General features: G+C 41.6%; 1 pseudogene; it reads left to right on the forward strand.

Moving 5' to 3' along the window:
- Positions 1 to 2,416: 2,416 nt before the first annotated feature.
- On the forward strand, positions 2,417 to 57,851 carry LOC106586166 (polypeptide N-acetylgalactosaminyltransferase 13-like; annotated as a pseudogene).
- Positions 57,852 to 72,089: the final 14,238 nt, after the last annotated feature.

The raw sequence follows: 72,089 nt of genomic DNA on the forward strand, positions 1-72,089 counted from the left end.
GAACTCTCCGTTTGATTGAAAGCGGTAGAATTCATCTCCACTTTTCAACTTTCAGTTGGCACCACAAATAACAGCCAAAGGCGCACTTGAATAAAATGTCAGAGAAATTTCCCACAAACGCAGAAAAAAATGAAGAGTGAGAACCAGGAGATTGAAATGCCACCTTTAAATCTGGTATAGGTCTTCTGGTGTGTATCAAACTGCTTTGGCATCGCATTACTATACCTTTCCAAATGCCCTCTTCCCAGCCACAGTGCATTTATGATGTTACAGCAACCCGTGGTTATTATAATCTACCTGGTTGGGTGAAACCATTTCAGGACGCACAGGAGAGTGCTGTTTTCCAAGAGTGTATAGTAATAGCGCCACCATGAGCATGATCAATGAAACACGCGATGCGTAATTGGACGGCTGAAAACCAGGCACCTGCCCATTCCATCCAGTCCAATAACGGGGAAAAGACATGCAATTGGGTGAAAAAGTGCAATTTTAGATTCAATATCCAAAAATGGTTTCATTGTTTATAATGTAGCAGATTTTTTAATTTAATTTTATATTATTATTGTCAGTTATTACAGTCTCTACCTCTGTCGAATTCGCGTCCTGACTCTTTCATTTCATAGGTGCGCAGAGTGTGCTTGATCTAGCTCGCACGCCGGTACCGGGTACTCAGGGTCAGAGCTTTTATTTTGGAATCATTCCATTGGTCCATATGGACGTCAAGCCTAAACTCTTTCGTCCCTGCACTCCGGGCTAGCTAAATCAAGTGTACATTATGATCAATACTTTCACTGACATCTAGTGGATGTGAAATACTGTATCTAAAACGAATTAATTAACTTAACTGTAATTAATGTATTCATTTATCCTTTAGAAATTACATGCACATATTGTTGTTTTCCAAAGTATATCCAAACGCAATCAATTCGAGTCTGAACTATGCCTTTTTAATTATTATTATGCCCAATATTTGGCCCGAACTATAGTCTTAGACCTGCTGTAAATGTACCCTATTGGTGTAAATGCCTGACTTTTTACTGTTATGTGTTGCTGAAGCTGAAAGCTGAATGAATGTTCTATTATTGAGATAATAAAGACTTGAAAAATATGCCTACTGTAGCTCATCCCTGGTTCCCAACTAAATCATCAGCAGATGGCAGTATTGTACTTGATGTAGGAAAGTGAAACCATTGTATGTAACCTCCTCTCAGAGCATTTCGTATTATTCTGTACACAAATCCGGGACGCTCCAATTAGTATGATACAGTACATTAAGTTTGGTATGGTTACGTTAGACAGATGGTTACTTTAGTCAAAAAGAAAAGGATAGTTGATGGGTGGACAATTAACGTGAACGTCTACCCATCCAAAGGTTGCGAGTTCAAATCTCATCATGGACAACTTTAGCGTTTTAGCAACTTTAAAATTACTTACCACTTTTTAGCTACTTTGCCACATCTTTAGCATGTTAGCTAACTATCCCCCTTAACCCTTTTAGCTAACCCTTCACCTATCCCTAACCTTAACCCTTTTAGCTAACCCTTCCCCTAACCTTAACCCTAACCTTAACCCTAACCCCTAGCCTAGCTAACGTTAGCCACCAAGCTAGAATTTGTATCATATCATATCTTCGCAAATTGGTAACATATTGTACATTTGACTAATTCGTAACATATTGTATATTTTGCAAATGTGTAACATATAATACAAATTGTAATTCATAACATATCATAAGAAATGGGTGATGGACATCCAAAAATTAATACATACAATGCGAAACGTAACATACTAAATGGAGAGTATCGGATTTACTTACAGAATAATACTATATGCTCTGAGACCAGGTTGTGGCATTAGAACAGAGCTGTGCTAACATAGTAAGCCTAGGTATAGGTTACAATGCTGGCACACTCAACACATTTTCTGTTCAGTTTTGCTGTGATGATAATTAGAGCCAGATTGAGAAATGATTCATTCTTCTGGGTAATATTGGTTTGTAAAGTGCAAACTTTGCTCCTAATTTAGGTTTAATTGATTTTGAATTGTTCATATATCAACTCAATATTTGGAAACACCAAACGACAATCACACAATTTGAACAAAGACTTTATAACCATTTACTGACTATTTAACGTTATACATCCTACATATTAACTAATTATTAACTGTGTATAAACTGCTTATATTTTCAGATATAGCCTACAAATAATTCATACAACGAATATATTATATTATGTATTGTAGGATACTTCAATATGCCGTGTGTAACCTAGGTATTTGAGTTTTGTGCTTTAGGCTATTTCCCATACGATACACACTGAAAGAAATACATTTACCAGACGCCCTTGATGCTCAGGATCAGCAGGGCTTCCTGATCGACGTGACTTGCAACCAATTACGGATGAGAAAACGGACTATTGCCTCTATAGTTTTCATGGTAGATAGCACCAGAACGTATCGCCTGTCCGTTACCCCGTTATACATTATTCTTTCCGAGAACAGGTGCATACAAAGACATCATTTTGCGCTGCATAGAATGTTAGAGATTACAGGGGAACTTGTTTAGGCTGCAATATATCGGTAGTCTACGTGTGGCGTCGGGACGACTGCAGTACATTCTGAAGACGGACTAACGAAGAGTATAGGTATCAAGCAATAAAGATTGCCAACCAGCAACATCATCGGGACGTAAAATGATGCTCTTCATTCAGATACAGGTTTTCCGTCTGCGGAACATTTGGATTGATAGTTTGATTTACCATTTCAACCATTCAAAAATGATTAGTGAATTACATTAGTGCTGTTAACCCTATGCAACACGTTGCTGGCAAGCGAGACATCATTGTGCCATTAATTGATTACAATAAGACATATTTTCTGTAAGTATTGAATAATATATATATATATATATATATATATATATATATATATATATATATATATATATATAGTACAAAATTACATGTTTCTTGAATGACGTGCTTTCATCTTTCAGCAGTCAGACAATGTCATAAGAGATGGCTACAGAGAAATGTTCATTTGGAATATCGCATGTTCCGTCTATTAATTACTAGATTCTAGACTGTCAATTAGATATTGCAGGAATGTAAGGTCTTAAATCTGCCTGCTGCTGATATAGGCTATATTTACAATATTTGTTGTGACTTTGTTGCTAAGCATTCCAATTAGAAAATCTTAGTCTTGAATGTAGGAATGATATCAATGAGCTGTAGCCTGGACATACACCTGTCCTTCTGCAGCAGTTTGAAGTCAATACCCTACTCATCCATCATAATGACGAGATTGTTGTGGAGGATGACATTTTGCCATTCAATTGTTCTAGCAATTTACCTTTAGATATATTGCTGTGAGGCCAGGTTGGGGTCATTCAAAATGGGCAAATCTTTGACACAAATAGCTATTATTTTTGCTTCTCTTCACTTATTGAACAGTCATTGAAAACAGATGGCCTATTTTAATTATTGAATTGGAATTTCAGTTTACTTCCTGAATTGACTGCCTTGTATTCAAATTGAACCCACCCCTGCAGTGAGACACTGGTAACAGTGAAGTAGTAGTAGCCAGTGGGTTCTCAAATAGGTCAACAAGTTAAGTCTCACTTAGCCTATTTGTTAGATCAGTTCAGCTGTATAAGACAACAGATGAATCAATATGTTCCCTTTAGCCTCTATTTATCTGTCTGCTGCTGAGTGAAGGGGAGTGTGTGCTTGGCTTTCCACCATATCACACCCTGTGGGTTGTCTCTCACTTCATAATGGTCTCGATGAATAGAGTGGTACTATACTTACATTACATCCTCTTCCTGGAGATCTACCGTCCTTTAGGTTTTCAGTCCAACCCTAATAAAACATAGCCTCGTACTACCATCCTGATCTCATGAGCTTGGGATGGATATAAATGCACAGAATGGGTACCTGGAGGAAAATGGGGTAGGGTCATGCTTTTTCAATTTCAGTCCAAGGGGAGGGTTTAGTATTTTTTCAATATAGTCCAGGGGAGGGTCATGTACTTTGTAAATTATGAAATGTTCATATTTGTCAGTGTTTTAGAATTTGTTGCTTATTAGGCTATATATCGATGTGTGGCCGATGCCTCCCCTCATCTCTGATTCTCCGCTGGGCATGCGCCTATAGGCTATTTAGTGTGGTCTCAATCAAATGATCCATAGCCTATAGGCTAAGAAATGCATGCTCGGGGGAAGCATAGAGCAAAGTTATATTTCTAAGATAGCTGCTGGGATGATGTAAATACAACTAGGCTGCATTATAAACTGCGAGGGATATTCCAACCCTGAGCCCCGGCCTACTCTGATCTTGCTGATTCAAAACGTTTTGTGTGCTGCCTTAACCAATGGCTGTGCTGTGTAGGTCTATGGTGGCAGTTCAGGAGGAGAGTCAAAGGCTTCTTCCGAAAATAATCTATGATTAGGCCTAGTCCAAATAATGTACTCTTGCGCGCGGACTGGCCTATAGCTTATGTTCTGTTCAGTTTGAGAATGAGAGCGCGAAGCTACATCCTTCTATAGCCGAGGAGACCAAAACTTTGACTTTGCTTGAGAAGTAATCTAATTCTCTCAGTATCAATTGATTAAGCTGTTCACTTTCTGTACAGTAGGAGATGTTTAAACCCAGACAGTTTTTAGGGAAACCCTTGTGACCCTCTCTTGTTGGGTTAAGCCATGGAAGAAGAGTAGCCAGCAGTGTCACTAGGTCTACTCTGTCTGGGTAGGTTCACTTTTGGAAGTACCATGCTCAGATTCCTAATGAAGTCTCAGATTTAATTATTTGCCAAAAAGGGACAGTTTTATTGCAGACAAGACACACTGATTTAGCATTGGAGAAATATGATAAGATGAACACATTGGCCTATATCTCTGTCCATTCTTAGCCAGTCATTTCGGTAAATTTGTGTGGTATTAAAAAATATTCTGCCTTTATGTAAAATTATGTAGAATTGCATGAAATGTTTATAAAAGGCCATTTTTCTTGGACCTGCAAATATGATGATCTTTCCACCCCTACTCTTGTCTACGTGGTATGCGAACCCACAACCTTCTGGCCCACAGCCCTGTGCTCTATCAAAGTTCATGCGTTGCCATGTAGCCTGATGCTTACAGGACAAAGAACCGTTTCTAAAACTGCATATCTAAGGCTCTGGTCTGTCCAAGAAGTGAAGCTAAATGGTAGACATGTTCTCTGCTATCCACTTTAGGTTTTAATTATTATTTTGGGTATAGAGGAAGGTCACTTGTTTTTTTTTTCAAGCGTTCAGGGAGGGTGTAGGTCAAATATTTCTTACTTAATGGTTGGTCATCCATTTTCATTTCAGAGAGGTCCGATTTTCTCCATGTAACCCTCATTATAAATAACGTTCACTCCCTAAGTTCACGAGATCGGGATGATAGTGTGAGGCTAACCGAAGCACACCTGGTTTGACTAATTAGCTGCTCACCAAGACCTTAAATAGCTGAATCAGGTATGTTGGGTTAGGGCTGGACTGAACAGGACGGTATCTCCAGGATGAGGGTTGTGGGGCCCTGCCCAATAGATATGCCACTGAAGTATTCCCTCATGTACTTTAGTAGCACAGCCCACCTCTTCCCTTTGTTATTGACGTCGTCCCAGCACCCCATTGGATCGGCGCGGCGGACGGACTTAAGAGGATCAGCCGTCTAGTCCATCCTGATAATCATTTCCTGTACCCTGAATGCCTTAACGCTGGACGATTTGTGCTGATTTATCCTTTTCTGAACATTGTAAAAGATTGTGCTCAAAGTGCTCCCTGTCATAATGCTTATATCAGTGGCCCTGGAGTGTACCTAAGTGAGCTTGTATTCAATTCCCTGTACACAAGAGAAGTTCAGTCTGCTTCTTGAGTGAAGAATCATGTACTTCAGATAATTCTGCATCTGGGATTCCAGAATAAACCCGTCAGAAATGATAGAGAACATTAGAGCTGAATTGCCATTGTTTGAACTTTAGAGCAGCCTTGTTTGATGAGTAGGAGTTTGGATACATTCAAACAGTAACTGTCAGTGTCAGAGGTGCCAAAAAATGTAACACTTCTGGCCCGTGGGTTAAAGCGTCAAAGAGTCGCCACGGTCAATAAGGTTTGTGTTGTTTCGACAAGTGTTTTCAGCTGAAATGTATGCTGTAATGAGGGGAGAGACCTTGTTGTAGTGCACTGCTCAACAGACAGGAAATATTCATCCGTGCAGATGGTTGGACTAATGACCCAGCCGCTTCAGAGGGGGAATGCGAGCGTCGCCTCCAGCCTGGTTGGTGGCACCAGACCCAAACATTGCACTCGACAGTTCTAAGCAGATGGCCGCGGGAAAACATAGCAGACATGTTCCGATTTTTTTGTTGCAGAAATTAGCATAGAATTCAATATGATGAAAGTAGCACGGAGTAAGGTTTCAGGGTCTAGTGTTACTAGGCGTTGGTCTCTTTCATTTCAATCAGATTCATGATGTTTTAGAAACAGAGGATTCGATTTAGATTGGAATACCTTATCACCGGAATCTATACATTTGTAAGGTTTGGGAAAGTCCACTGCAACGGATGACAACATTGCACACGAAGGAGTCTTTCGTTTATTACACTGCCATTCTCAAGGCCATTTTGGGGCGAACGTCCCACCTTAGATGTCCTGTAATTTTGGTTAAGCTTTGTAGGCCTACTTATGACAGAAAGCGGTCAATGATGAACTATTGTCAGTGTGACTGTTGTTAACAGGGCTGTGATACTACTAATAAACATGACTGGACGACCAGGCTTGTTTTTGGAAGAGATAACAGTTAATTCAGAACAGGCTTGTCATCTACTGGGATGGACATATACAGGAAGCAGAGAGGGATGTTGTGAGCGCAAAGACTGCACTACGGTGCACTACGCTGTACTACGCTGCAGGAGAATGATAAGGAAATGGGATAGTCAGATTTCCTTCTGGGGATGAGCCTAAGAACCACCCATTGGCATAGGGCCTTGAGCATATTGGAGGACGGTGTGGGTAAACAAAAATGCACACCCACACACACCACTTCAACGTACACCAAGGGGGTTTCTGTTTTCAGTTGTATTTTTGCGTGTGGTTATGTGACCGCGTTTATGGAAACTCAATGCCCCACAGAACACTCCAATACTAGAATTTGTGTGTAAGACAGAAATATTTGATAGCCTTTTATGCCATTAATATGATCTAATTTCTCCCTGAAATGAAAACGCAAGACTTTGGGATCATAGATAGCTCTTATTGCTTTACAGGACATTTAAAGGTAAAGTACCATAGTGCAGACCTTTCAGTCAAAACAACCTTCTTGTACATCATTACATTGGATTGGAGATTAACATTTGTAGGAGGAAAATATAAAACGTACAAAGCATGCTCTATTTCAGTTGTGATCTAATCCATCACTATCGTACCAAAGTTGTCAGGTAGATATGAATTCATATTATGAAAAGAGTGTCCATTTTGTTTACATTGTCTATTTATTCTCTTCTGACTGCTTCTTTTAGAACGGTCTTGTCCAGCACATCTATTGTGATTTTACACACACACACACAGTTTCATACAGGGAGAATTGAATGCAGCTTGTTGCCTCTGTAAACCAATAATTCTCCTTAGAGAAAGTCACATTACATAGCAAATTGTGTTTTTTTCATGTGGAATACTAGTGAGGTATTAATTTCATTCCATTGAGATTTATGCTCCGCACAAACATTCTCATTGGACTGAAATCTATCTGCCTGGTCTAGGCAAATCCGCCAATAAACCACAGATGATATGCAGACTCTCTGAGGAATGAATTAGCTTTCTGCTTTTCTCTCAAATGGAATAAATACCAAGTCATTGTCAACAACTGTGTTCCATACAAAAAGACATGTTCAAAGGAAGTTAGCTGTTGTGGTGGAAGCTGTATGGTGAAATCAATGAATTCTCCTCAGTTTCATTGTCACAATGTTCATTCTTAACATTTCATCAATTAAATGTTTTCTTTTCATTTCTTAAAGTTCTCTTTCTAACCAGGTCTGTGTGTTTTTCTCTCCTCTCTATGTAGTGGGATGACATCCTGGTGTGTCTCCCCTCCGTTACCTTGTTTAGTCTCCAGAGTTCCTGCTTTCTGTCAGGGGCCAGCCTGCTGATTCCTCTCTGCCGTCACGTCACGGGGGGCCGATGCGGCGTTTCGTATACTGTAAGGTGGTGCTCACCACCTCGCTTGTCTGGGTGCTTGTGGATGTCTTCCTGCTGCTCTACTTCAGTGAATGTAACAAATGTGACGACAGGAAGGACCACTCACTGCTGCCTGCTCTCAGAGGTGAGCCCGAAATTGAATAAACTTTATGAATCCCATGAGGTGAAATTAGGTTTCTCACCAGCAAGACACAAACAACAACACCAAAAGCATACTTCAGACATAAATAAATATAGACATAGACAAAGCACTGATGGTTGGTGAAACAAGCACAACTGATGACTTCCATAGAAGCCAATGGATTTAATACTATAGTCTTGAAACCTAATCAAACATACATTATAGCATTTGCTCTGTAGATGTGGGTTTGTGGCCCTGCGAAACAGTCACCATGACTCAGGCTAGACAGACATTTTATTTGACACAGATTTGCCAGCTCGACACGGTAGTCCAATTCAAACAAGTAATTGTCCGATGTAAACACAGTAGTCCTATACAAATGACACTATTCTCATGCTATTACTTTTGGGAAGTTTGGAGAACAAACACCAAAGTAAACTTCAAAGAAAAGCAATGGAGTTACTAATAAACGTGTTGAAACTCAGCCTGAGTGCACAATTAAGAGAAAAACACTTGAGAATGAGAAAATGGTTGAGTTTCAAATGGCACCCTATTCCCTATATAGTACACTACTTTTGACTGGCGTTCATAGGGCTCTGGTTGAAACTAGTGCACTTTATTGGGAATAGGGTACCATTTGGGATAAACTATGCCTTGATCCAACTGTTGGCTATCCAACAGTTGGATCTTTTGTATCCCTGGTTAATCAAGCTTATCCACAGGAGTGTCCTTTCCTTCTTTGGCCCAGTATTTCCCGACATGCCCTTTCCAGTAAGCAGGTTTACAAGTGGCCCGCTAAGCTGCTTTCAAGGTTGGAATTGGGGCGGAACCTCCGCCAGAAAGAAGCTAAAAAGTGATGTGGCCTTCTCGATTCCAGACTCATTTCCATCACAAGTGCCTGAAGTTACAGTACATACGAGTTACTTATGCTCTTAGTTGAATTGAAATGGTTTTATCCGGTTTGGCACATGCGCTCAGCATTGAGGTCATTTTCCGACTAAATATGTCAGTGTAAGCTTTTGGGGGAATTAATGGCTTAGGATTTTGGCAGTCTGTCACCCATTCTCTCTGTTGCTTTAAGAGGCTCCAATGAACATCGTAAAATGTATTTGGTTGGCCTAATGGTCTTTGATCCTTGTATTACACATGTTAATATTATTTAGTTTAGGCCTTTTTTTTGCCATTCTTAAAGGGATAGTTCACCAATATGTCATTATGTCATTTGGGTGAATCCCTTTAATAAAGTGCACGTATGCAGAGTATACCAAATATTAGGAACCCACAGAACAGCCTCAATTCTTCGGGGCATGGACTCTACAAGGGGTCGAAAGTGTTCCACAGGGATGCTGGCCAGTGTTGACTCCAATGCTTCCCACAGTTGTGTCAAGTTGGCTGGATGTCCTTTGGATGATAGACCATTCTTGATAAACACAGGAAACTGTTGAGTGTTGCAGTTCTTGACACAAACCGGTGCGCCTGGCACCTACTACCATACCCTGTTCAAAGGCACTTCAATCTTTTGTCTTTCCCATTCAACCTCTGAATGGCACACATACACAAATCAAATCAAATCGTATTGGTCACATACATATGGTTAGCAGATGTTAATGCGAGTGTAGTGAAATGCTTGTGCTTCTAGTTCCGACAGTGCAGTAATATCTAACAAGTAATCTAACAATTCCCCAACAACTACCTAAAACACACAAATCTAACAAGTAATCTAACAATTCCCCAACAACTACCTAATACACACAAATCTAAAGGGGTGAATGAGAATATGTACATATAAATATATTGATGAGCGATGGCCGAGCGGCATAGGCAAGGTGCAATAGATGGTATAAAATACAGTATATACACTTATGAGTAATGTAAGATATGTAAACATTATTAAAGTGGCATTATTTAAAGTGGCATTGTTTAAAGTGACTAGTGATCCATTTATTAAAGTCTCCAGTGATTGGGTCTCAATGTAGGCAGCAGCCTCTCTGAGTTAGAGATTGTTGTTTAACATTCTGATGGCCTTGAGATAGAAGCTGTTTTTCCGTCTCTCAGGTCACAGCTTTGATGTACCTGTACTGACCTCGCCTTCTGGATGATAGCGGTGTGAACAGGCAGTGGCTCGGGTGGTTGTTGTCCTTGATGATCTTTTTGGCCTTCCTGTGACATCGGGTGCTGTAGGTGTCATGGAGGGCAGGTAGTTTGCCATAGGTGATGCGTTGTGCAGACCGTACCACCCTCTGGAGAGCCTTGCGGTTGAGGGCGGTGCAGTTGCCGTACCAGGCTGTGATACAGCCTGACAGGATGCTGTCGATTGTGCTTCTGTAAAAGTATGTCAGGGTTTTGGATGACTGTTGCGCCTTCTTCATCCCACTGTCTGTGTGGGTGGACCATTTCAGTTTGTCTGATATGTACACCTAGGAACTTAAAACGTTCCACCCTCTCCACTGCTGTCCCTTCGATGTGGATAGGGGCGTGCTCCCTCTGCTGTTTCCTGAAGTCCACGATCATCTCCTTTGTTTTGTTGACGTTAAGTGAGAGGTTCTTTTTCTGACACCACACTCTGAGTGTGCAGCGTGATGGCAATTGCATCGTCTGTGGACCTGTTGGGACGGTATGCAAACTGAAGTGGGTCTAGGGTGACCGGTAAGGTGAAGGTAATATGATCCTTGACTAGTCTCTCAAAGCACTTCATGATGACAGAAGTGAGTGCTACAGGGCGGTAGTCATTTACTTCAGTTATCTTTGCCTTCTTGGGTACAGGAACAAGATTGATGTTATTTGAGGCTGACCGGAACATATCCCAGTCCGCGTGATCAAAATAATCTTGAAGCGTGGCTTCTGATTGTTCAGACCATAGTTGAATGGTTCTAGTCACTGGTACATCCTGTTTGAGTTTCTGCCTATAAGACGGTAGGAGCAAGATGGCGTCGTGATCGGATTTACCAAAGGGAGTGCGGGGGAGGGCTTTGTATGCATCGCGGAAGTCAGAGTAGCAGTGATTGAGTGTATTACACCCGCACATAGTGCAATCAATATGCTGATAGAATTTAGGTAACCTTGTTCTCAAATTTGCTTTGTTAAAATCCGCAGCTACAATAAATGCAGCCTCAGGATATATGGTTTACATAGAGTCCAGTGAAGTTCCTTGAGGGCCGTCTTGGTGTCTGCTTGAGGGGGAATGTACACTGCTATGACGATATCTGATGAGAATTCTCTTGGGAGATAATATGGCTAGCATTTGATTATAAGGAATTCTAGGTTGGGTGAGCAGAAGGACTTGAGTTCCTGTATGTTGTTATGATTACACCATGAGTCGTTAATCATGAAGCATACATCCCCGCTCTTCCTCTTCCCAGAGAGGAGTTTATCCCTGTTGGCGCGATGCATGGAGAAGCCCGGTGGCTGAACCGATTCCGACAACATATCCCGAGAGAGCTATGGCTCCGTGAAACAGAGAATGTTACAATCTCTAATGTCTTTCTGGAAGGCAACACTCGCTCGAATTTCATCTACCTTGTTGTCAAGAGACTGGACATTGGCGAGTAGTATACTCAATCCATGTCTCAATTGTATCAAGGCTTAAAAATCCTTCTGTAACCTGTCTCCTCCCCTTAATTTACACTAATTGAAGTGGATTTAACAAGTGACATCAATAAGAGATCACAGCGTTCACCTGGATTCACCTGTTCAGTCTGTCATGGAAAGAACGTGCTTAATGTTTTGTATACTCAGTGTATGACTACAATACATTTATATACTGCAGTTTCTGTGTAGTATTGTAGAATTTATATTCTATTGTGTAGCAAAACAGGTATTTTACACGTGTTGGTTTTAGATTGGATGATTACCTTTGATATCCATTTGTTTGAATTATGCAACCAAATGTATTACATCAATATACAAGCCTTACAATATTATACAACCATATAAGCACCATGCTATGACTAAGGAATTGCAACTTATGAAGTCCTACAGTAAGCCATATGGATTGGATCACTCTCAATTGCATTATATCTCATTTGGACGCCGATTCTAGCGTGTACACAATCTAGTCAATAGTGGACTTTTAAAGAATGTTTGATTCCAGATGAGGGTAGGTACACCTCAGCGGTGGCTCGGTCTATGTTGGGTACTGCATTAAGCATATGGTCTGACCATAAAGTTATGTTTCAAGTTTTATTAGTTGTATTAGTCGTACATACGACACATGGTATACACCATCCAATGAAATGCTTACTTGCAGGTTCCTTCGACATTGCAACAAGAAATAAAAGATCAGAGTACGAACATAAAGTAAATTGGTGCCATTTGACGTTAAACCCAACAAAAAGTTTGATGAAAGCTGTGCAAGAGGGTAAGCGTTTGGTAATGGGTAAGGCATTGTAGCAGACGTCAGAGGTATTCACTAACCACCGACTCACTAAATAGCTTATTGATTTTATTAATCAATTACGTATATGTAGTCAGCATTGTTGGTTCCCAGAACATTCTGTGCCATCTCTGGGTGTACAGTAGAACTGTACAGTAGTTCCTATAAAATAATATCCTCTAGTTTAGACAGAATTATGTATTTCTATTTTTGAAGCTATCAAAAATACTTAAAACAATTCTGACCACATTGTGTTTCAAACCTTCTATAATCTTGGAACTTAGGATATACTTACAGAAAAATGCCAGTTTTCCTAGCAGTATGTTTGTGTAAGCACTAAGCCAGCAGTGTCAAACTCACTTCCTGGAGGGCCGTGGGTCTACCGGTTTGTTATTTCCTTTCAATTCGTGCCAAATTAAGACCTAGACAACCAAGTGAGGGGAGTTCCTAACTAATTAATGACCTTAATTCATCAATCAAGTACAAGGGAAGAGCGCAAACCCACAGTCACTTGGCCCTCCAGGAATTGAGTTTGATACCCTTGCACTAAGCCAATTGAGAGTGACTTCACCAAGTGCTTGCCCTTTATAGTGCACTACTTTTGACCAGAGCCCTAAAGGGTCCTTGGTCAAAGGTAGTGAACTAAATAGGGAGCCAAATGAGATGCATCCAGTCTCTTAACTCAGCAACCTTGTACAGGCCACAAAGTCCCCTTCCACTCTACAAAGTAAAATAAGCATAGAAATGGCTTGAGGATGTTGGAAATCAAGCTAAGATCATATAATATAATCAGAGCCGCCTGCAGATCAATGTGATGTCCCACATGGCTTGAGCCTTTGCTCCCTCTTGATAAGCAGGCTTCACAGCCTTTCTGGAGAGAATCAATGATTCCAATTTGAGTTTGAAAATCACATTGGGAACTGCTGATGGAAACCAAAAGAGCACAGTTATTTTGAAATGGAAAACAAAATCTAAAATGGACTTCGATTTCGATTTGAGTAATTTAGCAGATGCTCCTATCCAGAGTGACTTAGTTAATGCATTAATCTTAAGTTAGGTGGGACAACATACAGGTGGGACAACATACAGGCATAGTAAACAGCTACTTTATTGAGGAAAAGTATATCAGCAAAGTCAGAGCTAGAACAGTGGGGGGGTATTCCACTGTCCTAGCTTCAGGGGGAAGCTGGTTCCGCCATTGGCGTGCCATGCCAGGACAGAAGAGCTTAGACTGAGCGGGAGTTGCCCTCCCGTAGGGGTGGGAGGACCAAGAGACCAGAGGTGGCAGAACGGAGTGCTTGGATTGGGGTATAGAGTTTGAGCATAGCCTGAAGGTAGGGAGGGGCAGTCCCTCTTGCTGCACTTTAGGCAAGTACCATGGTCTTGTAGTGGATATGAGCTTCGACTGGAAGCCAGTGGAGTGTGCGGAAGAGCAGGGTGACATGGGAGAACTTGGGAAGGTTGAAAACCAGGTGGGATGCAGTGTTCTGAATAAGTTGCAGGGGTTTGATGGCACAAGTGGGGAGCCCAGCCAACAGAGAGTTGCAGTAGTCCAGACAGGAGATGACCAGTGCCTGGATTAGGACCTGCGCTGCTTCCTGTGTGAGGTAGGGTCGTACTCTACGGATGTTGTAGAGCATAAACCTGCAGGAGCGAGCCACTGCTTTGATGTTTGCATAGAACGACCGGGTGTTGTCCAGGGTCACGCCAAGGTTCTTTGCACTCTGGGAGGGCGAGATTGTGGAGTTGTCAGCGTGATATCAAATCAAATTTATTTTTATATAGCCCTTCGTACATCAGCTGATATTCTCAAAGTGCTGTACAGAAACCCAGCCTAAAACCCCAAACAGCAAGCAAAGCATGTGAAAGAAGCACGGTGGCTAGGAAAAACTCCCTAGGAAAAACTCCCTAGAAAGGCCAAAAACCTAGGAAGAAACCTAGAGAGGAACCAGGCTATGAGGGGTGGCCAGTCCTCTTCTGGCTGTGCAGGGTGGATATTAAAACAGAACATGGTCAAAATGTTAAAATGTTCATAAATGACCAGCATGGTCAAATAATAATAATCATAGTAGTTGTCGAGGGTGCAACAAGCACGTCCGGTGAACAGGTCAGGGTTCCATAGCCGCAGGCAGAACAGTTGAAACTGGAGCAGCAGCACGGCCAGGTGGACTGGGGACAGCAAGGAGTCATCATACCAGGTAGTCCTGAGGCATGGTCCTAGGGCTCAGGTCCTCCGAGAGAAAGACAGAAAGAGAGAAAGAGAGAATTAGAGAGAGCATATTTAAATACACACAGGACACCGGATAAGACAAGAGAAATACTCCAGATGTAACAGACTGACCCTAGCCCCCGACACATAAACTACTGCAGCATAAATACTGGAGGCTGAGACAGGAGGGATCAGAAGACACTGTGGCCCCATCCGATGATACCCCGGACAGGGCCAAACAGGCAGGATATAACCCCACCCACTTTGCCAAAGCACAGCCCCCACACCACTAGAGGGATGTCTCCAACCACCAACTTACCGTCCTAAGACAAGGCCGAGTATAGCCCACAACGATCTCCACCATGGCACAACCCAAGGGGGGCGCCAACCCAGACAGGAAGACCACGTCAGTGACTCAACCCACTCAAGTGACGCACCCCTCCCATGGACGGCATGGAAGAACACCAGTAGGCCAGTGACTCAGCCTCTGTAAAAGGGTTAGAGGCAGAGAATCCCAGTGGAAAGAGGGGAACCGGCAAGGCAGAGACAGCAAGGGCGGTTCGTTGCTCCAGCCTTTCCGTTCACCTTCACACTCCTGGGCCAGACTATACTTAATCATAGGACCTACTGAAGAGATAAGTCTTCAGTAAAGACTTAAAGGTTGAGACTGAGTCTGCGTCTCTCACATTGGTAGGCAGACCATTCCATAAAAATGGAGCTCTATAGGAAAAAGCCCTACCTCCAGCCGTTTGCTTAGAAATTCTAGGGACAATTAGGAGGCCTGCGTCTTGTGACCGTAGCGTACGTGTAGGTATGTACGGCAGGACCAAATCGGAAAGATAGGTAGGAGCAAGCCCATGTAATGCTTTGTAGGTTAGCAGTAAAACCTTGAAATCAGCCCTTGCCTTAACAGGAAGCCAGTGTAGGGAGGCTAACACTGGAGTAATATGATCAAATTTTTTGGTTCTAGTCAGGATTCTAGCAGCCGTATTTAGCACTAACTGAAGTTTATTTAGTGCTTTATCCGGGTAGCCGGAAAGTAGAGCATTGCAGTAGTCCAGCCTAGAAGTAACAAAAGCATGGATTAATTTTTCTGCGTCATTTTTGGACAGAAAATTTCTGATTTTTGCAATGTTACGTAGATGGAAAAAAGCTGTCCTTGAAACAGTCTTGATATGTTCTTCAAAAGAGAGATCAGGGTCCAGAGTAACGCCGAGGTCCTTCACAGTTTTATTTGAGACGACTGTACAACCATCCAGATTAATTGTCAGATTCAACAGAAGATCTCTTTGTTTCTTGGGACCTAGAACAAGCATCTCTGTTTTGTCCGAGTTTAAAAGTAGAAAGTTTGCAGCCATCCACTTCTTTATGTCTGAAACACAGGCTTCTAGCGAGGGCAATTTTGGGGCTTCACCATGTTTCATTGAAATGTACAGCTGTGTGTCGTCTGCATAGCAGTGAAATTTAACATTATGTTTTCGAATGACATCCCCAAGAGGTAAAATATATAGTGAAAACAATAGTGGTCCTAAAACGGAACCTTGAGGAACACCGAAATTTACAATTGATTTGTCAGAGGACAAACCATTCACAGAGACAAACTGATATCTTTCCGACAGATAAGATCTAAACCAGGCCAGAACTTGTCCATGTAGACCAATTTGGGTTTCCAATCTCTCCAAAAGAATGTGGTGATCGATGGTATCAAAAGCGGCACTAAGATCTAGGAGCACGAGGACAGATGCAGAGCCTCGGTCTGACGTCATTAAAAGGTCATTTACCACCTTCACAAGTGCAGTCTCAGTGCTATGATGGGGTCTAAAACCAGACTGAAGCGTTTCGTATACATTGTTTGTCTTCAGGAAGGCAGTCAGTTGCTGTGCAACAGCTTTTTCTAAAATTTTGGAGAGGAATGGAAGATTCGATATAGGCCGATAGTTTTTTATAATTTCTGGATCAAGATTCGGCTTTTTCAAGAGAGGCTTTATTACTGCCACTTTTAGTGAGCTTGGTACACATCCGGTGGATAGAGAGCCGTTTATTATGTTCAACATAGGAGGGCCAAGCACAGGAAGCAGCTCTTTCAGTAGTTTAGTTGGAATAGGGTCCAGTATGCAGCTTGAGGGTTTGGAGGCCATGATTATTTTCATCATTGCGTCAAGAGATATAGTACTAAAACACTTTAGTATCTCCCTTGATCCTAGGTCCTGGCAGAGTTGTGCAGACTCAGGACAATGGAGCTTTGGAGGAATACCCAGATTTAAAGAGGAGTCTGTAATTTGCTTTCTAATGATCATGATCTTTTCCTCAAAGAAGTTCATAAATTTATTACTGCTGAAGTGAAAGCCATCCTCCATTTGCGAAGGCTGCTTTTTAGTTAGCTTTGCGACAGTATCAAAAAGAAATTTCGGATTGTTCTTATTTTCCTCAATTAAGTTGGAAAAATAGGATGATCGAGCAGCAGTAAGGGCTCTTCGATACTGCACGGTACTGTCTTTCCAAGCTAGTCGGAAGACTTCCAGTTTGGTGTGGCGCCATTTCCGTTCCAATTTTCTGGAAGCTTGCTTCAGAGCTCGTGTATTTTCTGTATACCAGGGAGCTAGTTTCTTATGACAGATGTTTTTAGTTTTTAGGGGTGCAACTGCATCTAGGGTATTGCGCAAGGTTAAATTGAGTTCCTCGGTTAGGTGGTTAACTGATTTTTGTCCTCTGACGTCCTTGGGTAGGCAGAGGCAGTCTGGAAGGGCATCAAGGAATCTTTGGGTTGTCTGAGAATTTATAGCACGACTTTTAATGCTCCTTGGTTGGGGTCTGAGCAGATTATTTGTTGCAATTGCAAACGTAATAAAATGGTGGTCCGATAGTCCAGGATTATGAGGAAAAACATTTAGATCCACAACATTTATTCCATGGGACAAAACTAGGTCCAGAGTATGACTGTGGCAGTGAGTAGGTCCAGAGACATGTTGGACAAAACCCACTGAGTCGATGATGGCTCCGAAAGCCTTTTGGAGTGGGTCTGTGGACTTTTCCATGTGAATGTTAAAGTCACCAAAAATTAGAATATTATCTGCTATGACTACAAGATCCGATAGGAATTCAGGGAACTCAGTGAGGAACACTGCATATGGCCCAGGAGGCCTATAAACAGTAGCTAGATAGAGGTCTTTGAGCGGGCAGGCCTTACCCGGGAGGAAGAGAAGCTCAGTCTTGTAGAGGTTGAGCTTGAGGTGGTGGGCCGACATCCAAGATGAGATATCTGTCAGGCACGAAGAGATGCGCGTCACCACCTGGGTGACAGAAGGAGGGAAGGAGAAAAGTAATTGAGTGTCATCCGCATAGCAATGATAGAGACCATCTGAGGACACGATGTAGCCGAGTGACTTGGTGTATAGAGAGGACCTAGAATTATCAAGGTGTCAAGCTCATTGAGGAACTCTCCCAGGGCACCTGATGGGCGATAGATGACAGCAATGTTAAGCCTGAGTGGACAAGTGACAGCATATAATTAAAATGAGGAGATGGATTTGAGAGAGGGGAATGAAAGGGAAAATCTCCAGTTTTGAGAAATTAGTAGCCCTGTGCCACAACCGCGACGACCAGATGCTCTCGGACAATGAGAGAAAATGTAGTCAGATGGAGAAGCAGCGTTCTCTGGGGTTATCCATGTCTCCGTCAGGGCGCCCCCAAAAAAAAACGAATCAAAGGATTGAATGGCAGCATAGGCTGAGATGAACTCTGCGTTCTTGACCGCAGATCGGCAGTTCCAAACGCTGCCAGAGACCCAAAATTGCACAGAGGTTGTGCGCACAGGGTACACTAAATTAGAAGGGATGTAGCGAAGGTGTGGGGAGCGTCTATAAAGCCTAAAGGGAGAGGAGTGTACAGGTATAGAAAACACATACTGTAGTTACCAAAAATACAACAACAAAAAAGCTAAATGAGTTCAGAACATAAATAGGTAAGATACTCTTTCCTTCCTCGAACAACTCGGCAGAACGGTCTCTGTTTGAGCGACGAGACCACCGCTAATACGGCCGCCGCTTAGAAACCAGTGGAGACTGAAGAACTAGCACTCATTTCTAATTGCCTAGCAGGGGTGAAGAGCACAACCGCCTGTACTAATTGTTGATTGCCTCAGAGAGGAGAAACCACTCCCCCTCCAATACAGCCACTGATTACCAAACAAGTCACAAATTGCCCTGCCCCTCGATCCTGGTTGATGTGTCAACAATCATCTGCAGGATATGAGCAGTCAGCAGTTCACACACCAAGTAGGCTACTGGGAAGACGGGCGGTACTTCAAGTAGATGGCCCTAGCTAGCAAAAAATAAAGTACTGGACCGCAACAGATAAAGACAAAAATATCAGGAGTCCTCTAGCTATAGAATGGTGCACTACATAGCCGCTGTTGCAGTAAGCTCTTAGCACTGTCACTTGTGGATTGCAATACTGTATACTGTATTCATACTTATTTGTCCATTTAAAATACATATGTAATAACTCAACAAAAGTTTAAGTAGGCTAATCGATTAATCTCCATTAATGTCCCCCCCCAAAAACTGTAAACATATGTTTTACAGGAAACAGGAATGAAAGAATAGAGCACTCTTGTTTTTGCTCAACACTATTGACCATGTCTCTACAGACCCATTGTATGTGAGTGTGAAGACCGTATAGCAGTAATTGCTGACAAAATCACTGGACAAGGACTAGGGCAGAAGACCTATGGGCTTTAGGATGGAGTTACTGTTGTCGTGGTCCATGTCAGGGGGTCAGTAATGGGTTTGTTGGGCTGAAGAGCCAGAGAAAAGGGCAGATGCCACAGTTTTCTTCTTCTAAGCCCAAGGATAATATTGAGCAGTTCACTTGCACTTGTGAGGATACTGTGCATGTTTTCATATAGAAATCACTACATTGGTGGGTGTCTGGTCACCTGGATCATTTGGAGGCATTCTCTCTCTCTCTCTCTCTCTCCCTCTCTCTGAAAAACACTGTCGTGAAAAGAGCACGACAACGCCTCTTCCCCCTCGGGAGGCTAAAAATATTTGGCATGGGTCCTCAGATCCTCAAAAAGTTCTACAGCTGCACCATTGAGAACATCATGACCGGCTGCATCACCGCTTGGTATGACAACTGCTTGGCATCCGACCGCAAGGCACTACGGAGGGTAGTGCATACTGCGCAGTACATCACTTGGGCCGAGCTCCCTGACATCAAGGCCCAAAAAAGGCTCAAAGACTCCAGCCACCCAAGCTACAGACTGGTCTCTCTGCTACCGCACGGCAAGCGGTACCGATGCACCAAGTCTGGAACCAACAGGACCCTGAACAGACTTCTGAACAAGACTTCTAAATAGCTTATCAAATTGTTACCTGCAAATGGTTACCTCTGTTGCACTGACTCTATACACACACACACACTGTACTTTACCCACAGTCTCACACATACTTACACTGACACCCCAAACACACACACACACACACACACACACACACACACACACCATATGTTTCAAGTTATTAGTTGTGTTGTATGTACAGGATATACATGGTAAACACCGTTCAACTAAATGCTTACTTGCAGGTTCCTTCTCGACAATACTACAACAATAAGAAATAATATAAGAGAGGAATACGAACATCAATGAAATGGGTGCCATTTGACGTTAAACCCAACAAAACGTTTCCATTACGAATGGGATTTGATGAAAGCTGTGCAAGAGGGTAAGCGTTTGGTAATGGGTAAGCCATTGTAGCAGGCGTCAGAAGTATACAATAGTTACCGAAATCACCTACTCACTAAGCAAATAGCTTATTGATTTTATTAATCAATTATGCATACATAGTCAGCATGGCAACATTATTGGTTCCCAGAACATTCTGTGCCATCTCTGGGTGTACAGTAGATCTGAATAGGTCCTCCTGTAAAGAATATCCTCTAGTTGAGAAAGCTTCAAAAACAGAAATAGATCATTCTTTCAAAAACACATTAAATAATCCTGACCACATTGTGTTTCAAACCTATAATCTTGGAATTGAAGATATAGTCACTTATCAAATGGATACCCGGACTACCTCGAATGCATACCCGGACTACCTGGCATTGACTATGCACACACAGTCTCACACACAACAGGTTAAAAACGGAAGTGGGGTAGCGTACCTGGTGATATGATGTAGAAGAAGTCTTTGAAGCCGTCCATCCACACCTCGGCCAATCGCCTGTTGTTCTTGTTGATGACTTGACCCGTGCCCCCAGGGAAGCGGTATGGGGTGGCCTTCCGGAACACATGACCCACGTGGGAACATGTTATAATCTCCAGCGAGCCGCCACACTGCCAGATCTGCACATGCAAGTGGTCACACGCACATGTGGTCACACACACACACACACACACACACACACACACACACACACACACACACACACACACACACACTTTCACATGTGCTGCTGCTGCTGTTGCTACTGTCTATTATCTATTCTGTTGTCATTTTACCCCTACCTACAGTACCAGTCAAGAGTTTGGACACACCTACTCATTCAAGGGTTTTTCTTTATTTTTACTATTTTCTACATTGTAGAATAATAGTGAAGACATCAAAACTATGAAATAACATTTATGGAATCATGTAGTAACCAAAAAGGTGTTAAACAAATCAAAATATATTTTATATTTGAGATTCTTCAAAGTAGCGACCCTTAGCCTTGATGACAGCTTTGCACACTCTTGGCATTCTCTCAACCAGCTTCATGAGGTAGTCACCTGGAATGCATTTCAATTAACAAGTGGAATTTCTTTCCTTCTTAATGCGTTTGAGCCAATCAGTGGTGCTGTGACAATTTAGGGGGTGGTATACAGAAGATAGCCCTATTTGGTAAAAGACCAAGTCCATATTATGGCAAGAACAGCTCAAATAAGCAAAGAGAAACAACAGTCCATCATTACTTTAAGACATGAAGGTCAGTCATTGTGGAACATTTCTAGAACTTTGAAAGTTTCTTCAAGTGCAATCGCAAAAACCATCAAGCGCTATGATGAAACTGGCTCTCATGAGGACCGCCACAGGAAAGGAAGACCCAGAGTTACCTCTGCTGCAGAGGATACGTCCATTAGAGTTAACTGCACCTCAAATTCCAGCCCAAATAAATGCTTCACAGAGTTCAAGTAACAGACACATCTAAACTGTTCAGAGGAGACTGTGTGAATAAGACCATGGTCGAATTGCTGCAAAGAAACCACTACTAAAAGACACCAATAATAAGAAGAGACTTCATTGGGCCAAGAAACACGAACAATGGACATTAGACCAGTGGAAATCTGTGCTTTGGTCTGATGAGTCCAAATTTGAGATTTTTAGTTCCAACCGCCATGTCTTTGTGAAACGCAGAGTAGGTTCAATGGATTATCTCCTCATGTGTGGTTCCCACCGTGAGGCATGGGGGAGGAGGTGTGATGGTGTGGGGGTGCTTGGCTGGTGACACTGTCTGTGATTTATTTAGAATTCAAGGCACACTTAACCAGCATGGCCACCACAGCATTCTGAAGCGATCCGCCATCGAATCTGGTTTGCGCTTAGTGGGACAAAAACATTTTTTCAACAGGACAATGATCCAAAACACACCTCCAGGCTGTGTAAGGGCTATTTGACCAAGGAGAGTGATGGAGTGCTGCATCAGATGACCTGGCCTCCACAATCACCCGACCTTAACCCAATTGAGACGGTTTGGCATGAGTTGGACCGCAGAGTGAAGGAAAAGCAGCCAAAGAGTGCTCAGCATATGTGAGAACTCCTTCAAGACTTTTGGAAAAGCATTCCTCATGGAGCTGGTTGAGAGAATGCCAAGAGTGTGCAAAGCTGTCATCAAGGCAAAGGGTGGCTGTTTTGAAGAATCTCAAATTTAAATATATTTGGATTTGTTTAACACTTTTTTGGTTACTACATGATTCCATATGTTTTATTTCATAGTTTTGACATCTTCACTATTATTCTACAATGTAGAAAATAATACAAATAAAGGAAAAACCCTTGAATGACTAGGTGTGTCCAAACTTTTGACTTACTCCCTATGAATAACCATGTTATTTTCTACTACCTATATATAACCATGTTATTTTCTACTCCCTATATATAGCCATGTTATTTTCTACTCCCCTATATGTAGCCATGTTGTTTTTACTCTTTATTTTTATTTGTTATTCACTGTGTAGTTTTTTCCTCGTGTCACTATTTATATTTTTTATTAACATTTTATCTTCAACTCTGCATTGTTGGAAAAGGACCTGTAAGTAACCATTTCACTGTTAGTCTACACCTGTTGTCTATGAAACATGTGATAAATAACATTTGATTGATTTGATGTACTGTCTCATGAGAAAGAGAGAGAGACTATGAACAATGTTCGGTCTCATAAGTCCCTCAGTTGAAGCTGAAATGTTTGTTACCTCCCTATACATTTAAAGCCATTTTCAATCAGTGAGGTTACAATTATAGTATGTTTCAGACAGTATCGCTGGCCTTCAGCTCTTTGTGCAACATATATCTAATGTAGTGTCTGTGCCAATAGATTGATGGATGATCTGAGTGGCTGTGGTGGGCATGTGTTAGATGGATAGTTCATTGAATAATCCAGCTCAGCTCTCTCTGCAAGCCCATCAGGTTTAAGCCATTGTCCTAATGGAGGGTGTCACCGCCGAGAAGAACCTCGATCAGATCAGAGTCTAAACCTCCACTAACCCAACATTGGAGCTCTAGGAAGGTTGACTGGGGATGCGTCCCAAATGCACCCTATTCCCTTCATCATGCACTACTTTTGATCAGGGCCCATTGGGCTCTGGTCAAAAGTAGCACACTGTAAAGGGAATAGGGTGCCATTTGGAATGCGAAATGGGAATCCTCTTAACCTGGGGCCTGGAGCAAATGTGAATTGTCCCCCATGGAAATCACTGCCTCTGGTTTAAGAGATTATTGGAGAGCGGAGCATAATTCCACTGGAGATTATTTACCTTTGGATAATTGTGAAGCATTGTGGAGCAATGTGCAGCAGAGGCAGCTTGTTCTCAAGGCTTTAATGGATCTTCAGTAATGCTGATTGATCAGATATATGAGCTGATCTTTTTTAAACAGCAATGAGGACTGCTGTTGTAATGCTCTCACTTCTTCCTCATTCATCAGTGTGAGAGAGAGAGAAGGGCTCGCCCTAAATCTCTGGACAAATCGTGGATTTTCCAACAGGCCCAGATGATGCTTGACTAGGAGGACATGACTGTACGGCAGATGATAAGAATAGTAGTTAATGGATCCAGAATGCTTGGCGAATCTGCATCAGTGTCAGACTGATCAGCATGTCATTGGCTGGTAGGGACATTTTAATGACCTCAGCGTTCAAAGCCTGATGATGTGGCATATTTCATTTTACACTGATCTGAGGGCAGTCTTTCTCTGTTAGACAAATCCTGATGATGTGGCATATTTCATTTTACACTGATCTGAGGCAAGTCTTTCTCTGTTAGACAAATCGAATCAAACGTTGTTTGTCACATGAGCCGAATACAACAAGTGTAGACCTTACCGTGAAATGCTTACTTACAAGCCCTTAACCAACAGTACAGTTTACCAAATAAACTAAAGCAAAAAATAATAAAAAGTGACACAATAAAATAGTAATAACGAGGCTATATACAAGGGGTACTGGGACCGAGTGATCTGAGGTCAATATTCTTCTGTTAGAAACACTCTAGTCTAGTCTACAGCATGCTTCATTTGCTCACGGTTCATTTTAAGTTCATTTGCTTGCCACAGTACTGTACCTTTAGTAATATATACACTATAATAGTTGTAGCTACATTTAGCAGATTTCAGTAGCTGAAGTTTAATGTTTGGACCTCCCGCTTCCATTGAAATAACAGTGAAATATAAAAAGAACACGGAAGTATAAAATATGCAACATCGTCTCCCTATTGTTTTGCAGCGGTCATGTCGCGAGCCCACGAGGGCCCAGGGGAGATGGGGAAGGCGGTGGTAATCGCAAAGGACGAGCAGGAGAAAATGAAGGAGCTCTTTAAGATTAACCAGTTCAATCTGATGGCCAGCGACATGATTGCTCTCAACAGGAGTCTGCCGGATGTGAGACTGGACGGGTGAGTGAACTTGGCCTTTTCTGTGAATTACACCGCTGACCTCTTTACTCGGCACTACACACACACACCACCCACTTTTAACAACCCTGTAACCTTCTACCGCTACTCCTCAGAAGCCCTAATACCTCCACTTCACTTGGCAACATGCTCCGGTTCTCAAAAGGGCTGACATTTTGGATCTACTTTCTGACTTTTTCACTAGTTGTTGTTTTAGTCCAGAAACTTCCGCTGAATTCACTGGAAACCACACTACGCTGACACACAACTTTGAGGATTACAACATGGCGTGTCATTTTAGGAGCAGCTGCTGGCGGATTATTAACAGCAATGCGAAGCAAAAGAGACTGTCTACCAAATAACTAAGGTTCAACAGAACATTTTGATATCGTCTGGAATGAACCAATTTGTTAACTTTGATGAAAACGACCCATTAGGACAGAATGAAAAGGAGATATTAAACGTTTTAAGTCCTCGGACTCCTCAGGATTCATTCCATGATGTAACATACTCTAATTCAGTGGTGGCTGGTGAGGGGACGAGGACTCATAGTAATGACTGGAATGGAATGAATGGAGCGGCATCTAAACTCATGGAAACCATGTGTTTGATGTTTTTCATACCATTCCGTTTGTTCCGTTACGGCGATTACAATGAGGGCGTCATCCGATTTGAAAGTGCCACCAGACACCACTGCTCTAATTGAAGAACATTAGACTTACAGAGATTATTTGCCAGTGTTGGATCCATCACAGTCTTCGGGTGTTTACTTCAGCCATGACAGTCTGAATGGGAGAAGGGCATTGTTTACTGTCGCCCAAGACCTACTAGAGCTGGATAATGAAAACCCAAAGAGCAATTTGTGTGAAATATGATCCACATTTACCTTGAGCAGCTGATCTAGAGACAGTCTTCTCTCCGGGAGACAGCCCAGTGATTTCGTGTTTATGCATTCCTACAGAACATTCTTTGTCAACTGTTCTTTAGAATGCGCTCTTCTTTGTATTGAAAATAGGAACATTGTCAATACAACAATATAAAAAAATTATGCAGAGAATATAAGCATATGCCAATACTGTGAACATTGTCTATATTGTTTATATATTACCTACCGCCTCGAAAATCAACTGTCCCCCATGGGGTTTACATTGCTATAACATTTTATATGAAAAGTTATCACAAAAAAGGAACATTTTCAATATATGTGAACACTGCACGCACTCCATTTCACACATGTACAAGGATTGTGCTAAGTTTAATGCTTGTAGATTTAGCTAATTATGAATTCCACTTTAATGAACTAGTCCTATAGTATATTTAAGCAATAAGGCACTTCAGGGGTTTGTGGTATATGGCCAATATATAAGGGCTGTATCCAGGCACTCCGCTTTGCGTCGTACGTAAGAACAGCCTTTAGCCGTGGTATATTGGCCCCAAACCCCTGAGGTGCCTTATTGCTATTGTAAACTGGTTACCAACGTAATTAGAGCAGTAAAAATACATGTTTTGTCATACCCGTGGTATACGGTTTGATATACCACAGATATCAGCCAATCAGCATTCAGGGTTGGAACCACCCAGTTTATAATGAAGAATTTGTACAAAATGGAGAGCGAAAGAACTGTAGATATAGATCTGTGGTCTATTGATTTTATTTCACCCCAAGAGTGCCAAGCTGCAGAATCGTACTAATTGCATCTCAAAATCTTCCTCAAACTCGCCAGTACACCTTGGAACGTTATTAAAGAAATCAGCTTGGCTTTGCAAGACTGTGTGAGAGAGAGGTATTGTCGTGGGGTGTAATAGGCAGTGGTTGAAAGAAATAAGATGATCGCTCAGTGGCTAGTAGCTAGCTACCCTGGTGTTCCCATTCTGTCAATCTGTCCTGTCACCCGTAGTGGGGTGAACGGGATAAACCTACTATCCGCTCCAATCGCCTGTCACCTCCTGTCACCTCCCACTTCCAACCCCCGCTGCCTCCTCTCTATCTTTAATGCACCCTCCTCATACTTTATTCAACATTACAATCTACACTACATGACAGGCTTGCCCTGCCCTTGGTCTGTATCTCTGGGAGTATGTGACTGCATCCCAAATGGCACCCTATTCCCTACAGTGCCTCCATAAAGTATTCATATCCCTTGACTTAGTCCACGTTTTGTTGTGTTACAGCCTGAAACACAGCCTACAAAACAAAACCCCAATAATGACAAAGTGAAACATGTTATTACATTTTTATTTTGACTGAAAATGAAATACAGAAATATCTCATTTTAAGCATCTTTGTCAGTGATTACAGCTGTGAGTCTTTCTGGGTAAGTCTCTAAGAGCTTTCCACACCTGGATTGTACAAGATTTCCCCATTATTCTTCAAGCTCTGTCAAATTGGTTGTTGATCTTTGCTGGACAACCATTTTGAGGTCTCTCCATAGATTTTCAAGTAGATTTAAGTCAAAACTGTAACTAGGCCACTCCAGTGTAGATTTGGCCTTGTGTTTTGGGTTATTGTCCTGCTGAAAGGTGAATTCATCTCCCAGTGTCTGGTGGAAAGCAGACTGAACCAGGTTTTCATCTAGGATTTTGCCTGTGTTTTTTTATCCCAAAAAACTCCCCCAGTCCTTAATGATTACAAGCATGATGCAGCCACCACTATGCTCAAAAATATGGAGTGGTTGTCAGTAATGTATTGGATTTGCCCCAAATATAACACTTTGTATTCAAGACAAAAAAGTGAATTGCTTTGCTACATGTTTTGCAATATTACTTTAATGGCTTGTTGCAGACAGGATGCATGTTTTGGAATATTTTTATTCTGTACAGGCTTCCTTCTTTTTATGTCTACCAATCTACCAATTGGTGCCCTTCTTTGTGAAGCATTGGAAAACCTCCCTGGTCTTTGTGGTTAAATCTGTGTTTGAAATTCACTGCTCAACTGAGGGACCTTACAGATCATAATTGTATGTGTGGGTTACAGAGATGAGGTAGTCATTTTATTTAATTTAACTTTATTATTGCACACAAAGTCAGTCCATGCAACTTATTATATGACTTGTTAAGCACATTTTTGAACTTATTTAGGCTTGCCATAACAAAGGGGTTGAATACCTACTGACTGAAGATATTTCAGCTTTTTCATTTTTAATTAATTAGTAAAGAATTCAATAAACATAATTCCAATTTGACATTATGGGATATTATGTGTATGTCAGTGAACAAAAAATGGCAATGTAATCTGTTTTTAAATTCAGGCTGTAACACAACAAAATGTGGGAAAAGTGAAGGGGTGTGAATACTTTCTGAAGGCACTGTATGTGGGCCCTGGTCAGAAGTAGTGGTCTATATAAGGAATAAGGTGCCATTTGGGACACAGCCTGTGTGTGTGAAGCAGATTGCCATTTAGCACAACACAGTGTTCAAATCACATTTTATTGGTCACATACACATGTTTAGCAGATGTTATTGCAGGTGTAGCGAAATGCTTGTGTTTCTAGCTCCATCAGTACAGTAATATCTAACAAGTAATATCTAACAATTTCACAACCATACACACACATTTTAAGTAAAGGAATGGAATTAAGAATTTATAAATATTTGGACGAACAATGTCGGAGCGGCATAGACTAAAATACATAGAGATATAGAATACAGTATATACATATGAGCTGAGTAGTGGAAAATATGTAAACATTATTAAAGTGACTAGTGTTCCAATTATTAAAGTGGCCAGTGATTTCAAGTCTATGTATTTAGGGCAGCAGTCTCTAAGGTGCTATATTCATGTAATTTCTGCTGAGATGAGCTTTTAAATGGATAGTCATTGAATCAATAATTGGAAATCTATGGGAAAAGCTAGCATGTCATTGTGCTAACGTCTAGAAGCGATGCACCCTTGCCACCACTGCTGAAAAAAATCCTAGGGGAAACACTGGTGCAGCATTTACTAAGTCTTGTCAACTTTGGCTTTGTTTGAAAGCAGTTCATTTTGTTACAATGCTCTGAGGTAAATTTCAGCCACATATATTTTACATCCACAAGCATGTCACACAACTATGCTCACTGTTGATAGAACTCTACTGTAGACAAGCATCGGTAGCAGCATATTTGACCTCTCAACCAGAGCTCGTGTGTTCTGTCCATCAGTTGCAAGACGAAGGTGTACGCGGACGATCTCCCCAACACCAGTATAGTGATCGTGTTCCACAACGAGGCGTGGAGCACCCTGCTCCGCACCGTCCACAGTGTCATCAACCGCTCGCCACGGCACCTGCTGCAGGAGATCCTGCTGGTGGACGACGCCAGTGAGAGAGGTACTGAAGCTGGATCCAACCTAAACCATCAACTAACTAGCTTCACTGAGTTTAAAGGGTCACTCTGGGATTAATACATGCAGTTCTTAGTATTGTGTGATAATATCTACCACATTACATGTGGTAGATACAAAGTTTGAAAGACAATCGTCCCTTGATAATTGTGGAAAACAACACTGCACAATGAAGTTCTATGGGAGTTTGAAACATGTCTGTTTAACCATGCAATTCTTTGTATTGAAGGATAATAATATACCACATTTGAAAGAAGATCGGCCCTTGCCTTGATAACTGTGAATGAACGAGGAAAGACACCAAACGATGAAGTTATTTCGGCGTTTGAAACATGTCCTCTCTGATGTGTCCTCTTCTGTCAGACTTCTTGGGAAAGAAGCTAGAGAACTATGCTCGGACCCTGGAGGTTCGAGTGCGAGTCCTGCGGATGGAGCAGCGGACGGGGCTGATCCGGGCCAGGCTGAGGGGGGCAGCTGCCACACGGGGACAGGTCATCACCTTCCTGGACGCCCACTGTGAATGCACAGTGGGCTGGCTGGAGCCTCTGCTGGCCAGGATCAAAGAGGACCGGTAAGGAGCTTCACCATCACCCCTCTCGATGTAAATGGAACACATGGCACTGGATAGACATGGGGGTGCTGATGCTCGAAGCAAATCATCTCTGCTCTGTTCTCTTCCTGCTGCCTCAGTGAGATGCTAACTCATTAGCATTCCGCTTGTCTTCTGTGTCATCTGAAAACTGATCTGACGTTAATGGTAGACACTAGCTCGACTTTATAGCAGACAACGACACCAATGCCCGTGACAGCTGTGTGCCCCTTTTCAAAGGCAGCCATAGCTGAGTGGCAGCTTGTTTTGTCGAAATGCTGTCTGTCGCTTCTTTATACCGTAGTAGACACAGTAGAATGTGATTGCACTGAGTCAGTTGATGATGGCTATTTTAAGTGACAGCAGGGTTTAAATCCTATTACTTGTTATCGTGGTTATTGTAATGAAGTAATGGTGTGGTTATTCTAATCCTGTTTCAGGATTGCACTTGCTTGTTCGGTGGGTGAAGGGTTCCTTCTACATAAAAGGGAGAAATTGTAGATGGACTGAAAATGCATTTGCCCCTCCCCCCTTATCTCTCTTATCTGGTGTCGGACATCTACCCATTTTGCCTCAGGTGCCAGGCAGAAATTAGTTTTGTATTACCGAGGAGATTATATTATCGAGCCATTACACTTTTATGACCCTGCACGTTTATTGATGTGTAAAAATATGTGCAGGAGCATAAAAGTGCACAAACACTGATTAGATTTAGACCAGGAAGTGAAGTGGATGCTGAGTGAAGGGGATGCGTTGAATGAATTCCCCTGCAGCACCTAGAGGTTGAGTCCCAAATGGCACCCTATTTCCCTACGTAGTACACTACTTTTGACCAAAGCCCTATGGGCCCTGGTCAAAAGTAGTGCACTAGGGAATAGAGTGCCATTTGAGACGCAAGCCTTAAGGTTACCTTCAGCTTTACTGTAAAACTCCTACTGAAGCAAACAGTCTGAGGCCATATATCCATACTGTATTGTCATTGTCAACATAATCAACATGCATATATTCCATTTTCTTTGACTGTAAGTAGCTTCCCACTGAAGCAATATGTTACCTCCGGTCAGTGTTGTTATCCTAATGGATATGTTTATAATGAGTATGCACCAGCCGATGATTTACTAATATTGAAATAAACTCATAATGAAGCTGGGGATAATGCCACCGCTGTAGAAATGCAGGGTCAGCAGTTAGCTATTTGTCTCGACGCTCACCTGAAGAATGAACAGTTAGGGCACCATTAGCTTTGTAAATGATTTATTCTTTTATTATTTATTTTGTGGATGAATTAATGCTGTTGGCTCTGCCAGCCAAGCAGTTTAATATAACCAGACGTGGAATATTGTTCATGGAAATAACACAACGTTTTGGGGTTTAAGGGAAGAAAGTGAATTAATTGTAGAGACTGCACAGTTCTTCAAAGTCATTTTCTGAAGTTGATTCCACATGTCATTTATCTAGGGCTTTCTTTCACTATTTCCTGTATAATGAATGCTTTAGATTTCTCTGTGGTTGTTTTGGCTGTCAATGAATTTCTTGTCAAATGAATGCCTTATCTTTCTCTTCATGGTTGTTTAGGAGATCTGTGGTATGTCCTATAATCGATGTGATCAGCGACGAGACGTTTGAATACATGGCAGGCTCAGACATGACCTACGGAGGATTCAACTGGAAGCTGAATTTCCGTTGGTACCCCGTGCCTCAGAGAGAAATGGACAGGCGCAAAGGGGACAGGACATTACCACTCAGGTACACACAATACACATACTGAATATGCCTTTATCTCTGCCCGAGTTGAAATGAGTTTATTTGGCACCCTATTCTCTTTATAGTGCCCTACTTTTTTAAAGTAGTGCACTATAAAGCACGGGTGCTCAACTCTTACCCTACGAGGTACGGGCCCTGCTAGTCTACCTGATAATTAATTGCACATACCTGGTGTCCCAGGTCTAAATCAGTCCCTGATTAGAGGGGAACAATGATAAAATGCAGCGGAGGACATTAAATAACAGTTTATTGAAAAGACTCGTAAGACAACAAATATTCGCTCTAGCGTTATCATTTCAGCTGAGAGTAGGTTGTTTGTAGTGCTGGGAAGTCGCAGAGCTGACATCATTGGTGTGGATTTCTTTAGAAGCCCTCTTCTCCGATAGCTGTCAAAGCTGCATCATTTGGAGATAGAGATAGATTGCATTTCTGTGAAGTACTGACTTAGCTGTGAGGCCAATGTTTTTATATGTTTTTGTTATGTTATTTGATATAGATATAGTTGTAGTTTCATGGTGTAGCTAGTTTCATTTTGGAATACAAAAAAAATATGTCAATGGAGCTGGTGCTGCAAAAATATTGACAAACCTCTCCATCAAATGTATTTTATTGGACAGAGCAACAACGTGGTATGATGATGGTGTCCCTCAATGCTTCATAAATCAGATTTTCATTGTCTTAAAAGAAGATAGTCATCTCCAAGCCCCTAGCTGTGTCTGTTTGCTTCTCTTTAGCAGAATGAAAACGGCAGAGAGTGGATCAAATAATGACATAGTCATTTTGCATTGAGATTGTCAGTCTAGGTCAGGTTTTTTGTGTGATAAATGGTAGTGTCCAAAGTGCCCATTTGTTTGATGAAGAGCTAGGCAATGAATAATGTCTTGCTCTCTTATTTCCAAAGCAAATAAAAGCAGAGTTTCTGCCCCCAGACATTTTTTTATTGTATTTTTTATAATTTATTTTATTTCACCTTTATTTAACCAGGTAGGCCAGTTGAGAACAAGTTCTCATTTACAACTGCGACCTGCCAAGATAAAGCAAAGCAGTGCGACACAAACAGCAACACAGAGTTACACATGGAATAAACACACATACAGTCAATAACACAATAGAAAAAGTCTATATACAGCGTGTGCAAATGGCGTGAGGAGGTAAGGCAATAAATAGGCCATAGTAGTGAAGTAATTACAATTTAGCAAATTAACACTGGAGTGATAGATGTGCAGATGATGATGTGCAAGTAGAGATACTGGTGTGTAAAAGACCAGAAAAAGTAAATAAAAACAATATGGGGATGAGATAGGTAGTTGTATGGGCTATTTACAGGTGGGCTGTGTACAGCTGCAGCGATCGGTAAGCTGCTCAGATAGCTGATGCTTAAAGTTAGTGAGGGAGATAAGTCTCCAACTTCAGCGATTTTTGCAATTCGTTCCAGTCACTGGCAGCAGAGAACTGGAAGGAAAGGCGGCCACACGAGGTGTTGGTTTTGGGGATGACCAGTGAGATATACCTCCTGGAGCGCGTGCTACGGGTGGGTGTTGTTATGGTGACCAGTGAGCTGAGATAAGGCGGAGCTTTACCTAGCAAAGACTTATAGATGTCCTGGAGCCAGTGGATCTGGCAACGAGAGCATACAGGTTGCAGTGGTGGGTGGTATATGGGGCTTTGGTGACAAAACAGATGGCACTGTGATAGACTGCATCCAGTTTGCTGAGTAGAGTGTTGGAGGCTATTTTGTAAATTACATCGCTAAAGTTGAGGATCAGTAGGATAGGCAGTTTTACCAGGGTATGTTTGGCAGCGTGAGTGATGGAGGCTTTGTTGCGAAATAGAAAGCCGATTCTCGATTTAATTTTGGATTGGAGATGTTTAAAATGAGTCTGGAAGGAGAGTTTACAGTCTAGCAGACACTTAGGTATTTGTAGTCAGAAACGTCCAAAGTAGTTATGCTAGTCGAGTGGGCGGGTGCAGGCCGCGATCGGTTGAAAAGCATGCATTTCATTTTACTAGCGTTTAAGAGCAGTTGGAGACCACGGAAGGAGTGTTGTATGGCATTGAAGCTCGTTTGGAGGTTTCTTAACACAGTGTCCAAAGAAGGGCCAGATGTATACAGAATGGTGTCGTCTGCGTAGAGGTGGATCAAGGAATCACCCACAGCAAGAGCGACATCGTTGATATATACAGAGAAAAGAGTCGGCCCGAGAATTTAACCCTGTGGTACCCCCATAGAGACTGCCAGAGGTCCGGCCACAGGTCCTCAGATTTGACACACTGAACTATATCTGAGAAGTAGTTGGTGAACCAGGCGAGGCAGTCATTTGAGAAACCAAGGCTGTTGAGTCTGCCGATAAGAATACGGTGATTGAGCAAGAGAGCCTGTACTTTGTGACAACTGACAGAGTTGAAAGCCTTGGCCAGGTCGATGAAGACGGCTGCACAGTACTGTCTTTTATCGATGGCGGTTATGATATCGTTTAGTACCTTGAGCGTGGCTGAGGTGCACCCGTGACCAGCTGGGCATCCTGTCCATCGAGCAATATTGTTCAGCAATATTACTGTATGATATTGATTATTTGTAAGCGGATCCGTTTCTCACTTTGTAAGATAGGTGTCTCTTGTAAATGTGTTTCTTTATCCACTCTCATTGTTTTTCTCTTGCAGAACCCCTACTATGGCTGGAGGGTTATTCTCTATTGACCGGACATATTTTGAAGAAATAGGCACATACGATCCAGGGATGGACATTTGGGGGGAGAGAACTTGGAGATGTCTTTCAGGGTGAGTGGTTAAGAATAGAGGGCTCTGCTGGGTTATTATGACAATGATTTTGTGACCACATGTGCGTGTGACCACTTGTATGTGCAGATCTGGCAGTGTGGTGGCTCGCTGGAGATTATAACATGTTCCCACGTGGGTCATGTGTTCCGGAAGGCCACCCCATACAGCTTCCCTGGGGGCACGGGCCAAGTCATCAACAAGAACAACAGGCGATTGGCTGAGGTGTGGATGGACGGCTTCAAAGACTTCTTCTACATCATATCACCAGGTACGCTACCACGCTTCCGTTTTAACCTGTTGTCTCTCAGCGGGTGGGAATGCATATGAAGTGGGAATGCAAACTTGGGTTCAAATACTATTTGAAATCATTTAAAATACTTAAGCTGGGATTGATGTACTCACTGGGCACAGACGTCAATTCAACGTCTATTCCATGTTGGAAACAACGTTGATTCAACCAGTGTGCGCCCAGTGGTGGAGTTTCCTGGCGCAATGGAACCAATAGAGATATTGGAAAACGTAAAACCCCGCCCACCTGGCACTCCAGGCAGACTAAAGCAAACTAAAGTGATGTAAAATATTTCAAATAGTAGTTAAACCCAGGTCTGATGGAGTGGCAATGCATATGGTCTCAGTGTAAATCGCTGAGCTCCGAGCAAGTGCTTTAAGTGTGAATTCAGCCTCTAGCTATCATGTTGGGTATAGACTGGTTGGTTTTTTAGCAACAAAACCGATGCGTCAGCAACAAAGGGGAAAAACAGACTGGGTTGGCTAAGATTGTTGACATGTAAACTCCCAGCTAGCACATAACGTTCTGAGAACCATGTGTATCTTAGAGCTTGGTGAGAGCGTGGTTGTCCTATGGTTGTTTTGCATACAACCTTCCCACAAAGTTCTGGGAATTGTGCAGGATGCCCAGCTCAATGATGTCATGTCACAATAAAAAATAAATGTGTTTGGACGATTAACGCCTAAGCAAATGAATTTCCATGTGTCCTATCTGTGCTTGGAGTTCACAGTTAATCTAAGCTAGCAGTGTTATTAAAAGTCTTATTGAAACATGTTCTCAGAACGTTATTTAAATACCTTCAAATAACCTTTAATATCCCGTCTTATAATGTTAATTAAACCTCACAGGAAAACTTTCAGAGAACCGTAGTAAAACTTTTTTAGAACCTCCCTGCAACCTAAAAATTCCTCGTTCCCAGAACAGGTGAAATGTTCACTTCTGTTCTCAGAACAATTAAAAAACGTTCCGTTTTACTGGTCAGGAAATGCATGTCTTCGTTCCCGGAACCAATGGGAAAGTAAAACGTACAGTACGTTCCCACAACTTCCAAGGAACCAGATGTTATAGCTGGGCTATATTTCGTCTCTAAATGTTTATTGAAAACATAAATACAGGTGCACAATGAGCGCTTGTTGTCTCAAGCATTGTTACAGTTGTTGGTTAGCTAGCTAGAGAATTTGAGCCATATTAGCATAAACATGACATCAGTCAAAACAAGACAAGGTATCAATGACTGTGCACGCAACCCGTCTATAAGTGGCATGTATGTGGGTTCTGAAAATAGGCATCTCCTGTCGTTTTGCATTCACCGCAAAACTGTTATTCTTCTGCTTACATGCATAGAATACATAGTATTTGCCTATATTGGTTAGTGTAGCCTCCTATACCAATACTATGCATGTAAGGCACCATAAGACCTATCACCTGCCTTATAGGAATATCCTTCATATTTTTTTATTCCACAGCCAATTCCTCATTACTGTATGTTTTTTCAGGCCAGGGTCATTTCTCCTCTGTACTGTAATGTATGCCATGAGCTCTGTAACTAGAGGATATGCAGCAAACTGGTTAGAAAGGGAAGCAACCTGTACCGTATCTTATAAAAAAAATTATATGTATATTAATTTTATATATTTGTTTGTTTTTTGTATTTTTTATTTTTTTTGGGGGGGGGGTAGATCAGCTTTAATATTGCAGATAGGTTGTAGCTTCCAGTACTGTATCTTGCTATATTTGACCTTCCTACTCTGGCTCACGTTGCTTCTCCTCCTAGTCTCACTGAGTCTCAAGTACAATATGTCTTCGCTCTACTGCTCTTTGCATTCATCTTCCGTTGAATTTCTACGCTGCTCTTGATGTGCCAAAGAAGGCAGGGCATTGTCTTATGTTCAACTGCATTTCTCCACACTTTGATCTTTTATTCATTGGAAAGTGCTGTACTAAGTATCTTTCAAGATGTTCGACTGAAGATTTCCGGAAATTGCGTTCACATATTCAAGGGAGACGTTGCTGTTTATGATCTCATGGGAAGCTCAGACAATGTTGTCCCCACAGCCTGGCGATGCAATACGATTGGCAAGAGATTGGCTGCTGAGTATCCAAGTAATGTTGGAGCCAAATTATGAGATTAGATTTATGCAGTGCCTTGCCAATATCTAGTTACATTTTGCATGAAAGGCACCCTTTCCACGTTTCCAGAATGCTCTTTAGTCTGTCTTCTGAGGAGTCGAGGGGGGCCCAGCACCCTAAGTGATTCCTGAGAAAGCATACTCGCAGTATCCGGTCGGCATTGAGTGTCTGCTCATCCAGGATATAACAGGGGATGATCAGGTCAGGGCAGCTCCACTGTTAGTGTGTATCCCAAATGGCACTCTATTCCCTTTATCAGGAGTGGGCAAACGTTTTTGCTTGCGGGACAGAAAAACGGCAGTTATTTGAAAATATATAGGTCCATTATCATTTCTACATAATTTCTATCTATTCTGAACAAAATATAAATACAAAATGCAATTTTACTGAGTTACAGTTCATATAAGGAAATCAGTCAATTGAAATAAATGAATTAGGTTCCAATCTATGGATTTCACATAACTGGGCAGGGTCGCAGCCATGGATGGGCCTGGGAGGGCATAGGCCCACCCGAGCCAGGCCCGGCCAATCAGACTGAGTTTTTCCACACGAAAGGGCTTTATTACTTCTCAGTTTCATCAGCTGTCCGGGTGGCTGGTCTCAGATGATCCCGCAGGTGAAGAAGCCGGATGTGGGGGTCCTGGGCTGGCGTGGTTACACGTGGTCTGTAGTTGTGAGGCCGGTTGGACGTACTGCCAAATTCTGTAAAACGACGTTGGAGGCGGCTTATGGTAGAGAAATGAACATTAAATTCTCTGGCAACAGCTCTGGTGGACACTCCTGCAGTCGGCATGCCAATTGCAAAACTTGAGACATCTGTGGCATTGTGTTGTGTGACAAAAAACTGCACAGGGGCCTCTTATTGACCCCAGCACAAGGTGCACCTGTGTAATGATCATGCTGTTTAATCAGCTTCTTGATATGCCACACCTGTCAAGTGGATGGATTATTTTGGCAAATGAGAAATGCTCACTAACCGGGATGTCAACAAATTTGTGCACAAAATTTGAGAGAAATAAGCTTTTTGTGCGTATGGAACATTTCTGGTATCTTTTATTTCACCTCATGAAACATGGGACTTTACACTTTACATGTTGGGTTTATATTTTTGTTCAGTGTATTTTTAGATGTTCAAGTGTGGCCTGGAGTGTTTTTTTTAACCCAAAATAACATTTTGGCTTTTTTTTAATTCAAACCTCCCGCCTGTCGAATTGAATGGGCTTGCGGGCTCTTCTCTCAACAATGGTTATGCTGAAAACAAAACCGACGTTACCACAGTCTCTTTAACCCTTTGCTGCAGCGGGCTAATAAAGGGTCAAGCAGGATGTTTTTTTGGAAGTCTTAAATTGGGTGTGATACAATAATCTGGCACAGATTATTTGACTTTGTTGATACAATTATGAGTCATTCTCCAATAATTCACATTCCTCTATGGATGGCACTTTGTGCTATAACAGCAAACATAACCTTGACAATTGAAGTGCCAAATGGCTCAAAAGGGTGTTTGTTGCATGTAAGCAGTAAGGGTTCTTGTTGTCTTTTGCTGATATTTCAATGCATGTGTCTCTGTACTTGAACCAGGTGCTGTACATATCAAGCATCTCAAAGTAGAAGTGCTAATCTAGCATCAGGTCCCCTCTGTCCATTCGTTATAATCTAAAAAGTCAAAACTGATCCTAGATCAGCACTACCAGTCTGACATGCTCGATACATATTGCCCCTGGTCTTGGTTTGTGTTGCAGGTGTGGCCCGGGTGGACTATGGAGATGTGTCCTCTCGTAAGACCCTACGTGAAGCTCTGCAGTGTAAACCCTTCTCCTGGTACCTGGAGAACATCTACCCCGACTCTCAGATCCCCAGGAGATACTACTCACTTGGTGAAGTATGAAGTCTTTCAGATACTGCAGCCCAATGCACCTCTCGTGACCCTGGATAAATCCCTAATGGCACCCTATTCCCTACACAGTGTACTACTTTTAACATGGGCCCATAGGGAATAGGGTGTCATTTGCAGTGCAGGTCATCCGTTTGATATCATAAGACTGTAGTCCTACTTCTCTTTAAAGTGAGTCAGAAGACCTGGATATTCCAACCATTGAAACTGGACGATAAATAACCTAATGCATTTGTTTAGTTGTGGTTTCAAACCCAAGCACAGGATAGAGTTGGCGAACAACATTCTAGCTAACAGGTTAGCACCAGGCCAAGAGGGGAATGGTCTTGATAACATACAGTATGCCAAAAAAAAGGCCACGATTGATAGAGAGCATGTCAAATAATGTCACCGGTTGGGAGTTTGGAGAGATGAGGTTGTAATCCCCAAGTTGAATTCTGCTGAGGCTTGAGGATTTTACAGCCTGCATCCAATGTACCGCAGTAAAAGCTGTCTATGGCACGGAGCTGCAGCAGCAGCAGCACCCTGAGTCTTCCCTTCCCCTCTCCTACCCTCCCGCCGTCTGCTCCTTGATTGACTTACTCCATAGCACACATCTCACTTTTAACATCCCCAGTCATTAGCTTTTATATCATTTAATTAGGAACAATACCATTCCTGCATAGTAAGCAGGTTATACAGCACCTAGCGTATAGCCCAGCCTCTAGGAGTATGTTAGTTAGATATTAGATGGCTCATTAAATAATAATTTGGGGTGGGAATTTGTGGGAATACTTAGATCACCACAGATCTGATTTATGTAGCCATTTGCGATGCTAAGCAAGGTCCCTAATTATGACTTACATCACTGGTGAAATATAGGCAATGAGTTTAGATTGCTTGTTTTATTGAACAGTAAGTATTTCATTAGATTTGACATCTGGGCCACAGAGAAAAGACGCAGGTGCTTTTCATTTTGACACCTGGAAATGAAGTGCCAGTGTTTGATGAGAGGATACGCCATTTCTTCTTCCTTTATAAACGGTGGCTTTTGTCAGCTGTAAATATGCCAGGGTGGATGGAAGGATGGTAATTATGAATCCAATGTTGTTATACTCCTTTCTACCCCTAGATCAGAAATGTTGAAACAAACCAGTGTGTGGACAACATGGGCAGAAAGGAGAACGAGAAGGTTGGCTTCTTCAACTGCCATGGCATGGGTGGGAATCAGGTAAGGAGATTGTAGAAAGACAAGAGATAGCTATGGACCTATGGACCTTTCCCAGAGGAGAGAGCTATGGACCTATGGACCTTTCCCAGAGGAGAGAGCTATGGACCTAAATTCCTAGGTTTTCCAGAAATCCCAATTGGAAGATTCACTCAATCAGGAGGGAATTAGCAGGACAAATCTCAGAATTGTGGGAAGTTACCGGAATTTGTCCCGTCCAAAACGGCCATGTCAGTCATTTTTTTCTTGGCAGGAAGGTTATTATCCCAGCCCTAAAAGCCTACTGTTTTCGGGCAAACTCCCAGGTTCTCTGATAATACTTATCCCGTGCAAATCGTCATCCCTGTGTTTTTTGAGGGATATTACAGAGTTTAACAGGTGCTGCACCCAGTTTGGTTAAGAACATGGGGAACAAATTGATGTTTAAAACAAAGTGCTATGCACGTAGCCTACAGACAGACGAATGATCTGTTTTGCCACATATCAACTTTCCTAGTGCGATACTTCTCTTTTAAAAGATGAAGTGGACCATTTTGTGCCAATGAATTAATAAATTGCCAAATCCGTCAGGTAAACCAAATGTCTGCATAGGTTACAGTTCATGGTTGTTATTGATATGCGTTATTATTTTTGACTTACTCCAAACTGAAGGTGATTAGGCCAATATTAGGCTATCCCTAGACATTTGAAAAATCTCCACACCTGGAAGACCCTCCAGGCTTCCGTCATAACGGTCCATTTTGAATGGGGGGGGGGGGAATAACTACAGGGGCAGTTTGGTAAAAACTAATCCCGGTCCGAATCATGCTGGGGTAATAATTACATAACCGACATTCTATAGTAATACTAATCCTGTGCGAATAGCACTTCGGACAGATACTAGGTATATGACCGTCTCGTTTTCTCTGCCAGGTGTTCTCGTACACGGCTGATAAGGAGATCCGGACAGATGACCTGTGTCTGGACGTGTCTCGTCCCCATGGCCCTGTGGTCATGCTGAAGTGTCATCAAATGAAGGGGAATCAGATGTTTGAGTATGACGCAGAGGTAAGACCAAGACTCCCCCTGTATAAATACTGTGTGAGTCATGACAGGAGGGTTGTAACTGGGATGATGATGCTTTTGCTACACACTGATTGTCCAGAGTAATTTATTCACTGTTATTACATTGGAAGAGATGTCATATGTATAATGACACACCTGTACTAATACATCAAAAAAAGGATTTTGTAAAAAGTGTTATGATTGTTTTGAGCCACTAGATGGTGCTACATGTCAGGAGTTGGGCTTCTGTTCAATAGCCTTCATTCTGTTGCCCTGTGCACATTGCAGTACATAATATTCCCCATTTATTTCAAATGTTCTCCTCTCATGTAGTATGTTGGCAAGTGGGAATATGATATCGAGGTAAGCTTGCTGACCTGGTTCTCGTGAATGTTGTCATCTAGCTGATGTAGACAGTGTGTTTAAGTCCTGTGTTTGGTAGGCAGTAGTACCTTGTGCTTAGTGGTTGTAAGGCCAGTGTTTATCTCTCGTTAGTCCGTGAAGTCCTGTGTGACGATCTGTCAGTAGTCAATAGGAGTGTTCATGTTAATGCTCTGGGGAATGTGACCTGTTAGCCAGACCAGGGGACTGATCAGACTCCTCTCCAGTTACGCACCTAATGAAATGTGTTCCACACTGCACTTCATTGACTCAGACATAGTTGCAAAATTCCATTAACTTTCCCAAAATTCCGTGGCTTTCCAGAAATCCCGTGTGGAAGATTCCTTTATTCTTGTGAATTTTGGGGGAAAAGTTACTGGAATTTTGCAACAATATGACAGTAATGTTAGACACTACTGAATGGCTCATGATATTCCAACAGATTGCTTTTCATTTCAATGGTCCAGGACTGAATAATACAGTCCTAGATATCTCCATAATATATCTAGCATGCAAATCATTTATGCTAATTCAAGTGTTATGTTTGATGCGCAGCAGACTTTGAAACAGGCACGGCGTACTATCAGTGCACCAACAACAGGGCATTTGAATTCCTAAAGGGAAACCGTAGGACACAGCGCTTGTGCATTCTCGAAGTAACCTTAATATTAGCAGTAATTATCAATATATTTCTTCCACTGGGACACGTTCCCAAGGGCGAAAATCTGATATCCACTTTGGAGGGGACAATTACATGAAATTTTCTCAAGAGCAATTCCTGAGGGGGACACCAAAAGTAGTGCTGTAACACATAGCCTACATTGTAATATGGTAAATGTATATGGAGGAACCAAAGAAATAAGGTGTTTGCCGTACTCCTAACTACCGGTACCCAAAACTACACAACTAATCACAACAGCAATACCATTGGCTTTAACAAATCTTAGTTCAGTCACCAGTTTAAGTTGAGAGTGGGGGTATCCATGGCATTTTCCAATTATGTTCCTATTTTACAAGTAAAAAAAATTGAGAACCTTTCATAATGTTGCCAAACAAAGACTCAACAAACTTACCTGAGACTCCCTGTCTCTGCCAGTCTGTCCCTGCATATCTGTCCCCAACTCTGCTGTCTGTGTGTCATCTGTTGCCTGCTCTGCCTAATGACATCATTGTGAAACATTTCCATTAGAATTTCATTTCTTTCTTATGAACATTTTATTAACTAGTCTTTGAGATATTAGGCTACTAGGGTTCTTACTATGCGTTTTGGTGTATTGAAAAATACTCTGATGTCCGTCTTTAATTTTTCTGCCATTTTTCTACCTGGTTGGCTACACACACACAGTGTGTAGGTTATTTACAGTAGGAGATGGGCTTCTATCATCTTCAATCATTCTATATGGGCTTCGATCTAAAAGGTAGCTAGCAAATGTGAAACGGATTAAAATGACAAGAGTTGACAGCTATATGAGTTCACCATTTACACAACATATGCTGCAACCTTTTGTAATTTTAATAGTTTGTTTCATATTGGCTGGCTTCCAACAATAGCTGAATTTGCAAAGCTAGCGAGCACCAATTCAGTTTCAGTGGTGTTTGCTATAATCTTTGCTACCCGGGTTAAATAAAGGTGAAATAAAATAAATAAATAAAAGTTCCCTTGCGACAATTTAGCTTTTGCAACGAGACCATTAAATATATTTAAGACAATGGTAGATGAGAGAGTAGTTCTGTTCAGTTTGGACTTCAGTTTATCGCTAACCTTATCACAGGGACTTTGAAGCACTAACTTACATCATCTGCATGCTGATTCCATCTTTGACGATGCCACATAAATGGAATAGGTACTAGCTAGCTTAATAATTAATATTTGCGTGCTAGCTCTGCATATTCAGCTAGTGTGTGTGTGCGCGATTGACTGGATGAACCTCACGGCAGTTACGTAACAAGCTAAGGAACTGGCAGTGGATCAAACCATTGTGAGGCAAAGGGCGGGGGGGGTCGCAATCTTTTGAAACTTAAAAACGCGCTATTAAGTGTCTATAATCAGCACAATTCCTTTCATTGCGTATTATTAATATTATTTAAATTACATAGTTATGTTTCAGTGATATATTGGGGGGGACAAATCATATTTTTCCCAGGATGGGGGGGTCGTGTCCCCCCCGTCCCCCCCGGGATTTCCGCCCCTGCACGTTCCTATGTTCCACCTGCTTGAGTATGGTGTCACCTGTCAGTGATTAAGATCTCTCATGTCACTGTCGACTTTGAAAAGCCCCCCATCTATTCCTGTACAACCCTAGGTCCAGCTATTTTCGCTTTTTACTTTAGTTATATATATAATATGAAACATGAATAATTCATGCATTTAAGAAATGTCCCTGACGTATACGGCGGTGGGGTTTCAATGCCACTCAATGGCCTGATTATTTTTAGCAACGGTGTGATAGGCGATACTGCTGATCCCAGCCCTGCCGTTAACATTTCATCTGGTCATCATTTTCAAGCAGAGAGAAATATCTGCCTTTTTTTACATTCTCCATTTTCCAGGTGGTCAGAGCCTGTGCTTGAAGTGGACTGAAATAGGTGTCGGTACTCACTTTGGGTACTCGTTTATATTAAGGTGCAGAAACGCTGCGATATTTTAAAGCCGGTACTCAAGCAGTAGAACATTTGACGTGCCGGTACTTAGTAACAGTGTGTTCCGGACCAATTCAAGCACTGGTCAGAGCCATCTCTCTACTCACCTCTATTCTCAATCCCTCCCTGTTCATCTTTTAGGACTGTGGAATATCAGTCCCACCACACCACAAGTCCCAAAAACTTCTATGCAAAGTTGGTTCCGTTCTGAGCGACACGCCAACATGGTCCAACTGTAACCTTTGTCCTCCATTAGATAGGTTGTGTAGAATAGTTCTTTTGGAAATTGAAGTACACAGTACTGTTCATGATCTTGTTGGTCCTGTCTGGCCTGAGTACTGGCTCTGTCCTAGCGATTCTCACTCACTCCCATCTCCTCTTGTCTGTCCATGACATGTCCATCCTCCATCCGGATGTCCATCCGCAGAAGCACACGTTCCTCCACATCATCACCCAGTCGTGTCTGACCATCAGCAGGCTGGAGGACGGTACTTGGGGCCCCACGGTGGAGTACTGTAATAGTAGCCCCTTGCAAGCATGGGTCATGAGGAACTTCACCCGGCTGGAGGTGTTTAGGAAGCTGTACTACAGCCCCACTGATTACTTTCTGTAGAGGCTGTCTTCCTGCATGGGTCACCACAGGTCAGTATTGTGCTACCAGACCTAGAGGAGGTCTTAGTATGTAGTTGTCTAGTGCGTAGTGGTCTAGTGTGCCTATAAAATTAGCCCGTCCTGCTATATCTCTGCTCACCAGCCATTACTGGTGTAGTTGGCTAGTGTGTAGTTGTCTAGTCTAGTGTGTAGTGTCTAGTCTGTAGAGCTGGAGTCGTGCGACTATGTGGTGGAATAGGCTGTCACGTTGCTTTAGTAAGCAGCTTTTTACCTCACAGAGTGTTTATTTTCATTTCTTTTGCCTCAGCCTCGACATGTTCTTCTCGGAGCTTGAGCCAGGTTGGGATTCGGAACGTTTCTGTCGTTAGTCAAAGTGTGCCATTCAAAGCAGTTTCAAGGGCATTTAGTAGCATTTACCGCTGACCTTTTGATATGAGCGCTTAATGACAGACACATAAGGTGCTGTATACATGGCGCTATCTGCAAGACCTTTATCCAGCCTTCTTCTGCACCAAATTAGATCTCGTTTGACATTTATTTTCCTACAGTACATTCATATTTTATTTTGATCCAAAATAAATCACTGGCTTTGGCCCCTCATACGGCGGTGCTCATTAAATGAGAGCCGAGGAGACAAGGTCGTTTTTAATTTTAGCTGATTATCGAGCTATTTGATGGGCAGATTGAAATGGGCTCGCCTTTGTTTACAAGTTCTTTTGAAGTGATCCCTCTTTCATGGCGCTGGCCTCGAGAAAGTGGGGGCTGCATTTTGAACACACGCCATAACAGCTGTGTTCAGCTTGCAGCATGTTCTCATTGTCTGAGGACTGAATTTCAATCACCACTCCTCATTTCCATTTGACCTATCAATATTCTAAATCTAGTCTGGATGCTCGCTGCAAGTAACTACAGTCTTCTGTTTAATATATGTACTGTATTTCTATTTGTCATGCCAATAACTTTAGCCGGTTACCTCTTTACAGTACCTCTGTAATTCATTGGAGTTTATTTGTCTGTTAAACAGTCTGTGTCTGCCTGGTAAAAACCATATTCTTTCCTTTTCAGACTACTGTTGATTAAATTGGGTGAGTTGCGTTCAGGGTTATTGCTCTTTGTAAAAGGGACGGTGCTAGAGCAGCCTGCTGTCAGATGGCCTTATTCCCTGTTCTGTTCCTACGGTGTTCACTGTCCTCGAGAGTAACACTGCAAGACACTCTCTGAACAAACAATATTGCGACCAACACCTCAAATGCCACCCTATTCCCTTTATAGTGCACTACTTTTGACCGAAGCTCTATCAGGCCCTGGTCAAAAGTAGAGCACTGTAAAGGGAATAAGATGCCATTTGGGATTCGCACACCGTTTCCTATCTGATCGTCGCCTGCTCCCTCAAATGGCAAAATGCCAAGAAAGAAATGTCCATTAAATCTGTTGGTACAGTGTTGATTTTTTGTTACATGCCAGGCTCTGTTTTTCAGCGTGGTTAGTGTCAGCACAAACACACATTTTAAAAGAGATCCTGCATCTGTCAGCGAGTCCGGTCGTCGACACTTCCTTGTGAAGGACAAAGCGGATAAATGTTCTTCGCCCTGGGCCGACTCCTAGAAACCATCTTCATTTAATTAGCAGGTCTCAGCTGTGCACACACACGACACAGAGCTCATGAGCCACTCGCTGGGACTGCCTCGGCTGTAATGGGACTTTTTATTGCCACTGAGGAGCAATTAAATAATTATGAGCAGAGGACGCATCTCCCACATTTCTAATATTTTCATTAAATATGGATTGGTTTTCCTCTGTTCTATTTTCTTCATGCTCTCTTTTCTGCACTGTGGAATGGTGGGATCTTGCAGTGATGGCAAAAATAGCACCATTATCATTGCCCTGGCCATGTCCTTATGATTAATAAATAAGCTTTAGTTTAGTGACGGTTCATACTTGACCTTACCACCAGGTACAGGACTATAATGGCAGATATTACAATTCTGGTTTGATAATGTAATATTATTTGAACAGGTATGGTTTTGAGAACGTCAATACATGAGTATGTTTTATTCATTTATAAAAGCAGAACATTGTATTATTAATATATTTTGTTCAACCTTTGACTGTTAAGTGCACCAAAAGCCTGCCTGAGTGGTTTTCCTGTAATGCCTGGTCCATCTCCTCTCCAGTGAAGTCATTTTACAAAACACAGAGAGAACAAAGAGAAAGATAGTGGAGAGTGTGTGTGTAATGGTCTGTGTGTGTGTGAGGTGCTCTGTATGCAGGTAGAGTTTATTGAGGTTTACCTCACGACCCAAAAACAAACCATCTTGGTTTGTCCTACCCATTCAAAGCATAAAGGCTGAATACAGAACTGGAGACGTCCTCTATAACTTCAGGATAATCATTGCCTGAAAGTCAAAGGCAATAATTGCTGCCATGTCAATATATTCAGCTACAGTATGTGGAGCGTTTGACATTTTTGATTCAGTGGGTTCTTAGTCATGACTAAAACCTTGCCTGATTGCAACAAAGACATGGCACCTGCGGGTTACCAGCAGGTTACCGCTGGATTTCTTAACACGCTACTAAAGGGAGATTACATATTGCTCTGAGCTAAAATAACCCTGGTTGCAATGAAAAAGCAGCGGAATAAAACTAGTAAACCAGCTGATCTGACGCTGTTACGGTGTCAAGCCGTCTTAATACTAGACAGCGGTAAAGGCATGGGAAATTGTCATTTTTTTCTGCATTCACTACTCCCACCCCAATGAAGAAACATCCTATCAGGAACAACAAATCAAAATATGAAAAAGATAAATAGCAGAATGTGACATATTACAATGATTTGACTGATAAAGTAATTGAAGATCAACGTTTAGCACATTGTAAATTAAAGTAATATGGATTGCAGAAACATGTGATAGACAGTTGAAATATCATTATAAAACCAGTTCAAACCCCTTGTAAGACATCACAGTAAAATAGAAGGATGTATTGCAAAAGGGATTAGTAAAATGGTAGTGTACTCTACTGGGAAAGATTGGTTAGTCTGTGGACATCTGAGGGTTGGAATTAAGATTGGAGTGATTGATTTTGCAGATACACTTGGAGTCCAGTGTGATTAGGAAATAAGCTATGTATGTATGCACATTTTTATGTTTTCCACCAGGGGAGAGGGGTGTAGGGGCATAAAAAAATGATATATACAGTACCAGTCAAAAGTTTGGACATACCTACTCATTCAAGGGTTTTTATTTTTTTACTACTAATAATAAAGACATATTTCAGATTCTTCAAAGAAGCCACCCTTTGCCTTGATGACAGTTTTGCACATTCTTGGCATTCTCTCAACCAGCTTCATGAGGTAGTCACCTGGAATGCATTTCAATTAACAGGTGTATAAAGAATAAATAAAGAAAAACCCTTGAATAAGTAAGTGTGTTCAAACATTTGACTGGTACTGTATCTGTATAAATGTTCAGTTGCAGTCAGAAGTTTGCATACACCTTAGCCAAATACATTTGGCTAATAACTCAGTTTTTCACAATTCCTGACATTTAATCCAAGTAAAAATCCCCTGTCTTAGGTCATTTAGGATCACAACTTTATTTTCAGAATGTGAAATGTCAGAATAATAGTAGAGAGAATGATTTATTTCAGCTTTTATTTCTTTCATCACATTCCCAGTGGGTCAGAAGTTTGCATACACTCAATTAGTATTTGGTAGGATTGCCTTTAAATTGTTTAACTTGGATCAAACATTTCGGGTAGCCTTCCACAAGCTTCCCACAATAAGTTGGGTGAATTTTGGCCCATTCCTCCTGACAGAGCTGGAGTAACTGAGTCAGGTTTGTAGGCCTCCTTGCTCGCACACACTTTTTCAGTTCTGCCCACAAATTTTCTATAGGATTGAGGTCAGGGCTTTGTGATGGCCACTCCAATACCTTGACTTTGTTGTCTTTAAGCCATTTTGCCACAACTTTGGAAGTATGCTTGGGGTCATTGTCCATTTGGAAGACCCATTTGCGACCAAGCTTTAACTTCCTGACTGATGTCTTGAGATGTTGCTTCAATATATCCACATACATTTCCTGCCTCATGATGACATCAATTTTGTGAAGTGCACCAGTCTCTCCTGCAGCAAAGCACCCCCACAACATGATGCTGCCACCCCCGTGCTTCGCGGTTGGGATGGTGTTCTTCGGCTTACAAGCTTCCCCCTTTTTCCTCCAAACATAACGATGGTCATTATGGCCAAACAGTTCTATTTTTGTTTCATCAGACCAGAGGACATATCTCCAAAATGTACGATATTTGTCCACATGTGCAGTTGCAAACCGTAGTCTGGCTTTTTTATGGCGGTTTTGGAGCAGTGGCTTCTTCCTTTGCTGAGCGGCCTTTCAGGTTATGTCGATATAGGACTTGTTTTACTGTGGATGTAGATACTTTTGCACCTGTTTCCTCCAGCATCTTCACAAGGTCCTTTGCTGTTGTTCTGGGATTGATTTGCACTTTTTCGCACCAAAGTACATTCATCTCTAGGAGACAGAACGCGTCTCCTTCCTGAGCGGTATGACGGCTGCATGGTCCCATGGTGTTTATACTTGCGTACTATTGTTTGTACAGATGAACGTGGTACCTTCAGGTGTTTGGAAATTGCTCCCAAGGATGAACCAGACTTGTGGAGGTCTACAATTTTATTTCTTAGGTCTTGGCTGATTTCTTTTGATTTTCCCATGATGTCAAGCAAAGAGGAACTGAGTTTGAGACTCAAATGATGTCAATTAGCCTATCAGAAGCTTCTAAAGCCATGACATCATTTTATGGAATTTTCGGATGCACTGGAATTGTGATTCAGTGAATTATCAGTGAAATAATCTCTAAACTATTGTTGGAAAACTGACTTGTGTCATGCACAAAGTAGATGTCCTAACCGACTTGCCAAAACTATAGTTTGTTAACAAGAAATTTGTGAAGTGGTTGAAAAATTAGTTTTAATGACTCCAACCTAAATGTATGTAAACTTCCAACTTCAACTGTATGTGCCTTCAGAAAGTATTCACACCCCTTGACTTTTCCAAATTATGTTGTTACAGCCTGAATTTAAAATGGGTTAAATGTAGATTTTTTTGGTTCACTGGCCTACAATCAATACCCCATAATGTCAAAGTGGAATTATGTTTTTAGATTAATTAATTGTTTACATTAATTAAAATTTAAAGCTGTAATGTCTTGAGTCAGTATGTATTCAACCCCTTTGTTATGGCAATCCTAAATAAATTCAAGAGTAAAAATGTGCTTAACAAGTCACATAATAAGTTGCATGGACTTTCTCTGTGTGCAATAATACTGTTTAACATGATTTTTGAATGACTACCTCATCTCTGTACCCCACATATGCAGTACAATAATCTGTAAGGTTCCTCAGTCAAACAGTGAATTTCAAACAAAGATTCAACCACAAAGACCAGGGAGATGTTCCATGCCTCACAAAGAAGGTGTTAGGTTCTAATTCTCAAAGTAAAACACTCAACTGACCTTATGAAAGCTTAACCAAGTTTATTCAACCCAGAGGGTCAATACAGCTGCATTCGCACAAAAACATTTTTACACAAGCACTGATATTTAACCGTTCCTCATAGGCTGAGTCTCCTCCTACCCATCTGTACAAACATCGTTCTTTGCTGTTAGGCAGGACACTAAGTGATACGGGCATAAACTTTTATTTCCCCCTTCAGGTGACCTGACCTGACCTCAACCCCCCTCCATCACTAATCCATGGCTCTCTCCCCTTATCAATGCCTGCCACATGTAATCGCTTCCCTGCACTCAACACATTCCAAGCTTAGTTGCACACACTATATACCTTCCTCCTATAACCATTCAATTCTGATGTAGACCCTCTAAACCTTAGCACTCCCTCAGTGACATGAATAAGTATATTTCATATTCTCCGAACCCAACAAAGGGCACCTATTGGTAGATTGGTGAAAAAAAAAGCATACATTGAATATCCCTTCCTAACTCAGTTGCCAGCACAGGAAGGAAACGGCTCAGGGACTTCACCATGAGGCCAACGGTGACTTTAAAACAGTTAGAGTTTAATGGATGTGATTGTGAGAGGAGAAAACTGAGAATGGATCAACAACATTGTAGTTACTCCACAGTACTAACCTAATTGACAGAGTGAAAATAATTAATCATGTACTGAATAAAACAAGGCACTAAAGTAATACTGCAAAACATGTAGAAAACCATTTCACTTTTTTGTCCTGAATACAGTGTTATGTTTGGGGGAAATCCAATACAACACATTACTGAGTACCACTCGCAATATTTTCAAGCATAGTGGTGTCTGCATCATGTTATGGCTATGTTTGTTTATCGTTAAGGACCGGTGAGTTTTTCAGGATAAAAATTAAACTGAATGGAGCTAAGCACAGGCAAAATCCTAGAGGAAAACCTGGTTCAGTCTGCTTTCTACCAGACACTGGGAGATGAATTCAGCTTTCAGCAGGACAATAACCTACAACACAAAGCCAGATCTACACTGGAGTTACATAGCAAGAAGAGAGTGAATGTTCCTGAGTGGCCAAGTTACAGTTTTCACTTAAATCTGCTTGAAAATCTATGGCAAGCCCCGAAATAATTTAGAAAATAATATTGGGCAAATGTTGTACAATCCAGGTTTTGTAAGCCCTTAGAGAATTACCCAGAAAAACTCACAGTTGTAAACATTGCCAAAGGTGATTCTAACATGTATTGGGCATTGAATACTTATCTAATCAAGATATATGTGTTTTATATTTAATTCATTCTTTACAAATGTTAACACTTTTTTTCCACTTTGAAATTACAGAGTATTATGTGTTGATCATTCACATTTAAAAAAAATTAAATACCATTTTAAACCCACTTTGTAACACAATAAAATGAGGAAAAAGTCGAGGGGTGTGAATACTTTCACTATTGCGTGTTATCAAGTTGTTCAGGAATATTATTATTTATTTTTTTCCCTCTTGGAAAGAAATGGTCATAATTCAATTCAGAGAAGTAAAATCAATATTGGATTACATAAATTGGAAAGGAACAAATACTCCACCACCATGACTTTTCCATTCATAAAATGTATAGATAGGCTACACATGACCTGATAAAGATCCAACTCAGATTGAAACCTTGTCTTTTTTGTGCATCTGATTAAAATCACCATGGGAGCATACCAGAGTTTTAGAAATGTATTTTTTCTTTGATAAGTTGTTCTGTCCTGTACCTGATAAATTGGAAATGCATATTTTGATATTTTAGGGTAGGCCACATTGCCATAGAAGATATTGTGTGGTAAACAAGGAAATTAAATACTTTATTTCAGTTTTACAGAATGATTATTAAATAGATAAATCGCCCTTAGGGCTCTATTCAATCCATATCATGGAAGTTTAGCGTTACAGCGTGAATTAAATTTAAAGGCAATGTTCCTGCGTTAGCGGAGACTGCATTCGCGGTAAACGCTGCATATGTCAGCTCAATCTATGCACAATCTGTAACGCTTGAGCGAGCGATTGAATAGCGCCTGGCAAGATCAAATTGTTCCGATGATAATACCCAACAGAGGGTGAAATAGTCTTAAATGTTGGTTGCAACAAATATTTTCGATTATATTGACAAGATAGTCGAGTGACCCCTCAAACAATGGAAATGTATTTCCTCAAAGATGGAAGGCAGGCGGGAAGAGGTGAGATCAGGTGGGACTATTCCAGCCAATGAGAGGGCAGATACGTGTATAAAGTCGTTTTTTTTTCAAAGTTGCCGAAATGACACATGCGTCCACTTATCATTGCATTCGTAACTACATAACTAACCATTACGAAACTTCTATTTGATCAAATAAGCCTCACGTAGCAAATGAGCAATTCCATTTTTTGTTGACCAAATTCGACACTCATTGACCTCCGTACAAAAATTCCTCACTTTGTGGTCTTATTTTCGTGGACAGATTTTGGGCGGTGTAAACCACTTTGCCAATTTCTCTCTGGTTGCTATCAGGACTAAAAGATAACCCTGACATCGACATTATGGAGCGGTAAATCAGTGGCGGATGATGGTTGCAATTCAAATCAGCTGTGCGGGTGATTTGATTAACTATTGATGGCTTAATGAAAGATCACCTGGCGATAATCAAGTGGCCAATGTTAGTTGCAATTATCCCCAAATAGGCTACTAATGATTTCCCTTTTAACTTGAGGGTAACAATGCATATGCCTCTCAGTTATGCTACAGGAAAATCAATCGATCAACCAATCAGTCAAAGATTTCATAAAGCCCTTTTAATATCAGAAGTCGACCCCAAAGAGCAAGCAAAGCAGAGGTGTGAGCACAGTGGACAGGAAAAGCTCCCTAGAAGGAAACTCATTGCATTTGATCCAACCCATAAGCAATAGGACTGGAGGATATGGATTCTAGCATCCTGTCAAACTATGATGCAAAATCAGTGCTTAAGTTTAAATGCTAAACCAACTCCCTGCATCATTTGTTTTAGCAGACTGTTAGTTCATCCAAATACAGTTGATGAATATCACAATGAATTGATCAAGAAGTAGAAGTCATCACTTTATTGGTTTCTGGGGGGGAAAAGATGATATAAAATGCTATGGAGTTTGATAAATGGCATTGGCACTTGGATTGAACCCGGTGCAATGGTCAGGTTACGTGAAATTAGAGCTCTTTGGCCACACACACCAGTGGTGGGTTTGGCATTGAAAAACAAAAGCTTATGCAGAAAGGTACCTCATACCTACGGTAAAAAATGGTGGTGGATTTTTGATGTTATGGGGCTGTTTTGCGTCCACTTGTCCTGGGGCGCTTGTTAAGGTCAACGGCATCATGAACTTTAACCAGTACCAGGACATTTTAGCCAAAAACCTGGCTGCCTCTGCCAGGAGGCTGACATTTGGCCGCAAGTGGATCTTCCAGCAAGACAATAACCCCAAGCACTAATCAAAATCCACAAAGAAATTGTTCATTGATGCAAAATGTTAATTTTGCAATCTCTAGACATGAACATCATTGAAAACCTGTGGTTTGAATTGAAGATGTCAGTCCATAAGAGCAGACAAAGAATGTCAAGGATCTGGAAAGATTGTGTATGGAGGAATCCAATCTCATTAAACATTTTAGATAAAGGCTCAGTGCTGGAGTATTGAAAAAAAGGGGTGCCAATAATTTGGACATCTGTCTTTTTAAGATTTTTTGGTATTATTGTCACTTGTTAAAAGATATCTCTTTCTCTCAGCAGTTGTATTAGTATAAAATAATGTTCCCCCTTTTTTTTTGCATACAATATAGCTCAGTATTTGTATTATTTATTTTATACAGTATTTTTTGATCCTCTTTATCAAGGCTGGCAATAATTATGGACCTGACTATATAAAAAGTTGTACTCTGAACCCCACATACTCTATTACTTTCAACGTTCAAGCTCATCTGATTTCTCTTCTACTGTACGTCAGTAAGTCAGGTGGGACATATTGCCGGTCGAGCATTGTGTCTTATCACCAGTTGTATGTAAAATGATGTACTGTACTGTACTTCTACAATGGCTCTGGGTGATGACTGGTGTCCTAACACACACAGAGCTGTATCATATTACCTCTTACAGACCAGGGATGTGTCCCAAATGGCACCCTTGTCCATGTATAGTGCACTACTTTTGACCAGGGCTCAAACCCCAAGTGGGTTGAGCTGGAGATTCATTGCATGGATACCTGTTCTGACACAATACAGCTTGCACTATCGGTTGGGCCACTACCCCCACCAAGCTAGATCATTTTTTGAGTGTTGTAATTTTACAATATGTACTGTATGTCATGGTTCTTTGATAGAAATTTGTGATTTTATTTCCTCAGAAGTGAAACATGGCCAAATGGCAGGAATTGGATTCTACCCTATCTCTGCTCTGTATGGACATTTTAACTAGAGTAGTGACTGGTGACAGAGGTATAAAATGGCAAAGTACAGTACCCCTGAGAAAAGAGAGAGCAAGTGGCCATAACTGGTTAATTAAGACCTTTTATGTCTCCTCTCCTTGCCATTAGTCTTGGGGCTTAAGTATCAACACGAGGAAACACTCAAAAGATTATCGACACTCAAAAAATTGATTTCTACAAAACGAATCCTCTTGAGGTAAAAAAAAAAAAGTCCAGAGATTCATTCAAGAGCCTTGATTTTTATCACAAAATGAATGTAGAAAGACTTGACACTTATTTAGTGCGACATAAATCAGCATAATTTCAATACCCAATGATGAGGTTTCTGTACATGAAATGCAATCCACATACAACCTGCTGGAAAATATACTGCAAAATCTGTATTTGCGGGTGGAAGACATACATTTTGAAATATCTCTAATCTTCCCAGTAACCATCTTTCTGGCTGCAAGGTGGAGCAGAGACAAAGAACCTGGCCTATGTGTTCAGTGTATAATGCTCATTCACGTGTGTGTGTGTGTGTGTGTGCGTGCGTGCGTGCGCCTGTTTCTGCCTCTGTCTGCCTGCACCTCTCTCCCCAGCGGCTGACCCTGCTGCACGTCAACAGTAACCAGTGTCTGGACATGCCTACTGAGGAGGACAAGATGGTGCCCACCCTGAGAGACTGCACAGGCAGCCGCTCCCAGCAGTGGTTCCTCCGCAACATGACACTGATGCTCTGATCTGACCAGGAGCAGGACCTCCACCTTCACTCACCACCACCCTGGCCAGTTTCGCCCCCACCTGAACCACCGCCCACTGGCCACTGCCTTGCCTCGCTCCGCCAGGTATCTTTTATCATGCACACGCTCCTGCCTCCTTCAACACTCGTAGGTGGGGAAGAAGCTGGCAGGTAGCAGCCTGTTTTTTTTTTTTTTTCTCCCATGGGGCTTCGGAGGCTCGGCAAGGGCTTTATCTGCAATTCTGATCCTCTCATTCAATCAATATTACACACAGTGGCTGGCAAGAGGCTGGCGTGCACACTCTCAGCCAGGAATATTTGTACGGTTGAATCATATCAACGGGTCTGAAGTGACGGTGACTCACACTTTTACATATGGAGGAAGCTGGAATCGGAGTGACTATCGCACTGACGATACTGTATATGTCTGATGGCTCCCAAACCTGGTCGTGTGTGTGTTCAGAGTTCCGACTTTTGTACAGCAGCAGCAGCAATAGCAGGACACCATTTGTGCATCTGTGGGGTCTCACAGACTATGTACTCTGGCTCTGTACATAAGTGTGTGTTTAAAGTGTAACCCTTTAAAAGAGATGATTCTGTTCGGACATTGTACACCCCCCAATTCATATCTATGTTGGAGCCACGTGTACATCTGGGGGTGAAGGGTAAGGGTTGATGTTGTTGATGGGTACATATCAAGAGGCTGACAAAACTCAAAACATTAGAGGTGGTACAGAACTAATGCATGGAGGCATATAGCCGTCAAATCTAATTTACCATGATCCAATTTGCATTACAAATGTTATTTCGGCAGATTTTTGCTTCAATGCTCATGGCATAAAGGTTTGCACTGTCCCTTTGTATTACAGGAAATAGATATGTCATGTCATAACACTGTTCGAAGCATAATTGTATATCTGAGGCCAAAGTTACTTGGATTGATACGGTATGCCTTAAGAGAATAGTCAATTATTGAATTGGTCAAGGAATGTAGAGAAAGGAAAAATCTGGACAAGCTTTGCCTCAAAGTCAACCGGAGTAGTAGTCACAGAATGCAGTTATTTGTTGAAATTGTTTCTACTGCACTGTAGCACGGTCCGCTCCCCAAACATTGGATTATGAATGTATCGTTTATTTAGCATATGTTTTGTCTACTTGAAGGTTTCCTTATTCAACTTATACATGATGTCCATCACTTTTATTATAATAGTTTACTCATCATTTGCCCGATCTAAACATAAAGCGAAAATGATCAGTAGACATAAAAAGGTTGTGAGTGCATTTACAATGTCGGTTTGAATATCAAGTTTCTTGTTTATTTAATTAAGCTATTGTGAAGTCTGAAGCGCTCCGAAACATCTCAGCGTTAGTGAATCAATCAACATGAACAATGGCAGCAGTATGATGAGACTAAACAAAACTCCTCATATTTGACCACTTTACTGTGCCATTTTGATCACCAGTCCAACATGCGTCCTAAGCCGTACCCTATTGTACTATTTCCGAGCAGGTCTCATAGGGCTCCGGGCCTAAAGTGGCGCTCTATATAGGTAATAGGGCACCATTTGGGACGTGTGCAAAACGTCTTGATATGGTCCACATTTTAGAAGACGGATCAACTATGTTTTTCAGTGGATGGTCAAACCGGACCAGCTGACATGCGGTAGTGTAAATAAATAACGCCACCAACCTGTTTTCATCGTCGCAGTAACTGTACATACAGAAGCAATTATTTTTCTAAGACGCTGTGAAACTTGAAAGCCCCGTTGAAGTGTAGAACGTGGCGTGGTTATGTAATTGAATCCATTGCTGTGCGCCGTTCAGAAATATCAATGGAACTCTGTTAATGCTTTCTAGGGGTTTATGAAATGTGTAATGTGTTTTAGAGGTCCATCGGCAAACCCCACAAACTACCTAATGGACATTACTGTACTAAAACAGATTCAAACTATCTCAATGCTTGAACACTGTCATATCTATGCCTACTGTTTGTTTGGCATTCAGTCTCAAATGAAATGAACTCTGTTTACGTTCATCTATATTTATTGTTTAGTTTCACCTAGATTATCTTTAGGTGTAGGGTGAAGTTGCCCCTAGACTCATATCCCCCACTAATAGTTAAGGTTAGGATTGGGGAAGAGGAAGAGGAAGCTGATCCTAGATCTGTACCTACAGTAGGGGAAACTTCACCCTGGAGTTTAACTTTACATGCATGGTACTACAATAGGAATGTACTATAGATTGTGTTTGAATTTTGAACTGTTACGCTGTACATGTATTGGTCTAAGCTGATGTATGTTACCTGTTTGTACATTTTTTGTAAAAACGAAAAGAAGAAGAAATGAAAAAAAGTATCTTGATGGAATCTGCCACGTGTTTGATTACTGGGGGATGATACCGAGCCAATGAAACTGTGAACGACAAATCGAATAAATCTGTTGTTGATTAAACGTTTCTCTGTTGAAGCTTTTAGGGCCCCCGTGTCTCCCATCTCCTCCTTAGCTCCAGGGATGCGTCCCAAATGGCATCCTATTTTCTATATACTGCACTACTTTTGACCAGGGCCCATAGGGCTCTAGGTCCCTGGTCAAAAGTAGTGCGCTATAGAGGGAATAGGGTGCCATTTGGGACTCAGCCTTAATATCTACTAGGAGCCTGGTGGCGCTTTAACCATGGCTCAATAATATGCTCATTATAGTTGCTAGGTCAGGTCTAGGGTTAGCCTATGGAGAAGGTCCAGTATAAACTGGGGCAGGGATTCAATCTGATTGCCCTTTGCCGACAATGCGTCTTTTAAAGGCAATGTTCCCGCTTTCGCGGAGACCACATTCACGGTAAACACTGCATATAAAAAATATATGTGTATTTTCCTTCTAGCACTGACTTTGATAGGAACTACTTTATTGAGGGAAAATGTACTTACTATGACTGATATGTGGTTGTCTCACCTAGCTATCTTAAGATGAATGCACTAATTGTAAGTCGCTATGAATAAGAGTGTCTGATAAATGACTAAAATGTAAATGTAAATATGTCGGCTCATTCTGAAACTACCTTTTAAATGGCGCGTTGTTGACAAAGCGTGATCAGATTGAATCTCAGTTGAAAATGGCTTCCAATAAGACTCGGTCTAAGGTTGAGGTCTTGACAACAAACGATTTCACACTAATTTGGTTTATAGAGGCCTTACATTGCTGGATAACTGTCTCAAAGCGTATTTGCATAATATTACATGTAATGGCATAACTTAATTGCTTTACTGTATATTTCCATTTTCCCCACCCACATCAGAGAATGGGAGGGTTTTTTAAATAAATATTTGTAAACCTCTCCAAGGCAACCACTCCAGTGTAATTAATGACTCCTCATGGGGCCCAATCTGAGTTTGGCTGCACAACACTTCAGCACCTCTGCACAGCGGCAGGCAGCAAGGCACTCCGAGGCAGGCAGGGAGGCAGGCACCCTAAGCCAGCATCAATCAGCCAGGCTCACACCTGTGGGCTGCTGCGGGGCCTGGACAGACAAATCAGGACACATGGGGATAAATAAGACAGCCAGTCTATTACAGGGATGAGATGGTCTAAAATAAGAGCATAATGGAAGCCTTATCTGACTGGGCTCGCTGTGGCGCTAAGAGGTACTGCATGATTAGTGCCCCTCACCATGGAGACAGCCGGGGATTTAACGCTTTCGCGTCTGTGTTCGTCTCCTGTAGCAGCAGGGACTTACTGTAACACAAAAAAAGGGATTGCAATTCCGACACGCCTGCTTTGAAAAGCCTCAACACTCACACGATTTATGTGCCATTATACACCAGCGTCCTTGGTCGTGATTAGAGAGACGTTTCACATCCAGTATCCTGAAGAAACGGCAGTGCGTTGGCTACTACAGTACTTGACTACTACGTTCACCGTCCCCTAAGCATGTTCCGCTATTCACACGATTCATTTCATTTCCTTCCCAACATCAACACCCTCACGATTGAATGCAAGGGAGGAAGGCCACGGTCCTATACTGTGTTTGTCCTCTCTTTCTCCTCGTGTCTGATATGTACATGATCGTGTTTGTCTGCCAGCCTCTCTCTCCCTGCTAGTGCGCTCGATATATGGGATTTTATTCAGTCGGAGAAGTGAATCCAATAATGGGCAGAGTGGAGGGATAATCAGCACCCTGGATGGCCCCTTTCTTGTCACACACGATCAGAGGTCCAGAGGAGTAAGCCTGCCCTTAATTGTTGTGGGGACCTGCACTTCCACTGTGCCCAGAATGAAACATAGCTTTAATTAGAGATGGTTTGAGGCAAGACTGTGTGGGAGACTGGGGAGACTGATCCATTGCCACGGGAGAGCTGTCTGTCTTGTAGTAGTACATCTCAAATGTACAGATCTTGACAGCGACCCAAATGGCATCCTATTCCCTAGATGGTGCACTATTATTTCCATGCACCTCTCTGGTCAACAGTAGTGCACTATATAGGGAATAGGGTTCCATTTTGGACGCGGACCCCAGACAATCTGCAGTGACTGCTGCAGAAGCCACTGACGTGGACGGCGGTTGTGCGATCCCTGGTGCAATCTGGATATTGACAGGTTTAAGGGAAGTGATTGTAAAAAAACGACTTCTATGTGGTAATAGCCATTTAGACAGTAAGGCAGTGATTAGAAGGAGGAACCCTTCTGCTAACCACAGTAATTGTGTGGTAAACAATGTTCAATCACCAGGAGCTGGTGCGTTAGCAACAAGCCCTGTTGTGCTGCTATTCTAGACAATGTGTTTATGTGTTTATGAAAAGGATGCCTACAAAAATTACTGTACAATAAAATATGAATTCCATTTGTGTAGTTACTGTTTATGCCTTGCAATACAGTATCTTATATGAGGGAAATGGTTTGCCAGTATGTATTAACTCTGACCCACATCCCTTTATAACAATTATACACTATATATATATATATATATATATATATATATATATATATATATATATATATATATATATATATATATATATATAGGTTAAAGAAAAGCTGATCTACTGTATGGAAGACAATCATCTCAGATCTTGGACAGATGTAGTATCGTTTGATCACCACAAGATGTTGACAGTTTATTGTGTGCCTCAGTGGCTCTGTCCATTTGACCCAGCTGTGATGGAATCACTCAGGTATTTTAGATTAGCCACTACACGCTCTCATGTTACATGACAGAAGAATGTATGATGGCCTATTATTGTTTCAGTACGGAGTGGCCACGTGTGCATCGTAAATGGCAGAGCTCTGGTCAAAAGTAGGGCACCATATGAGGAAGAGTGGGCCATTTGGGATGGAGGCCATGTTCACCGGATCAAGTTAAAACGCTATCTTTGCTGAGAGGCAATCACAGCCCATTTCTTTCATGGACAGAGGATTGCTGATAAACCTTGAGCTGCATTTGGAAATCTACATAGTCACAATAAAACAAGGTTGTATAGTATTTCAAATAGAGGAAAACAGCATTGGTGAGAAATAGGGTGCCTAATTAACCAACCTAATATCAAACCAGCAGCATGTTCCATACAGTATCCCTGATCAGAAGGATTATGGAGTGAGATGGGAAGGGAAATGAGAGAAGATCTTGTCAAGTGATTGGCTGTTCTTCCCAGCAAATGACCTCAAGTGCCTTCTCTGCTGATACAAAGTGCAGGATAAATGCGTGTCCCCTACGTCTCTCTGATTAGATTCATAAATCAATCCCGGCCGTCCTATCAGGTCTTGCCCAGGCTATTTTTATGAAATGGGTTACACAAGAATGCCAAACTTTCTTCCATTAAGCTCTGATGGGAGACAGTATATCGGCTAAAGAGTATTGTGAGTAGGAGAGTAGGCCTATAACATTTCCTTACACAAGATTTGTCGATGATGGGAATCTGAAATACCATTCACTTGAAATGGAATAGAAAACCTGATATCATCCTTTTATATGTGCGATCACAACTAGGGAGTGTTTTTTTTCTGTACTCTTTGCAATGTGCATTACAGATCCCCGAACCCCCTTCTAGGATAATCTTGAGACAAGAATGAATCTGCACCCCCCCCCCCCCCCCTCCCCCAACAGCCTTCCAGTTTGTGAACTGTGAAGAGACTCAAGATCAACTTCTAAGTACTTTTGAGTGACACATGCAGTACGAAACTTAAAATGTAAAACGAATTGCGTGTGAGTGTGTGCGTTAAAGGCATTGCTCACAATTAAAGGGATTGTTTAGACAGCATTTTCGAAGGGTCCCTTGTGACTGACTGACCTAGCCGGGAGCAGCCATAAATAGCCGCGCAATAGCAGACTCCCTTGCACCATATGTCAACGGTAGCGGTGTAATTGACTTGCTTTGATTCTGACGTCTGTGCGGTAAGAGTGAATCCACATGGAAACAAGTAGCTGTTTTAATGCTAATGATTTTCAAAATAGCCCGACACGGTCTGAACTGGACAGAAACAATAGAACAGAGGAGGGTAACACTTCACCGTCTTCTCACGACTGTGTAATGAGCATCTTGCTGTTGACCTCTTCTTGTCCGGTGTAAACGTCGCTGCTCGTTATACTGAACTAAGAATGATTGCACAGTAATAAGAACACAACAGGGTAACATAGTGACTCAATACACATGGACACTAAGTTATCCAGTTAGGCCTAAGTAGCATATCAACTAAAAGTGCAGACAGACACATTGTCAAGTGTTGTGACAGGGTATGGATGCCTAGGCAAAAGTTTAGCTGTATGTGTCTGGAAACATAGCAATTATAAATCTGTAGCTCACAGCACAAGAGCAGACTTTGTCCAGACAAAGCTAATGGCTTCATCTTTGCACAGGAATCAGTAGCTGAGTAGCCTCTTCCTCTTAATGAGGGAAGAACACATATAAGGTGACCTGTGTCACCCCATACTCATTATAAAATGACTGAACGCTGCAGTTCGTTTGTGTTCTTCTTCGTCTACCTGGTATAATGAAGGCATGGGTGACTGCTGCCTGGTAAAAATTGTTCCCTTCCCTCTTTCCCTCGAGAGACTTGAATTATTGCTTCAGACACACGCTGCTATTGGATGCACATTAAACGTGTTAGCTGTTACACAATCCTCCATTTGGCAAGTGTTACGTTGGTTTAAGCCAGCCACAGACTATGTGCTGTTTTTAGAATGTGATCATTTGTACTGTACAGACGTGTACAGACTTGAGGTGAGATAACAGCAAATGGATGAAGACGAGCGCTAATGAGATGCTGGCTGCAAACAGCCTCAACACTCATATTGATCTTGAAGAACTAGGTGGGATACCAACGCATGTCAAATTGGTTGGAATATTATTAAGTGAGTGTTTGAAGTTGTTCACAGTAGCTGAATACACTTGACGAAAGTGGGAAAAAGTGCAGTGTATTTTTATATCTATGTATCTGTTAATATACAGTACCAGTCTGTTTGAACACACCTACTCATTCAAAGGTTATTCTTTATTTTTACTATTTGCTACATTGTAGAATAATAGTGAAGACAGAACAACTATGAAATAACACATATGGAATCATGTAGTAACCAAAAAAGTGTTAAACTAATCAAAATATATTTTAAATCTGTGAAGTAGCCACCCTTTGAAAGTAGCCACCCTTTGCCTTGATGACAGCTTTGCACGAGAAACACGAACAATGGACATTAGACCGGTGGAAATCTGTCCTTTGGTCTGATGAGTCCAAATGTGAGATCGTGGCTCCCACTTTACAGCCTTATTCTAATATATATATTTTTTTTTTACTGAAATATTACATTTACATAAGTGATCAGACCCTTTACTCAGTACTTTGTTGAAGCACCTTTGGCAGTGATTACAGCCTAAATTTGTATTGGGTATGATGCTACAAGCTTGGCACACCTGTATTTGGGGAGTTTCTCTCATTCTTCTCTTCAGATCCTCTCAAACTCTGTCAGGTTGGATGAAGAGCATCGCTGCACAGCTATTTTCAGGTCTCTCCAGAGATGTTCAATCGGGTTCAAGTCCGGGCTCTGGCTGGGCCACTCAAGAACATTCAGAGTCTTGTCCCGAAGCCACTCCTGCGTTGTCTTGGCTGTGTGCTTAGGGTTGCTGTCCTGTTGGAAGGTGATCCTTCGCCCCAGTCTGAGGTCCTGAGTGCTCTGGAGCAGGTTTTCATCAAGGATCTCTCTGTACTTTGCTCTGTTCATCTTTCCCTCAATCCTAACTAGTCTCCCAGTCCCTGCCGCTGAAAACATCCCCACAGCATGATGCTGCCACCACCGTGCTTCACCGTAGGGATGGTGCCAGGCCTACAGGGAGGAGGTGAGGGCCCTCGGAGTGTGGTGTCAGGAAAATAACCTCACACTCAATGTCAACAAAACAAAGGAGATGATTGTGGACTTCAGGAAACAGCAGAGGGAGCAGCCCCCTATCCATATCGACGGGACAGTATTGGAGAGGGTGGAAAGTTTTAAGTTCCTCGGCATACACATCACGGACAAACTGAAATGGTCCACCCACACAGACAGCGTGGTGAAGAAGGTGCAGCAGCGGTCTGGGACCTGCACACAATTTTCCATTTTGTGTGTAGTGGTGTAGTGGTGCCTGAGAAGTTGGTATACTATACTATTTCCCAAACGGCCCGCATGGCGAAGGAAAGGCACCCTGTGTGAAAAATTGTATGAGAAGCAGTGACATACACTCTGAATGTTCTAACATTATAAACCCCATATTGGTCTTTCACAGCCAGGCCAACCCAAGTTGTACTGTAGGCTAATTGTAGGTCTACTATTGAAACAGATAAATGAGTCTGTCAACTGAGTCAGAAATTCACAGGTTTCTGATTTTCCCCATTTTTTTCATGTTTTTGCTCTCAAAGTCAAATCAAATCAAATGTATTTATATAGCCCTTCTTACATCAGCTGATATCTCAAAGTGCTGTACAGAAACCCAGCCTAAAACCCCAAACAGCAAGTAATGCAGGTGTAGAAGCACGGTGGCTAGGAAAAACTCCCTAGAAAGGCCAAAACCTAGGAAGAAACCTAGAGAGGAACCAGGCTATGAGGGGTGGCCAGTCCTCTTCTGGCTGTGCCGGGTGGAGATTATAACAGAACATGGCCAAGATGTTCAAATGTTCATACATGACCAGCATGGTCAAATAATAATAATCACAGTAGTTGTCGAGGGTGCAACAAGTCAGCACCTCAAGAGTAAATGTCAGTTGGCTTTTCATAGCCGATCATTGAGAGTATCTCTACCGCTCCTGCTGTCTCTAGAGAGTTGAAAACAGAAAGTCACACTTTTTTAATAGAAAAATAACAGCATTTGATATTGTAAGTTCATAACAATGCTTACACCACATCACAAGACCACTTTTGAGGTCTGGGGGAAAAAAATCTAAGAAATCTTTTAGTGTAGTTACCCTTTAGTTCAAGTGCACAGGCACTTGTTTGGATAGTGGTATTTCTGTAGCACATGCAAAACAAATGGCCACTGGATTTATGCAAGTAAGCATGATATCATTCTGCCAGGTAGGCATAGGCTGTAACTAACTAGCTAACATTTCATTGATAAGGTTATTGGGAAAGCCTTTCCATCTACCAGAGTACGGTTAGGCCTATCATTAGCATCGCTATATTTCTCCAGTTACTTAATTGCTTGAAACCTGGACGTTTTACTTCATATCATGAGGCATGTCTTACCTTGCTTCAAAGTACCCTATAGCCAAAATCCATCCATAGAAACGTGGAGGCAATTATTTTATATTGACTTCTTCATATGCTTTCTCCTGTTCTATTAGTTTTTGTTCTTTCATTGTCTAGCAGCCAAAGGCATTATCCTAGTTATATTAGCAAACCATGATAGTTGTTGCATCTTTAGATCTCCTCTCTTTCTAAATTTCAAAACAGATATTTCCATCTCTGTCCATGAAACCACTCACATGTGCGGTGCACATTTTAGAAAGGTGTTTTCCGCTAATTGCATTTCGGAACATTCGCTCATAGATCTACCACCGTGTGCCTAAAATGTGAAGAAATAATAGTTTGTCAACATTTTAAGCTAAACATTCTGATCTGTTCCATCAGCCTTATTCATTGATATGGCATATACCTCCACTACTTTGATACATATCGTGGGGATTAAGACGTGAGTACACGCAATGCTCACTGAAAAATAAGTGTGTATATGGCGTATACCTACTTATACCATGGCATTGTTGAATACTTGTTTTTGTTTAGCTTGAAGGGTATTCTAGAGCATGCATTATTCCCCTATAAAGCACAGTATTTTTGCATGGTAGAATTCAATGACCATTGTTCATTCTTACATGTTCTATGTTTGAAATGCCTTTGAAAGCAAAAGTCGATTTGAAGCATTGTTGAATTCCATTTTCATGATAGAAAACTAGGACAGATGGTTTGGTTAGCTAAACTAGCAAGTCTGTTTGTTTGGTTACCATGAGAACTGCTTTAGCTTTTTTTTACATTGGATAAAAGTAGAGACTCAGAGCTACAAAATGGTGTATCATACACAGCATTTTTTAGGAACAATGGGAAAGACATTCTGCTTTGAAAGTTGATACACTGAGAAAATGGTCTTTGAATATTTTGTTACCTACTGGAGAGCTCTCCTTTGTCTACACCCATTCAGCATTGTTTACACCGTCTTAAGCCAGCCCCACCCATCTCTTTAAGGATTCACATGAGGTCATGTGCTAAACAGTAAAGATTAAGACTAAAAGTGGTAGTAGCCTACAACAAGGAAAAATTCCAGGTAAACAAAAAATATTTTATAAATATTAGATGACGCTTACCCAGACACACTTGTCTAAATTGATGGGTCATGTGAAAGAAACGCTATAACCACCAGCCACATCCAGTGGTGGAAAAAGTACTAAATTGTCATACTTGAGTAAATCATATTAAACCAGACTGCACCATTTTTTTCTCTTTTTTTTTTTTTAATTGATGGATAGCCAGAGGCACAATCCAACACTCAGAAATAATTTACAAACGAAGCATTTGTGTTTGGTGAGTCTGCCAGATCAGATGCAGTAGGGATGTTCTCTTGATAAGTGTGTGAATTGGACAATTTTCCTGTCAAAATGTAACGAGTACTTTTGGGTGTCTGGGAAAATGGATGGAGTAAAAAGTACATTATTTTCTTTTGGAATGTAGTGAAGTAAAAGTAAAAATTGCCAAAAATATAAATAGTAAAGTAATGTACAGATACCCCCAAAAATACTTAAGTAGTACTTTAAAGTGCTTTGACCACTACCCAAATGCCTTCACACCATACATTAGCATACTTTATATACTGTTACACACGCACTTATCACATAGTATTCCATACATAAGTTAAGGCCATGCAACCTGAGTTGAAACCTCACTGAGGTGCACATGTACAGTACATAAACAGATGCATGCGCCATATATTTATGTGGATGCGCCATATATTTTTGTGGTGGACACTTGGTACGGTCACATGATATTGTTGTGGTATGTCACAAAATCATGTTACGACCACACATATCAATATGCATGTTATATATCAATAGTATGTTAAGTCTTGCTAAGTGGATGGGTCTCTACAGAAGGTGTGAACGGTACAGCCAAATGGTTACTTGCATAGTAGCAATATCAGAAATAGATGGTGTGAATATAAATAAAATATACAGTATGTACAAGAACAATATCAATAATGATATAAAGTGATAGACAAGGTAGTTATATGCATACAATCAGGGGTAAAGTGGCTGAGCAGCAGGATAAAAAATTAAAAATAGTAGCAGCAACATATGGTGTGTGTGTTAGGAGAGAGTCATTTGAATAGAGGCACTGCAGATAGTGCTGATGACTGGTCCATCCAAACAATGCATGAACAAGGGAATCTATATTCAGAGAGCCTGTTTCTGTCCTGCCCTTGACTTTGGTGCAGGGCATTTGATGTCCATAGCCTCTTCGTCGCAAAACTCCCTGATCTTCTCAAAAAGATAAGTTTGTCTAGCTGTGTCCAGTCCAGGTGGTGCTTGTACAGGCAGACCATCTGTGGGAGGAAGGATGTCAGCATTGCGCAGCAGCTGAAACCTGGTCCCGACAGTCCGAAATGTCCTTGGCGACAACAACACCAGGCTCCAGTGCATCGAAGCTGTAAACCAGGCAATAACAACAACAAAACATTATAAGACATTACAACCCTGCACAACATCAATTCACCTCCCAAGTTTAGATAACAAGAATAACCTCATGCAATGCAATGAAAATGATTTTCACCTGAAGTGCTGGTGCTGCTTGATCTCTGGCAACGGCCTGAAGTACGGAGTCAGGTGTTGTTGCCAGCCATAGTTTTCCACCAGCACCGTACCATCCTCCAGCCCAACCAGCTGTGGGATGTTGACCCCTGTCACAGTGCTGTCCTTCACAACCCCAGCAATCTCACACAAAGTGTTCATTCTGGTCTTTCTGAAGCGCTGCTTGATGAGGGCAAACTTGGTGTGGCCTGTGATCAGGAAGTGAAGGTCCAGACTGTGGTGGAGCTTGTGCGTGGTCCGCCAGGCACAATACCAGAGCACAAACCTGTTCTTGTTTTGGCCACTGCAGTTATCACGAGTCAGGTCCACGTGTTTCCCAAACTCTGTAGTTGGTTAAGAAATGGTGCATGTAGTTGATGACTGCGCTGCTGCCTTTGCTGGGCCAGCTCTCTTTTTGATGTTAGGCATTAGACCATTCTCCCTGTATGACTGGTAGAGGAGAGTCAGGCGGGGTCTACTGATGCTGAAAGACAAATTCCAGATACAAATATTTTTGTATTATTATACAATAGATGTGAAATGGCATTCTGAGATAACATCACTACACATACTTCATACACGTAATGTTAGCTAGCTAACTCGCAATACAAAACGATTGTCATAGCTACATAAAGTTAACCAAACAGGTTCAATGTTAGCTAGCTAACATTAGGCTATAACTAGCAATGCGAAATGGCATTCTGAGAAAACATCACTAAAGTTACACACAATTCATAAACGTAAATTAATTAACAGCAAGCTTTAACGTGGGGTATTTTGTTTAGACATGTCACGTTAACGTTAGCTAGCTAAATTTTTTTACTATAATCCCAATCCAAAGAGTAACGTTACTAGCAATACAAACCGATTGTCATAGCTAAAGTTAACCAAATAAATTAGGTTCAATGTTAACGTTAGCAAGCCAGCCATCTAACCTCAGCTAACGTTAGTTAGCTAACAGCAAGCTTTATCTTGGGGTCTTTTGTTTAGACATGTCACGTTAACGTTAGCTAGCTGAAAAATGAACTACAGTGGGGGGAAAAAGTATTTGATCCCCTGCTGATTTTGTACGTTTGCCCACTGACAAAGAAATGATCAGTCTATCATTTTAATGGTATGTTTATTTGAACAGTGAGAGACAGAATAACAACAAAAATATCCAGAAAAACACATGTCAAAAATGTTATAAATTGATTTGCATTTTAATGAGGGAAATAAGTATTTGACCCCCTCTCAATCAGAAAGATTTCTGGCCCCAGGTGTCTTTTATACAGGTAACGAGCTGAGATTAGGAGCACACTCTTAAAGGGAGTGCTCCTAATCTCAGCTTGTTACCTGTATAAAAGACACCTGTCCACAGAAGCAATTAATCAATCAGATTCCAAACTCTCCACCATGGCCAAGACCAAAGAGCTCTCCAAGGATGTCAGGGACAAGATTGTAGACCTACAGTAGGCTGTAATGGGCTACAAGACCATCGCCAAGCAGCTTGGTGAGAAGGTGACAACATTTGGTGTGATTATTCGCAAATGGAAGAAACACAAAAGAACTGTCAATATCCCTCAGCCTGGGGCTCCATGCAACATCTCACCTCGTGGAGTTGCAATGATCATGAGAATGGTGAGGAATCAGCCCAGAACTACACGGGAGGATCTTGTAAATGATCTCAAGGCAGCTGGGACCATAGTCACCAAGAAAACAATTGGTAACACACTACTCCGTGAAGGACTGAAATCCTGCAGCGCCCACAAGGTCCCCCTGCTCAAGAAAGCACATATACATGCCCGTCTGACGTTTGCCAATGAACATCTGAATGATTCAGAGGACAACTGGGTGAAAGTGCTGTGGTCAGATGAGACCAAAATGGAGCTCTTTGGCATCAACTCAACTCGCCGTGTTTAGAGGAGGAGGAATGCAGCCTATGACCCCAAGAACACCATCTCCACCGTCAAACATGGAGGTGGAAACATTATGCTTTGGGGGTGTTTTTCTGCTAAGGGGACAGGACATCTTCACCGCATCAAAGGGACGATGGACGGGGCCATGTACCGTCAAATCTTGGGTGAGAACATCCTTCCCTCAGCCAGGGCATTGAAAATGGGTCGTGGATGGGTATTCCAGCATGACAATGACCCAAAACACACGGCCAAGGGAACAAAGGAGTGGCTCAAGAAGAAGAACATTAAGGTCCTTGAGTGGCCTAGCCAGTCTCCAGACCTTAATCCCATAGAAAATCTGTGGAGGGAGCTGAAGGTTTGAGTTGCCAAACGTCAGCCTCGAAACCTTAATGACTTGGAGAAGATCTGCAAAGAGGAGTGGGACAAAATCCCTCCTGAGATGTGTGCAAACCTGGGGGCCAACTACAAGAAACGTCTGACCTCTGTGATTGCCAACAAGGGTTTTTCCACCAAGTACTAAGTCATGTTTTGCAGAGGGGTCAAATACTTATTTCCCTCATTAAAATGCAAATAATTTAATAACATTTTTGACATGCGTTTTTCTGGATTTTTGTGTTGTTATTCTGTCTCTCACTGTTCAAATAAACCTACCATTAAAATTATAGACTGATCATTTCTTTGTAAGTGGGCAAATGTACAAAATCTGTAGGGGATCAAATACTTTTCCCCCCCACTGTATAATCCCAATCCATAGAGTAACGTTACGAGCAATAAAAACTGATTGTCATAGCTAAAATTAAACAAATTAATTAGGTTCAATGTTAACGTTAGCTAGCAAGCCAGCCATCGAAATCCTCAAGCTGGAAAGCTAAGAGCAAGCCTTAACTTGCAATGAAAATAACTTTCTGACAAAATTAGAAATGTATAATATCTGAAACTGTAGCTAGATTCTTACCCATATACATGGATGAAAGCTTCACGGCAGACTGCAACCCCTTTCATTAAATAAGACATCCTGTGTCTTTTCAGTTTAGTTTGCACAGCTTGTTTTCTCGTTGTGTTCCACTGATTTCAAACCTCGGTCAACTTCTTCCATGACAACAACACTGTTGATCGCTGTTTCTTCCTCATCACCATCATCAGAAGACTCTACAATGTCTTCTTCAATGAAAATGTTTTTACCTAAAATCAGGGATTTCCTCATCGTCTGATTCATTTTCAGAGTCAGAGAGAGGCAGCATGGCACGATCGTCCTCCAGAAAGTAGTCCATCACAACTTTTTCCCACTGACCTTTGTCGATATGGCCTGATAAATTCAGGGAAGCAATGTTATTGAGAGCAGTAGCAACATATTTGCAGTTCTCCGTGGCTACTGCAGTAGAAAGGATTATCTACGCAGAACGAGCAGCTCATTTTATAGACACAAGATGCTACACCGCAGAACAATCGTAAACTCATCTCTTGGCATGTCCAGCCCACTCATTATCTCAGCCAATTATGGCTAGCGTGAGGGTTCCTGACTTTTTCTTTGGCTAAACCAACTAGGCTCTTCATTTAACAACTTTATTCATATTTACAGATGGCATAAAAGTTTGTTATTAAGGCACATGCAAGTTCACATGTTCGAGAAGGTATTTCTGCCAAAAAACACATAAAATATTTTTTACGTTCAAACGGCTCTCCTGTGAAGTCGTGACTTGCGACATACGCCTAGTTTCCTGAATCGGGTCACATTTTGTCTTGTTTCTCCTGAAGTAATTCATATGAAAACAACCCAAGCTGTTACTTTCAGTACCCATCATTAGCCATACAGAAAACCAGCTAACTAGCCATGAAATAGAGATTAGAGTAACTTGTGTTTATTTGTGGAACTTAGGTTGTTTGTCATGTTTGCTAGCTAAAATGATATTGAGTTACAGTGGTATTTTTTTACATAGCCAACTAACAAGTTGCTTGTTTCTGCCGGTGCTATTCGTTTGGAAACTCTCCCAGCTTCGTAACTAATAAGATAATGTTATCTAACTCAGTAGTTAGATAAGAAAATTAGAGTAGAGTGGAGGCAGCAACATTGTGCTTTGCTCGGGACGCTGCCACTTCCCTGATTGTCTCACTTCCCTTCTACAAAAACAACCAGCTAACTAATTCATCTGACCATGGGTCTTGAAGTGTGTGTACCATATACAGCCTTTACGGTTATAATCGAACCCTGCTGGTCATCTATGAACGTCTTTTTGTGGGCTCTATCCTGTCTGATTACCCATCAGTCTGACAGAACTATATGCACATAATGATCTGAGAAACAATCTGGCCATTAAGGGCTTTATAAAATCATTGTGAATGATGATTGACTGATTGAATGCAAGTGCTGTATAGCTTTGAATGCAAGTGCTGTATAGCTTTGAATGCAAGTGCTGTATAGCTTTGAATGCAAGTGCCTTATAGCTTTGAATGCAAGTGCTGTATATGTGTGGGGGTGTTTGTGTGTAATGGGATTTGACTGATTTAT

This window comes from Salmo salar, chromosome ssa25 (genome assembly GCF_905237065.1).
Source record: "Salmo salar chromosome ssa25, Ssal_v3.1, whole genome shotgun sequence".
NCBI lineage: Eukaryota > Metazoa > Chordata > Actinopteri > Salmoniformes > Salmonidae > Salmo > Salmo salar.